The sequence below is a fragment of the Artemia sp. Qi Xiang Cuo genome, chromosome 9, assembly GCF_049724085.1.
Source record: "Artemia sp. Qi Xiang Cuo chromosome 9, ASM4972408v1, whole genome shotgun sequence".
NCBI classification, from domain to species: domain Eukaryota; kingdom Metazoa; phylum Arthropoda; class Branchiopoda; order Anostraca; family Artemiidae; genus Artemia; species Artemia sp. Qi Xiang Cuo.
The window spans coordinates 25297142-25360605 of NC_142802.1; the positions used below are offsets into that span (position 1 = coordinate 25297142).

Genomic DNA, 63464 nt, shown 5'->3' on the forward strand with positions numbered 1-63464 from the left:
TTCATTTATACTTTAATAGCAAAATATCTGTTTTCGTTTTAAGCTTGATTTTCATATTCAATGTAAGCATTACTCGCTTTAACATCTATTTAATCATTTAAATTATTACTTCCTGTATATTTATCTCTATGATTGTTTATTTAATTTCGGTTCGTTTTTGGTTTCATTTATTCTTTTATAATAATTTCTGGTCGTTTTGAGTTTTAATATTAACAGGTATTTGCATATGCTGAGCTTAAATTGAAAATGCCCTTTAATTTCCTTTGAAAAACTTATTTTTCGGAAAGTTTATTTTTAATGATTTTTGTTCGTTTTTGATTGCAAAAAGTTTCAATTTTTTATGGCATGGGGGGGGGGGTGCTTTCTGTCCGATTATTCTTGACTTTAAAAAACGGATCTAGAACTTTCAATTTAAATCAAATGAGGCTTTTTTCAAAGTCTATACGATTACCTCTTTGATCAAAACCTTATATATGAACAATAGACAGCGTGCATAACTTGTGGACAGCGATTGACAACAATGAATGGATTGAAAAAATAGGTCCAATAAGGGTGTTTAGACCATTTCACTTGCTGGCACAAAGTGATCACGGCTGTTTGGAATTGACCTTAATAGGAATTTGTGTGCCAAAGCAATTTTGCATCTATCACAGAGTATGTATCTTAACCTTATAATTGGATAATTATAATAGATTTCCTATGTGTTCTTCCTATACAAAAACCCTTCCCATAAGTTAAAAACCCCCCTTAATAAGTTATGCCCCAGGGCATAACTTACAACGCCTACCCCTGGGCCCTGGTGGTCTGTGTCGACACCGGAGTTTTTTTTATCAGAACTTTCAACTATTTTAACAAAATGTCTATCTCAGAATTTTTATCCGATTCATTTAGGACGTGGATGAGGGAGAGGGGCTCGTTGCCCTTCAATCTCTTTTGACTCTTAAAAAGTAAACAAGAACTTTCAATTTTCAATCAAATGAGCCCTCTCTAAAGCTTATACGAGCATCCCTTCCATAAGAAATAATATGAAGGATTCAGAGAATCCTTAAATTACAACCCTTGCCCTGAGGGCTTTGGGGGAGTTGTAATCCTCAAAGACCTAATTTCCAGAACATAAAACTACGTTTGATAAAATGGCTGGCTTAAAATTTTGATTGGATGTGTTTGGGGAAAAGCTGGGCGTAAGAAGGGGGTTAGTTGCCCTCAAACCACTTTTGATTATGACAAAAGGCACTAGTCCTCGGAATTTCCAATCGAATGAGCCTTTTTTGAAGTTTCTACGACACCACCTTCTATAAAAACCTTATATGTCCCCAGGGTATAACTTAAAACCCTTGCCCTGAGGGTTGTGGGGGATTTTCCTCCTCAAAAATATATTTTAAATCTGGAAATCAACTACGCTGAACAAAAATGGCTATCTAAAAATTTTGATTGGATGTGTTTCGGGGAATGATGGGCGTAGGGAGGGGGGGGGGCTAGTTGTCCTCCATTCACTTTTGACTATTAAAGAAGTTTCTATGACAACGCCTTCTATAAAAACCTTACATGCCCCCAGGGCATAACTTAAAACCCTTGCCCTGAGGGCTGTGGGGGAGTGTCCTCCTCGAAAAAATGTTTTCTATCTGGAAATTAACTACGCTGAACAAAATGGCTATCTCAAAATTTTGATTGGATGTGTTTGGGGAAATGATTGGCGGGGAGAGGGGTTGCTCTTCAATCACTTTCGACTATTGAAAAGGGCACTAGCCCTTTGAATTTCCAATTAAATGAGCCTTTTTTGAAGTTTCTACGACAACACTTTCTATAACAACCTGTTATGCTCCCTGGGCACATACTAAAACCCTTGCTCTGGGGGTTGGGGGGGAGTGTCTTCCTCAAAAATATATTTTCTATTTGGAAATCAACTAAGCTGAACTAAATGGCTATCTTAAAATTTTGATTGGATGTGTTTGGGGAAATGATGGGTGGGGGGGGTTAGTTGCACTCCAATCATTTTCGACTATTAAAAAGGGCACTAGCTCTTGAATTTCAAATCGAATGGGCCTTTTTTGAAGTTTCTACGACAACGCCTTCTATAAAAACCTTATATGCCCCCAGGGCAGATCTTAAAACCCTTGCCCTGAAGGTTCTGGGGGAGTGTCCTCCTCAAAAACATATTTTCTATCTGGAAATCAACTACGCTGAACAAAATGGCTATCTCAAAATTTGATTGGATGTGTTTGGGGAAATGATGGGCGTGGTGGGGGCTGGTTGCACTCCAATCACTTTAGACTATTAAAAAGGGCACTAGCCCTTTAATTTCCAATCGAATGAGCCTGTTTTGAAGTTTCTACGACAACGCCTTCTATAAAAACCTTATATGCCCCCAGGGTATAACTTAAAACCCTTGCCCTGAGGGTTGTGGGGGAGTGTCCTCCTCAAAAATATATTGTCTATCTGGAAATCAACTACGCTGAACAAAATTGCTATCTCAAAATTTTGATTGGATGTGTTTGGGGGAATGGGGGGCGTGGGGGGGGGGCTAGTTGCCCTCCAATCATTTTCGACTATTAAAAAGGACACTAGAACTCTCGATTTCCAATCGAATGAGCCCCATTTGAAGCTTCTACGACGACCCCTTCCATATGAAGTGCCTCTGTTAAAAAAAATTAATAATAATAATAAATAATAAAACATTGGAGCCGTATGGCCTTTACTATAGGCAACGCTACAGCGTTGCCTCTGATTATACAAAATGGAAATGGAATGGCTTTGTTCCATCGATGAAGTTCTTTCTTTATTATTTTTATGTAAATTCTTTGTTTAAGAAAAATAACTAAAGAATTTGATAAAAATCTAAGTAATTAGTCCTCTTTATCTTTCAATTAATACCGACTGGGTTGCCCCCGCAGAATTTCCTTTTTCTTCAGAAGTAGATATCTATCATTATCCGGTATTCGATTCTACTAGTAAGGTCAGCATATGTTATGTTCCCTAGGCCCTGTTGCCTTCGTCACGAGTGAATCTCATTAGACGAGGCACTTAAAGAAAGAAAAAATGCTCCCTTTCTTGTTCAAAATGTGACTGATGCTATTTCTCACGCTATGCCGATTTGTAATAAATCGCATTTATTTGTGTATTTTCTTGCATGATCAGGGTTTATTGACCTGTATTAACAGGTGATTTATGAACTTTCTGTAAGATCAAGCAATGCTATCCTAAATTGGCTGCATAATTATCAAACAGTTCGTGGCGACGAACTGTAAGTAAGAAGCGATTCAGCCGAATAGCAACCAAAACTAAAAAACGGAATTTTGATAACAATAGATATATAAAAAAAAAATTATACTGATTCTAAATATATAAAACTGATTAAGTTTAATGTTACCAATCAAAAGCTACGAGCCTGAGAATATTTGCCTGAAAAAATGGGGAATTCTGTATTATTTATTTATTCATTCTTTTTTTGCCAGAAGAAAGATCATAGATAAAACGGCTAGAAAATATATAAAAAAAACAAGTTATTTCAATTGAAAGTAAGGAGCAATATTACAACTTAAAACGAGAAGAAATTATTCCGCATATAAGGGGAATGTTTCTTCCTTAGCCCTCGCTGTTTATACGCTAAAGTTTGACTTTTTGTCACAATTCTTTAATAAAGACTGCTCGAACACAAGGACCGTTGAGTTTGAATGAGAAGTATTCTTTTAAAGAACTTTTAAGATTTTAGCGTAAAGAGTGAAGGTTGAGGAAGGTGAAGCCCCCCCCCTGAAATACGGGATAATGTCTGTTCGTTTTAAGTTTCAATCTTGCTCCTTACTTTCAGTTAAAAAACTTGTGTTTTATTTTATTTAGAGGAAGGAACAGTACACTTAATAGCAATATTTTATATTGCAATCAAGTCATAGCTGCAAACAAGGGGGAGTGTGGGGAGTGTGTGGGTAACCATTTCAAAGATCCCTCCTTCTCAAAAAGAGACTATTTTGAAAACTCCATCCATCCCCTCCTAAAAAAAATCACAGTGTTCATGGATGAATCAAAATATGAAGTTAGGGATGGGAATTTTATATTTAGTTTTTACTCATCCTTCACCTTATTTATTTCTCTCTGGCACATGCAGTTTGGGAAGTAACCAGCTCAGATCCGATGTGTTTCTCTTTATATCTATACAATTAGTCCTTCAAATCTTTGCTCTTCTTCTTGCACAATATGTCGTCTTTTTCCGATGCAGATCATGAATCTACTTCCGTTTAAGCCATCAATATTAAACTAACGAAAATTGAACAATTTTTTTCAGCTTTTAATTTATTCCTTTTAGCTCTCTTCAGCAATTTGTCTTCTAAACTGACAATTATGATACCCTTAAAGCATCCACTATCTGGCTTAAAATGTCTATTCAATCCGCCCTCACAGTTTAAGTGCTTTTCGGCTATCAATACAGCCTTCTGATTTATTCCAACTCGTTCTTCTGAATTGCATGAATCTGTCCTTCGGACAAATGTTGTTTTTCTTCTATGACTACCATTTTAAAAGCTTTGATATTCGTGGGTGTCTTTAACAAAATATCCAATTTTAATAAAAAGCGTTTGCATTAATCTCCTTGTAGGTCCCTAAAGGCACAAAAAGGGCAGTCAACCTCTTTGAGGGAAAAAAATTCAGACACCCACGCTTTAACTAAGAAAGAGGAGCTTGTAGTGTAAGCTAATCAATAGGGGGAGGGGGAAGTCTATTATTGATAATTATACAGGTTGTTGTTTGTGTATTTAGTTCAGTGGTAGAGAAGGGGTCAAAATGATGATTTTTGCGGCATCACTTGGAATATATAGTATGTATATAATTGGTTTTGTATGAATAACAGAAAAAGACCTGGTGATTCGGCTCTTTTTCTAGATTCAAAACTGCCAATCAGAGCGCTTATTTCATTATTATTTTTACTATCCAAGCTTAAATGTTGTATTCACAAGTTTGCGTGGCTATTCTTCCATACCTAAACAAATGACGGGCCAGACATCCATATTTATTCTTGGAAACCTAGCCATACATGTGTGTGAACGCCGCTTGAGTGAAATATAAAAAAAAAAAATTTCTCGGTTCAGAGCGGCAATACGTTCTAGTATTCTTTTGAGATAGGAACTAAATTCCTCAATATAGGTGTGGAATGTAAACCCTTAAAAAGTTTGTTCTTTTCTTACCTTTGAATTTTCCCATTAATTTTTCCGGCAGAAATTTAAGGGTGCCCTAGATTTTAAATTATTTCGAATTTTGTGTGCGTAGATTAGCATAAAGGTTGACAAAGTTAATTCTACCCCCTCCCCCTCCGGAAAAAATATTGGTGATTGCACCTGTAGCTTTATCAAGTTATTTTTTTACCTAAAATGGATAATGATGATTTTGAGCCTCCTCCTTTAAGAAAACATTGCAAAACTGCCGATTACCAAAGCCGGAACATTGTGTCTATTGTCCAAAGTTTATCCCACTTCCTGATGTTCTTTTTTCTCCGTTCCCAACTCCAAATCCGATCTTCCTCTCATCATTTTACTGGTGAATGTTCTAAAAATCTAAAAAAACGAGCTTATTCTCCACCAATGTCCCCCTAGATATAACTAGAACTTTACTCATAAAATTTATCTCCCTTTTTCAGACATTAATATCTCCATTTTGATATCTGCCCGTTTCCTGTTGAAATAGAAGCTTGACTACGTAAACCCTTATTGAGAAAAATAATCAAATGATGGGCTGGAGACTTTACATCCAATCGCTATTAAATCCACCTTTTAAAAACTTTATGAATATTTTCTAGTGGATTTGATAAGCTCATAACAGACTATTGTTTTTTCCTACTTTGGTAATTAAAAAATAACTTTCCGATTATTCAGTCCATTTAACTGAAACGATTCTTAATAAATCCGAGAAGAAGAAAAAATGTTAGTTTAATAGTTATGAATTAAAAAAAACCTTGTCTTTACTGAGCATACCTTTCTCGAAAAATAATCAGTGTTTGACTTCAGTATCGATCCTTTATTAGTAACAATCATGGCATCTTTTCATTTGAAGCCCAAATGTTAGATATTAAGATTATCCATTCCACAACGTTAATGACTTGCTGCGCAATTGCGCAAGGGACCTTATTAGGCCCTCCACTCTTCAGCTGTGATAAATCATTTTGTTGGATACTCAAATCCGTTGCTGACCTGTGAATATCAGAAATATGAACAAATAAAAATGGCCATATCTATTGCAAACAAAATTGCAGTAGATGCTCCACTGATTAAAACATGTTCATAAAATAAAAAAAATGATTATTCACATCCTTAGTTCTGTTCCTTACTACCCTTGATTTGTTAATCTTCCTTATAATGCTCTAGCATCCTCAATAGAACTCTTTTGTAAAAGTATTTCTGGTCATTTTTAGAACTAGATGATCAGAACTTAAATGATATAATCATATCCATGCATTTACTTAATTAGCAAGTTGCTCCCATACTATTTTACAGTTTTTTTTCTTATTTTGAGTGAAACGCTCATGCTTAAAAAAGTCAGCACAAGATAGGCTCAAAAGGAGTGTTAATCTTTAACATTTTTAGCCTGGAAGGGGGTTACGTCTGGCCTGTCTTTTTGATAGTTACCCTTTATTCGGACCGATATGTTTTCTGGCAAAAATGGTCGTTTTTACGAGATCCGTCATATTTCATCCGTTTTTGCTGCAAGTTAATGCATCATAACGGGTCAACGGCTTTATTGAAATTTTTCTGCTGAATCGTTGAAAAACGCACCCGCTATTCTGAATTGAAAACTTTTTGCAACCGTACAATACAAATAACTTATTGGTTTTCGGGTCCGGTAAGTTGAGCTCTAATTATATATATATATATATATATATATATATATTTTTTTTTTTTTTTTTTTTTTTTTTTTTTTTTTTTTTTGGTTTATTGATTTATTAGGATGGTTTTCTCCCGCACAAGCATGCTTCAGGGAATCTATGATGTATACTTTATTTTTTTTAAATAAACCCAGTGTTACTAACTGAGAAACTAATTATATTTATGAAAAGTTGTTCATTATTAAATTGACGAAGGATATGAGGGCCACGTCTTTTTAATCCAAAATTTTAATCCTAAAGGCCAGGGAGGACATTTCCAGAGAAACCATCAATTATGATAAGGATTATATTATTAATTAGGCGCAGCTTCCCTGTGTTAATAAGGGATTGATTTAGAATTAGATTTAGCCTATTCCTATGCCTATGCTGTTCAAATATTTCGTAATAATTTTTGCGCTCCAACGCCTGCAATGAACCGTTTCTGTATGACTATTTTTGCGATTTTTCTGCATCCGTGAGCCGTTTCGCGTAAAAAAACATATGGTGATATGGTTTTTCTAAATTGTTCATCAAGCCTATGTGGTTATAATAATCTCCTACGAATAGTCAATTTGGGCCCAGTCTTAAGGTAAAAATATTCATTAATAAAACAACTATTAAAAAAAAAAAAAAACTTGAAACAAGGAACTTTTGCAAAGATCTCCCGACAATAAAGTTTTTTTTTGTTTCTTAAAACTTTAATTGAAATACCTTGTTTTTATTTTAAAGACTTATGAGCTCCATAACTTGTTTGTCAATGATTTCCAAGTTTTTGGATATTCAGTGGCATTTTTTGAGAAGGAATTTCCCAGTAAAATTATTTATCTAGCTTTTAATTTGATAGGATACCAGTAGGCCATCTATGTGGACATTAATTATGATTGGATCATCTTAAATAGTTAAACTTCTTGTTATTTATACTTTAATGGAAATATTTGTTCTTACTTTATAGACCCATCAATGCCACAACAAGTTTGTGAATGATTTCCAATTTGTTGGATCTTCAAGTGTTTTTGTATCTGCGGGCTTGAGCTCAGATGGAAAAAATGTGGCTCTTTGGGATAGTCTTCTTCCTCAAAAAAGAGCTCAGATACATGGTAAACCCTTTCTCTTTTCATTTTTTCATAGCTCTACTCTAGGTTTCTAAATGTGGGTATGCCAAGTCAAGGATCATCATTCTTTGACCAGCCTAAAAGAAATAAGACTTACAAAGATTAAAATTTGTTAGTAGATTTTCAAATGGGATTTGATTGGCTGGCTGTATTATTGTCGCCTCCTGTGCTTTTGGTAGACTTAAAGTAGTTGATCAATCTTAGGGGATCGTATCTGCATTTTTTTTCCTTTGTGAAACTTTAATTCTGAATCTTTTTTTTCTCCCATTTTTCACTGACATTCCAGTTCTAATTTTAAGATTCGCTATTAAGATCCACTCTTAACTCCCTAACTTTACTCGAACTTCGAATTTCCTTTGAATACTTTATTATGAATTCTTCCAACCCTATTTAGGGATGACTGGCTTTTGTTCGGTCCTAGGGTATGGCCAAAAACTACAATTTTTTGTAATATATCATCATTCATCTGTAAGACAGCCTATTCATCTTAAGCCTTTCTTTCATTTTTGTACTGGTTATTGTTTGAAATAAGGTCAGTCAAACGAGTCCCTAAAACTATCCTAAGACAATATATGGAAAATATCTAAAATATCTCCTTCGACTTTTCGAAAAGCTTAAAGTGTGCTGATTATGCGTTGATGTTAATGTAGCGTAAAGCACGCACGGACACAGGAATTTTTGAGTGGGGAAGAAGGCGATAATAAACAAACAAACCTTGCATGATAACTTGAATAAGAAATGACTGGAAAATCCTGAAAGTTTCTTGTTTCGGGACAGGAAGCTTAGGCCTCAAGCCCCTCCCCTCCTCACTTACGTCTCTGCATAAAAGATTTTCGTGTGCTTACAGTCAATTGTTTTTTTTCTCGAGTTTGATTTTTGATTGCGTTTTTCATAGAATTATGGCTTTTGGTCGATGTGGCACATATAGCCAACCATTCGCTTTTTATTTTTTTATTTATTTTTTTTTCTACTCGGTCTCAAACTAATGACTGGATGTGTTGACTTTTTATAGGCATGTGTCTTTTGTTTTTTGGGGGGAGGGATGGTTCAAACAAAACGTATCCTGGAAAATTAGGATTATATACATTTTTTGGAAAATGTGAAGGTATTTGGGGGGGGGGGGGCAGAAATGAGAATCTTTATTTTACATGAGTCTTCGTGTAACCGGTAGAACAATATCTCTAACACATGATTCACGCAAATAACGTTTAAACAGAAAATAAAAATAAAAAAGTACAGACTACTTTTGAGCATCTACATTATTGCTTCTCTTTATATCCCCTTGTCAACCAACTTGCCGTGATCACGTATTTAAAAAATGAACAAAAAACCGCGTAACCATACTCGTCCATACCGGAGATATTTATCTTATATTCATCATTTGCCTATCAAATGTAGTGGATTGGATCTAAAAAAAAAACGAAAAAAGTAATAAAAGGAGATCCAAGTCCGTGCATACCTTAATAGTTGTAAATGATCTGTTTATTTTTAGAAATGGGAAGTCCAATATTAAAATGGAGCAAGTTTATTTTTAGAAATGAGAACATTTCAGTTCTTTTGATAGCTGTGGTACTCCAAATAGCGAAAACTCAATATTTTTATGTAATATCATTGACTCATTGACTAAATACTTTTTTTGCATTTTGCCAATGCATTTCAGCAGTTACTGGATTGCTCTAAAAATATCTTAATTCAATTTCAAAGCCACGGTGAATAAAATAAACTTTTTTTGATTTGGCATAATGTTTTTTTTTTTTTTTTGTTTTTTTTTTTTTTTTTCAAAAACTGGTAATACTTTAATTGCAAATTGGCCCTTAATTTTCGTAATTCCGAGAATTCCAGACAAGTACACTGGTCTAAAATATTTACATCAAAGAACAAGAGATTCCTCTAATCATAGTCACATAACATCGAGCGCTTGTATCTCAAAAGATACTTTTCCACATCAATACCGATCCTTTCTTGTCCGTCTATTGCTAGTTTCCTTGTATAGCCTAATATGAAAAATATTATATTTTTTTAAGCTTTCGTATCTCATGACACTGGTTCTACCTGTGTTTTGTACTCACCGAAGAAGCAAACGATTATATCAGCTGGAAAAAAAGGTGACTTGAGCGTTTGGGATATAAGACAAAGGACGCTGCGACAGCGCCTAACAGGACATGAAAATGGCGCTGCTGTTCGTGCTATGGCCTTGGACCCTGGAGAAGAATATTATGCCACAGGATCTTCGGAAGGTGATATCAAGGTAAGGTGAAACATTTTTAAACGACAGAAAGGCATAAAAAAAAAAATTGATTCTGTCTTTCTTTCGAAGCTTCCTTAGTTGTTTGTGATCTGGCGCAGTGTAAGATGTCAAAAATAGCACTAAGCGGACATATAAGACGCATTATCATGCGAGTGCTATGAAGGTTTTAATTTTACTCGCGATAATCATCATTGGCAGAATATCAATTCTAAATTGTATAATGTGTTTAGTAATGCCTCAGTTGGTTTGTTAATTGAGTCTAGGTGGGCTTCTCACCTTACATCTTTTTTTATTTTTACTAGGCTCAATGGTAAAGTTCATTATCATTTCGAAAATCAAATATTATGTATTTTCTTTTTTAAATGTCTCCCGGACGCTGCCCAATAGTTTGGAATTGCTTCCTGTGTGGTGTCCTCAACCCTATTTTAAAGCTTAGCAAGAACCCATTTTATTGTTCTCTCTATCTTGTATCGTCTGTTACCCCTTTCTTGTAACCTTAGCTGTGTGCTTGAATATCTTTTAAACTTTTGTGTTGGGTTTGGGACGGATCAGTTTGGGCTCTGGTTGTCAGGAAGTCTTAAGGGTTCTTTTTTCTCTTTTAATGTAAGCTTTAGAAGAAGGAGATGGCCTGTGCATTTGTGCTCTTCATTTCTCCAGAGCTATGGACTCAGTTGTGTATGCTCATGGTCTTTATTCTCTGTCTTCCAAGGGTATTGAATTTTGTATCATTCATCCCCAAAGTATTTTTATCGAGATTCCTTTCTCTCTCTGGTCTTCAATCAAATTCTCTAATTGCGTGGAATAAGACGCGAAAACAAGGGGATGGTTTTACCTCCTATTTTCAAACTTCAGTGTTTGAAATATGGAATAATGTTCCGATTGCTTGCTTTTTAAAAGATTTAGTGTCTCATCCTTAGCTTAATCTTCAAGTTAGTCACATCCGAAAGGGGTTCTCTGATTCTGTAATTTTGTTGCCTATTCTTTCTTCACTATTCATTTTTATCTGAATGTTAATAAATTTGAGCTTCTTTCTTTTAATGTTATGGTATCTTCTAGACCACTACTAATTTATAAAATTGTTCTGTACCTTTTTTTGAAAGCATAATGAGACTGTGAAACACGGTCAAGTGGTGTCAGTTGAGGGGAGACAAGGGGTATCTGTCCCCTATATTTTTTGGCCTTCCATAGATTCCAAAAAATACCGTTTTTGGGTGAAAAAATGTCTCTTTTGGTTTTCCATTGATAAAATTAAAAAATGTCAAACTTGCCCCCGCCCCCCTCCTAGACTACAGAAGAAAAAACTGAAAATGAAATGACATCAGATTCCTCGGTCATCCTGTTTTTTCCAGGGTTGCCGATTGTAAGAGACTCTGGTACTTAGCTGCGTTGTATGAAACGACAGGATTTTACGGAAGGGAAAAAAACCTGATAAATGTCTTATGGACTTTTTGACTGGCATTAACAACCACTTTTTTTACAACTATGATTAAACTCCTCTATATCCCGAGACTTAGCTACTGAAGAATTGATCAAACCGATTGATAGAAGTGAGTCTTTGAGAAGCTCATAGTAATTAATATGAAATTTTATAATCGTAGCAGTCCGTCAATAAGTATTGGTTTGACAAAATATGTCACATAAGTCCTTTTTAATTGCCACTGCTGACTTGCCTATGTCATTCTAAGGGACTTGTTCCTGTAATGTTTGACTCATTATTGTTCTGCAAGTGTTTAAAGAATAATACTCTGTAATGGCGAAATTCACTGAGTGAGTTTCCTTTCCCAGGATCTACTTTTAGAATCTAGCCTTTTAAGGCAATATGTTGAGATTGTTGAATACGTTTGCTGTACAAATTAAGATTGTATATTGTTTTTTTTTAATTATACACAAGTTTAAAATGTATTTTTCTTGAATATAAATAATTCAAATAATATAAAACTGTCTTCATAGAACATATGAAAGAATAAATACAAAACGACAAGAAATGATACGGAGAAAAGTGTAGGGACACGTTCTTAAAAAAGAGGAATATTGCGTAAAAACTGAAAAGCTGATAAAACGTATTAGTTGCATGTTTTTACATTGGGGGAGGAGGTAATGGGTAAAATATTCCAAATTTCCACGGCCTAGCTTTGCCCTGGAACAGTAGCTTCTGTTGGAAATAAAACGTACATTTTGGTTTTAAAATTATTTCAGTAATTATTATTTGATTCATTTGTAGCTTTGGAATATGGAAACATCTGAATTACTCTTAGCTTTGCCTGGTGAGCATAGTCGAACAGGGTTCTTTCGACCGATGAACTCTTCTAGTAATGGTGTCAACTCACTTACCATTGACTCTGAAGGACGTCTTTTCTCTTGTGGTTCTGATGGCTCATTCAAATTCCGATGCTTGCCCTATAAAGATTGGACTGGAGGACATTGACAGTAATATTGACCGAGAAACAGTTCCTAGGTTTACTTCTTATTTCCAGCTACTATCAATGTTTGGTAGTATTAGGTTATTATTACCCAATTATCAATATTTTTATATGGGGTGCGCGATATTCGAGAGCACATCAATATATCCGATATTCAAAGCAATAGTATTTTCGAAAGTTTTTTTTTGTTACCAAAACTTAGTGTGTATGCCTTATAATTTTATTTAAAACCAACTATAGTATTTAAAAGGGTTTTAAATAGTTTTCTCGGGAGTATTTAAGCATAAATGGACTAGTGAAAAATAACTCTACATACGCGTAACTTTCACTAATGTATGAAATCAAGTGGTTTAAACTCAAGGATAAAAAAAAACGCTATAAGAATAAAACCACCCTAAACATTTCAAGTTGAAATAACTTTCAATTGTTGCTTCCTCCATGATAAAATTCAAAATCGTTAATAATTAACGAAAACTTCTTTTGTTTTTATTCTTCTTTTATTTTGTGTCAGATTATGCGTATTTTCAAATTATTTTATTACTCATCACAAATATCTGACAAATATTTAGCTCCTTAGCTAGTCAATGATTGAAAGTTCTTTCATATATTTATAAAGACTCGGCCCTTAGGAGGGTGGGAGGAGGATTTCTCCGAAGGGGGTATGGCTCTTAGTACCAATCTTGAGAGGCATCACTTCCTTGTGGACAGGTTTGAACGCTTTGGCTGAGAAATCCTCTCTTTAGTCAGAACAAAGCGTGTTAGCAGCTAGAAGTGAGGCGGCCTCAGACCAAGACCCAATCGGCCTCCCCCCTCCCACCCCTTAAAAAAACTTTTGCAATGGATTTTCCCTGTTTTACTTTTTCATTTAATTGATTTCTTCTTTTTGTACCTTTTCCACCTTCTTGTAATCAATTTCTACGTATGTGTTAGATCAGAATCAGCAATCCACGTGTGACTAATTTTGTTCATGAAGTCTTCAAAGATGAAAGGTACTCTTTGGGTTTTTCGAATGTCGAATGAAGGAATATCGATATTCCAATGTCTCTAATATCGCGTACCTCTGCATTACAGTATCTCTTTCAATGTGATGTGTGCCTGCATAGTGGGATTAGATTGGTTGTTTATTTCAGAAATGTACGAGTTAAATGTTCTATGCTTTTAGGCCGGATTTTTTGTTCTTTCTTTTTATATTACTGCGTTCCGGAATATTTAGTCGATTGTTTACTTTGGTAAATGTTACCGTATTATAGTTGTTGTTTCTAGTGTTGCTGCGTATTACTTGTTATGTTCTTATGGATGGAATAAATTTCAATTGAGAATTGTTTTATTATTTTTCGTGTTAAATAATATAATGTAGAATATGGCAGGATATAACCTAGTTTGTTAACTAGAATTAGACAAAGCTAAGGGCAACAAGTTTGGGAAAAAATTAATAGTAGGGGATAAGACAAGTAAAATTAGTGTAAATGAGACCTGAGTAAAGTCAAAAATTTGTTCACAGCCAAAATCGCGAGATGCTTATAAAACGAAGCAAATGGAGCGGGTGGGGGTTTAACTGTTTATTTAAAGGGTGAATCAGGCAAGATTTTTTTCAGCACTTGAGCCCAAATTCGCTAAGGGGGTTTATATTTCAAACAATGGGTGTAGCTTCAATCATCTGAAGGTTTCATTTGGTAATGTGTATGACTTGACTTGAGGATGTGAATGTATAACGTAATAAGAAATTACCGAATATGCAATAAAATTTGTATTAGCTCCACCGGCCAAACGTTTTTTGTTAGCTTGGTAGGACATATTATTGAATATGTTTCCGTGGAAGTTGACTGAATTTAATAAGATATGCATAGTATTTGATTCGTTTGATTAGTTCCCATATTCTTTGTATTCTCCGAATTTCACCATAAATCTTTCATTGCGAGCCATTTAAATGATATCTCGCTTGAGGTATCAGAAGTAGTACTTAGCTACATGTCTTGCTTTAAAGCAGCTTTTTCCAAATTGGGAGGCGCGCCTCCCCGGGGAGGCACGGACTAGTCTAATGGGAGGTGCCAACATTAGCCAGAATTAACATAAACTTCAATAAAATAAAAACTACACAGCCACAAAATATCTTAACTCTTTTGCGACTGGCAGGATGCAGAGGCTCAGGCTGAACAGAAGGTGGGTTTGCCATTCTAAGGTAAAACCAGCGATAGCTTATAGATTCTGCTGGATACTCAGTGCAGGGAGGATCAATTAAATCATTTTTAGGGACTATCTTTCCGATCAATTAGTTTCTCAGATGGGGACTACAGAATTCGTGTTACAACTAGAAGAAGAAACTGGTTAAGCTAAAGCAGCATGTGTAATTGGATATATTTTATGTGTTAAAGAAAATGATATAACTGACCATATATCTTTTTGCACACTCATTCCTGTCAAAGCCACATCCGGTGAAATTTTTATATTATTGACAGTTTTTAATGAGAAAGGCATACTGTGGAAAAATTGCGTTTGGCTTTGTACAGACGGGGCAAGGTCAATGTCGGGACAAAAAACTGGCCTTCTAGCAATAATAAAAATGAAAAAAACGTGATGTTCTTTGGACGCATCGCTTGCTCCACAGAGCAGTTCTCGTATGAGAAAATGTGATTGAGGAGCTTAGAGACATTTATACAAAAGTAACAGTAGCTATAATCTACATAAAAACTTGGCATTATAAGTTATATTATTTACGAAGTTGTGTGACGCTATGGAAAGTTCCTTATACCTCTCTTCTGTTCTATTGTGAAGAACACTGGCTGCCAAAGTGACACAGAGGATACACAAACTCAAAGAGGAAATTGCAATTTGTGTCAAAGAAAATCAACATGAAGACACAGATATGTTTAAAATGACAATTTAATTAAACTGACCTGTTTGGTGGATATTTCAGGAAATTTAAGCTTTTTGAATAAATTGATGTGAGAGCCACAAATGTATCTATTGATTCAAAAAGATAATGTGAAAGAATTGATTTTAAAAAACATGGAGCTATGGGAGGCAAATTTTGAAAAAAGAAAATCGTGTTTCTACTTTTAAGTTTATGCGCCCAAGATAACATAGAAGCAAACACATGTCCATTTTTTCAATACCTGGATGCTTTGTTAATTCATTTCTCGAATTATTTTTGATGATCTTCGTTTTACAAAATATGCGTGGATACAGAATCCATTTATCGGAGACAAAGATGACAAATTTGGTTTAATAAGTAATGAGAAAGAAAACTTGATCAAATTAGCCCGTGATAATTCTTTAAAACAATATTGTCAGGACTTATCTTTAATTGAAATTGGGCTAGATATTAATGGCAGATATAATATTTTGTCAAACAAAACTTTGAAAGCATTGATGCCGTCCGCAAAGCCTTCTTTATACGAAACAGGAGTTTCTGTATTAGCTGAAATGAAATCGAAACATCGTGTTCATTTGGTTGTAGAATAGGAGGTTCGTGCAGTCATCTCATCGTTGACAACGAGATTTGACAGATTTTATGCTAATTCAAGCACATTCATCTCATTAAAAGACAATAATATAAATTTATTATTTGTTTTTTTCTGTTTGTAAGATATTGTCTAAATAAATTTCGTAGTATTAAAAAATTTTCAGTCTGTATTATTTTGCGAATTGGAAGGGAGACACCATATGATCAAACATTTTTAAGGGAGCCGTGGTAAAATAAAGTTTGTAAACCACTGCTTTAATGTGTTTATCAATGAAATGGAGAATTATTTCTGTGATAATAATTAGCTAAATTATTGTACATAAAAGACTTATAATTTTACTCTGAAACAATTGAATACCGCCAGAAATTTAATTTAGTGTCCCTTCTTTGGCTAAATTTGTGGTATGTCAGACAAAACAGATAAATAAACAAGAAAAACTTGAAAACACCAAAGCTATGTGTGCTAGAAGAAAAAAGGTATTTGAATAGCAGTAAAAAGAACAAAGAAATTACGTGACGGGATTCATTTGCCTCAGCTCTATCCATTCACCAAGTCAAAACTATTACATCACTTAGACATTTACTCAGAGAATGCTCTAACCTTGCTTAGAAAATAGGAAAAATCTCTTTTTTTCAACGATATTGACAGTGTTTTAATATAAAAAGGCTGTCTGATAAATTCCAAAAATTTATTTCTGTAGATGGATAGAACTGAATCCCAGCTGTGGAGTGATAGTAAAGTTTTCGTCTTTCACTGGTATATTAGAACCATACGAGAGCAGAAAAACTAACATACCATAAGTCACACAAGATAACTCTCATGATAAAATCAATGAATTTGTTTATTGATTGATGATTCTGAAGCATTAGTTCTTAGTCTTAGGTAATTTCTTGTGACGCGAAAACAACAAATTCAAGACTTAATTTAGTACTTCTGACGTTAATTTTGAGTAAGATCTGAAATAAGAAGGCTCTAAATCAATTTGACTACTGAGTGGCTGTGATTTCCAGTCATTTGGGAATATAAAGGAGATAAGTTGAGTTACATAAGTATTGGTTTTCTTGAAGTTTTTTTTGATTAATCGTGTTGGCTGAGATACGCTCTATATAAGTAATATTCATTTAGAAGTAATTTTCTCCAAGTGCACTGGTATCTAAGGTAGGCTAATTGTTAGGCAACGTATCTTTTGACTATTACAACCTTTGTACAGTAAAAGAAATTAGCACAATTAAAGGCCTTATAATCAATAATGATAAAAAGAAGTCTGACGTTACGTGGAATTATCAAACAGTTCGTGGTAACGAACTGTAAGTAAAGAGCTACCCGGCTCAATAGTTACCGAAACTCTAAAAACGGAATTTTGACACCAATAGATACGTCAAAAGAATCAGATTTTTATGTTGATTTCAAATGTATAAGTTTCATCAAGTAAATTGACAATTGAGTCAATTGACAAAGGGAATAACTGTAATACAAAATATCACTCATAGACTGGACACTTAAAATACAAAACAATAAAATTTGATAAGCACTTGCATAACTTGTTAAAAGATAACCATGAAAAAAAAGAGAATACGACTAGGTAAGAAAATTTATGCTAAAAAGGCACCTAATCCACGCATTTAAAGAATTACCCACTTAGATAAATAAATAAATCGGAAATACTGTGACTCAAAACCTTTTCTTTCGTTTTATTGGCTTAATATTTCTCACATTTTAATTGATCCTTTGCCTTAATGGTTACCAAAGAAGCAGAGTTTACTAGTAAAAATTACTGCGACTCGGAAACTTTTCTTTCTTTGGCTTAATATTTCTCACAAAAGAACCAATCAGGTTTTAGAAAGGGCAGTTAGTCTTACCCATCAAAAGTTACGCGCCTGAGAAAATTTGCCTGATTTTCTAGAAAAGGGGAAAACCCCCTAAAAGTCATAGAACCTTAATGAAATCAGACCATCAGATTCAGCGTATCAGAAAACCCTACTGTAGAGGTTTCAAGCTCGTATCTGCAAAAATGTGGAATTTTGTATTTTTGGCCGGAAGAAAGATCAGGGATGCGCGTTTATTTGTTTTTTTTTTTTTTGTTTTTTTCCCCAGGGGTATCGGCCCAGTATCGACCAGTGGTCCTAGAATATAGTGGGAGGGCTCATTCGAACGGAGATTAAAAGTTCTAGTGCCCTTTTTAGTGACCAAAAAAATGGAGGGTAATTAGGCCCCCTCCCACGCTCATTTTTTTTCCCAAAGCGACCCGATCAAAATTTATAGATAGCTATTTTGTTCAAGATGGTCGAAAATATAATAACTATGTCTTTGAGGATGACTTAATCCCCCAAAGTCCCTGGGGGGAGGGCTGAAAGTTATGAACTTTACCTAATGTTTACATATAGCATTGGTTATTGGGAAGTATACAGACGTTTTCAGGGGGGATTTTTATGGTAGTTTTTGGGGGGGGGGGTGGGTGGGTTCGGGGGTTATGTGGGAGGATTTTTCCATGGGGGAAGGGACATTGCTATGAAGGGGGTGCCGGATTTTTCAGCATTATTTAAAAAACGATCGGAAAATAAATAAATAAAAAAAAGTTTTTCAACTGAAAGTAAGGAGCAACATCAAAACTTTAAAACGAACAGAAATTATTACATATATGATTGGGTTTGCCCTCCTAATCAATACCTCGCTCTTTAAGCCAAAGATTTTTAAGTGCTTTCATAAGAGCTATTTATTCTAATTAACGGTCTTTGTGATTAATGGGTCATTTTTAAACAATTGGAACAAAATTCGAAATTTAGCTTAAAGAGCAAGGTATTGACTAGGAGGCGAACCCCCTAATATACGTATTAAAAATATTTGAATATTGAAGTTCGTTACGTAAGTTGATTCGTAAGTTACGTATATTTATTATTAATAAAAACGTTCGTAAATAAAATTAAATAAGTTTCGAGAAAGCCATTTAACCAAATAAAAGTAAAATTAATATGCAAATTTTGTTTTAATTATTCATGCACGGTGTGCCAAAATCAAAACCTGTGTTAATTCAAAAACGTTCAAAAATTAAATAAAAAAATAAGTTTTTTTTAACTGAAAGTAAGGAGCGACAATAAAACTTAAAACGAACAGTAATTGTTCCGTATATGAAAGGGGCTGTCCCCTCCTCAACGCCTCGCTCTTTGCGCTAAAGTTTGACTCTTTCTCACAATTCTATTTTTTAAAACGATAAAGCTTTAGCGTAAAGAGCGAGGCGTTGAGAAGGGGACAGCCCCTTTCATATACGGAATAATTACGGTTCGTTTCAAGTTTTAATGTCGCTCCTTACTTTCAGTTTAAAAAAACTTGTTTTTTTATTTAACCTCGTAAAAGAAGCCTCCCAAAAAAGGCTATTTTATACTTCTTTTAGTGAGACTTTGTTTTTTTTACTATAAATCGATCACTAATAACCGTGTATATTCCATAGATTTATTCTGAATAGATACCAATAATAATAGTGGGTTCTCCTGCAAAGCATCAAAATATAGAGGAAGCCGAGGAAAGAATTCTTTGCTGTGGTATGGAAGGAAAAGTGGATGAACCTCGCGAAAACCGATGCTGTCTCTCGTCTATTACATAACAGACTTTAACGTCTCGTTAAATAATAGAGGAAGTCGAGAAAAGAAATCTTTGCTAAATAATTTCTTAGACCACATTATCTTTCTATTTCAAATTTAAACAATTAAAAAAGAAAAAAAACGGGTGTAATATTTCAAAAGACAAAAAAAAGTGGGCAAAAAAAGACTTCAAATAATAAACAATCTTAACATTTTGGCTTCACATCCGGAAGCCTTTATCCACGGAAAAAAAAAATACAGGAAAATAGCATAAACGAAACATGAAAAAAAAACATAGATAAGACACACGCTAGAACAAACAGACAAAATGAAAACTCACATTTAAATAAAAATCCAAAAAACACGTCATAAAGCACTAAACCAAAAAAAAAGACATCTTCGTTTTGTGCTTTGTGACTTGTTTTTGGATTTGTCCGTCATATGTTTTTGGCACAAATTGGCCGATACGGCACTTCAGAGCTCTTCAATCTCTCTCAGTTTTTCTTCTTTTTTTTTCTTTTTTTAAAGGTTATTGAAGTCAAAAATTAATTCGAACAAGTCCTTTGGCTTTACAGTTATAGTCAGTGATCCAAGGCTCGCTATCGTTCAAAAAAAGGGAAGGGGTGGCTCATATCAGCTGCAGTTGGTTTGAGGGTGGATTTTGGGGTAATCAGGGGTGCTTACAATGAATATCGGGGTGCACAAGTTCACACGCGTGTCGAACATCGTCATTTTAGCCTATAAAGTCAAATTAGGCCTATAACGACGTCATACCGCTCTTGATTTATTTTTACACGGTAAAATAAACTGAAAACTTTATAAACTTGACATATTCTGAATCCTAAGAAAAATTAATTTCACCTGGTGTTTTTATTTGTTCCCCACAATTTTTATTTCTTCTGTTATCCCTATTTAATTTTGAAAACAAGGGTTTTTTATATACTTTTTCTTAGTTTTTTCGGTTTTTCTGAAATTTTTGCCCACATAAGTATATTTTATTATGCTTTATTTGAATTCTCCTCGTCATTACGAGTCAAACTGTGTTTTTTTCAAAAATATTAATTCTTGAGCAACTATTTATTTTTTCTTAATAGTGTCATAGCTTTCAGAAATTAGCCTACAATGACCAATTTTTTTTTTTTTTAACTTTTTTTAGCTGTTAAAAAAAACTAAAACGAATCGAACTGCACATAATTCGAACTGTCCAAATGTCCTTTACATGTTATTAATAAAAACAAAGTCGAGACTTGAATCTGCAAGAATATATATGCGTTTGAACGAGAAAATCTCCCCCCCCCCCAAAAAAAAAAAACAAGAAAATTTTCTGAATAGCGACGTTTCACTTTAAATATTCTTAACACAACCTATAATTTTTATTTCACCAAACGATAGGTCGCTCTTTTTTAAATCAAATAATTTATTGAAATTATATACAACCAATATTTTTAACCAGGAAAAAAAAAACAACAGATGCCTGGTTCTGCGATCGCATGCGCGAATTTGGTTTCAACTGCAATAAAAAAAAAAGCGGAACATTCTTCTATGTTGAGATTCAGTTGTATCAAGCATTTTTCTGAAAAAGGCTTATCTCTTCCGTGTAGGTCAGAATTACAATGCTCTATACTAGTCGGACTAGGTGTACCCCAATTTCTACTTTAAGCACCTTAGATTACCCCGGTATCCATACTCAAACCTACTGCGGCTGATGTGAGCCACCCACTTTCTTTTTTTTAGCGATAGCGAGCCTTGGATCTGTGACTATTGCATAAAGTACTGAAATTTACGATATAAAAGGAAAGAATTTGGGATACTTATCTGATCTAGTTAAAGGTCAGGATTCCGGCAACAACGATTTTAGGGGGTGTCAGTTGTCTTGCGTGAGGCACACCATTTTGGTACAACTAGTTCTGAAGTATGTAAAATGATAGGAGATGCATTGGACAGCATTGCTCCGCTTTTCTCGAAGCACAACGAGTCCAGATCTACCATAAGGAAATATAGCCTCTGGATCAACTATCTAGATTTTATCCGTACCGGAAACGACTATCTTTATGCTGAAAGAGCTGCGGAATGGGGATCACACTTAAACAGCACAAAAGAGATGATTCCGATTTTCTTCGCACCCGGAAACCATAAATACGCCGCAGTTGCGCTTAACTACCTAGAAGAAAGGCTATGCCCGCCTGAAAAAGCGCCAGAAGTTCACAGAGAGTTTGTAAGTGGCAATTTTCTTGTTAGGAAAACAACCATGCCGTTTTGCAGCATTACATGCAATCTGACTTTAGAGTCGACCGTGAATCTGGACATCAAAGGTCATCGAGGAGTTTCTGGTATATTTGGTTCGACAACGAATGAAAATGCCTTTGATCGATATCTAGCTACTCTCCCCTTTCTCACAGCAGCCACCAGAACGCTGAAAGTAAACCTGAATATGGATGACGAGGCAATGAAGCATCATGAAGATACCACTGCGTTTACGAATCTGACAATAAAAGGTAGAAATCTGGCTATAGACTCGGTAGAGTTGCTCGGAAACCTATTCAAGACGACGAGAACAGAGCTGTACAACTTCATGACAGAGCATAGAGCTCCAGAAGCCGTAGCAAATAGTCTGGTGAACTTTCAAGACATTGGCTTCGAGGCCATGAGCTCATATCTCGACGTGACATCCAAGAAAGTAAAAGTTGGCACAGTACAAACTTTCGCCTCTGTTGCCAAAAGAAGAAAACAGAAAGAGCCATAAAAAAAAAAAATATTTTGGGGAAACTGAGCTGCTTAAACGAGCTCTGCGTCTTGCAAATTCAACACAAACTTCGTCCCTCTGTGAGCTGCTGAAGTACGAGCTACATAGCCATATCCGACCTCACTTGCAGCATTATCATCAAGTCGTAGGGAGCCTCAGCTTCGTGCTGGTGCAAAGTCAGCATCCCTGAACTACAGTCTGCATAAGTCTGGCTTGCAGTCATGGTCGAAAATTATTCCACATACGCTTTGTAAAGACTCCACAATCTGACTACGTAGCTGTTGTAATAGGTGTCATAAGGTGTTATCGACCAGAACAAAATGAGACACTAGCAGATTTTGGAATAAGAGTTTGCGATGGGATTCTTAGGAACATACCCAAAGCTTGTCAGTCTATCCATTTGGTTGGTGACAGGTATGACGTTCTTAGGGGGGATAGAACCCATGATGACCACTTGTTCAACTTCAAAGAAGCATCGGGCTGTCAAGAAAGAAGAAGAGATCCTAAAGGAAATATTTCCAGTCTGTTCACTTCCTCCAGCAAAGTTGCAACACTCTGGGACGGGATTCTCAGTAGTCGCTCAGCCAAAGGTCGACTCTTGAAAGTTCTTTTTGAGGTTTGGGAGTACAAAATTTTGACCCGTCTGATGGCTCATCTCGCTGGAGGTTTCGAGAGTCGACTTAGAGCTGTTACCGTTACGCCTCATGGAAGCTCTGTTGATGACGATATCTTGTCTTGCCATGAGGAGGCAGACACTTGGGTATTATACCACACAGCAGTTGCCGCAAGACGACATAGCCATATCCGACCTCACTTGCAGCATTATCATCAAGTCGTAGGGAGCCTCAGCTACGTACTGGTACAAAGTCAGAAGACATGAACTACATTCTGCATCAGTCTGGCATGCAATCATAGTTAAAAATTATTCCACATACACTTTTTAAAGACTCTCCTCAATCTGGCTACGTAGCTTCTGCAATGAGTGTCGAAAGAGACTACTGACAAGAAGAAAATGAGATGCTTCTAGATTTTAGAATAAGAGTTTATAATAGGATTCTTAGGCACATAACCGAAGCTTGTCAGTCTATCCAGTTACTGGGTGACAGGTATGACGGTCTTAGTGGGGATAGAACCCATTATGACTACTTGTTCAACCTCAAAGAAGCATCTGGCTGTCGAGAAAGAAGAAGAGATCCTAAAGGAAATATTTCCAGCCTGTTCACTTCCCCTAGCAATGTTGCAACACTCTGGGACGGGATTGTCAGTAGTCGCTCAGCCAAAGGTTGACTCTTGAAAGTTCTTTTTGAGGTTTGGGAGTACAAAATTTTGACCCGTCTGATGGCTCATCTCGCTGGAGGTTTCGAGAGTCGACTTAGAGCTGTTACCGTTACGCCTCATGGAAGCTCTGTTGATGACGATATCTTGTCTTGCCTTGAGGAGGCAGACACTCGGGTATTATACCACACAGCAATTGCTGCATGACGAAAGAGCACACTTGTGATAATTTAAGCCAACGATATTGATACTGTCTTACTAGCTGTATACTACTTCCAGTATCTTGCTAGTCTTGACCTCAAGAAGCTCTGGGTTAAGTATCCATGCCACTGGAAACCTATGCATAAGGCAACACAAAAATTGGGAACAACATTTGGCAACGCCTTTCCGTTTATGCCAGGTTTGAGTTGATGTAACACTACAAGCTTTTTGCGTTGAATAAGAATGGTCTGGTTTTGTTATACTGCAAAGTTTACAGAAACTTTGTTGCGGTCTTTGGGTGATAAAGCTCGAGTCCTTACAGAGAAGCCATCATCTGCGCAAAGTGATGGTTTAGTCAACGTCTTTAAGCAGCTTGTGGTTACAGTGTATAGCAGAAGTGTGACTAACTTCAATAGTCTGAATGGTCTTCGAGCATTTTTGTACTCAAGATTGGAGGATTTGCAGCGTTTACCACCAACTGATATCTCGTTTCTGCTTCATTTGGAAAGGTGCATCTTTCAGTCACTGATTTGGATCCAAAGCCACAAGCCCTGTATTGATTTACCTCAGGCTACCGATATGGGCTGGAGAATTAAAGATCATGAACTAAGGCCAGACCTAGTTTCTGCGATGCCGTATGGGCTAGCATCGCATACTTTTTGCAACTGTGACAAGACGAACTGCGGCTTCCACTGCAAATGCTCCAAAATAGGTTTCTGTGACAGCGCATGCAAGTGCTGAGCTGACCCCCAGAAAGGTCTACTTTCCAAAGTAAATTAGAACGAGCCTCAAGATGAAGATGCAGAAGAAAAATAGATTTGATCCACTTTTTTATGTTAAATTTTAAATAATTGATTTTTTATTTGCTTTGATATTAAACTCCTAATGCAGTCGTCTAAACCTTACTTTCAGCTGATTATGACAGTTACCGTCTGCTACATCAGTTGCCGTTGACCCAATCTAGCCGATTGGACCATTGGTCCCTGCTATGCTGGGATTTAAAGAAAATAGTATCTTAAATCAGCCTTAGTCACCTCTGCACCAAAGTTTCACACGGCTTCGCCACCTTGAGGCTCGTATATGAGCCTACGTAAGCCAGATTGTGTCCAATACTACAGAAAAAAAAATAGTTGCTCAAGAATTAAGATTTTTTGGAAAAGAGGCACATGTTTTGACTCATAATGACGAGCATAATTCAAATAAAGCATAAAAAATATACCAAATTCACGCATGCGATCGCAGCACTCGGCATCTGTTTTTTTTTTTTTTTTTTTTTCTGGTTAAAGATATTAGTTCTATAGAATGTAAATACATGATTTGATTAAAAAAAGAGCGATCTATCGTTTAGTGAGATAAAAATCATAGGTTGTCTTGAAAATATTTAGAGTAAAACGCCACTATTCAGAAAATTCTCTCTTTTTATGGGGGGGGGGATTCTCTTGTTGAAACGCTTGTATATTATTGCAGATTCTAGTCTCGAATTTGTTTTTATTAAAAAAATGCAAAGGACATTCTGATGCTTCGAACGATTAGCAGTTTGATTCGTTCTCATTTTTTTTAACAGCTAAAAAAAAATTTAAAAAAACTTGGTGATTGTAGGCTAATTTCTGAAAGCTATGACATCGTTTAGAAAAAATAAATATTTGCTGAAGGATTAAGATTTTTTTTAAAAGAGATATATGGATTTACTCGTAATAACAGGCCTAATGCAAAGAAAGCATAAAAAAAATGTAATTATTCAAGCAAAAATTTCAACCAAATAAAAAAAGATAAGATAAAGTATATTAAAACACCTTGTTTTCAAAATTAAATATGTGTTAATAAAAAATTAAAGATTGTAGGGGAAAAACTAAAAATATCGAGTGAAAGTACTTATTCTTAGGATTCATAATATGTCAAGCTTATAAAATTTTCAGCTTATTTTACCGTGGAAATAAAATCAAGAGCGGTATGACGTCGTTATAGGCCAAATTTGATTTTACAGGCTACAATTACCATTTTCCACACGCGTGCGAACTCGTGCACCCTGATATTCGTTATCAGCGCCCCCGATCACCCTAGAATCCACCCTCAAACCAACTGCAGCGAATGTGAGCCACCCCTTGAAAGATAACGGTCCCTCGATCACTGACTATTAATGGTTTGATATTAATGGTTAAGAAAAAAAGACAGAAAACGGCTCAATGATCGCCCTTAGAAAAAAAATTATATTTCGTTTTTTTAGGTAAATAATTGTAGGCTTGCTACATTTTGTAAATTTGGAACCAGCGTAAAAACTATACTGTTTGAAATACATACTGTTTTCGAAATAACATTTGTTTTAGTTTCAGTTCCTATCGGAAGATGTCTCTCTTTACCTATTGTTAACTACCATAAACAGTTTGATAGTCATGCCCTTTACATGTTAAATATTAGCTTTGAACTTAAGATTTTCCGTCTCCTATCTTGCTTTCAACTTTTTTGTGATCTAGGCAAAGTTCAAATCTTGTAGCATCATTTTCAACAAGAAATTCGGGAAAAGAAGGGGGGTCTGTCATAATAATAATAATTTATTGTTACATTTTGTACACAACAAAAATGTACTAAAGAGGAATATAACAAAAGAAAAACAAAAAGGACACCGGCAAAAATTACGCACAATTCTTGACAACTTTAAGTTTTAAACACTCATTCAGCATCCAGTTCCAGTTCCATATTTTCTATAAGGGTACATGGACTACCAAATTAGTCCTTTCATCCCTTTGACTCCAAAAAAATATCTTCAGATAGTCAGCAGTCCTTCATCCTCTTCTGTAAACAAGCCGCTGGAAATAAAAATATCCCCTAATCATCTAATAACGGGTTCTCCCTATAAAATTACTATTTTTTAATGATGGGTTGTGGGAAGTTTGGGTACTTGAGCCGCCTGTCCCCAGCAGTTTAAGGCATATAGGCCAGCCGGTACCTATACGGCTCTTCCCACTCACTCCCGCTCTCTTCTAAACATTCCATAGCTATTAATGAATGAATCCCATTCCATCATCTTCTCCATGCTTTAGTGCATGAGTCAAACACTATAAGATTTCACAACTAGTGACGATCGGCACTTAATAGAAGGCAAGTCAATGGAAAATCGATAATACTGTTCCTGCAATCAGAAAATCTACTTGACTGTTTGTCCATTTTTTGACAAAGCTCAAAAACACAATGCCTTCAGGAAATTGAACAATTATACGTCCCAATAGAGATACCAAGAAAACACTTAGAGAACCGAAAGAACAGAAAATAGATTTTCTTTTTATCAGAGACAGAAAAAGAATTCAAGAAAGATGTAAAAAACAACACATGTGGTGCAAAAAATACAGCCGACCAAGTGTTCTCTTATCAAATTGGCTCTTTACCCTGGCGAGAAGACCGTAGTATTTTCTTAGTTTTTCTTTCAAAGAATCAATTATAAGCTGCATAGTGGATCTGATTAAAGTTCCAAATGGAAGGCCTGGATACCTAACATTAAACCCAAAAACGAGCAGAATTTTTTCGTATATAGGGGGATTTCTTCTCCTTATCCACCCCCTCCCCTCGCATCGTGGTCGTAGAAACTTTGGAAGATGGTCATTCGATCAGAAATTGAGGATTCTAGGGCCTATTTTTTAAAGCCAAAAGTGATTGTAGAGCCACTGGCCCCCGTCATTTTTTTTTAAATTGAGTTCTAGTACCTTCTTCAAAGTAAAAGGTGATTGGAAAGCAACCAACCCCCATCCTAGAACTTTTCATTTATATCCAGTGCTTTTGTAACCCTTTAGGGCATATGATCAACGTTTTGACACACCCATTTCGTTCATAATAGCTGAAAATGTCATTTTCTGCTATCCTGCACTCCTTTAACCCATCTGATATCGAATCCAATTTTGAGATATCTGTTTTGTTCAAAAACTTTGCCTTCGGAGTTGACATCACCCCACAGCCCCAATGTTAAATTTTATCTTACCTTACTATTATAGATGAACCCCAAGAAACACAAAAAAAAATTAAAATAAAACAAAATGTAAAAATAAACACTATAAGGTAATCCATATCAAATATTGTGGCTATGCTTGGTAGAATATATCAAGATTCACACTTGTTTCATTATTTTTATTTGTATTACTTTCTCTGTGGCTGCTCAATTATGCATGTGACAACGTGTGGGGAGGGGTTCCCTCTCACCACTGTCTACTCTAAGGTTTCAGTTTTTATTGCAAGGCTTCAAAATAAACGCGATGCGTTAAAAGTATAACTCAAAAAAAATATACAGAATAATATAAGCATTGAACACGGAAAAATTAATCAAAATTGCATATTATGAATTGGGGCCCAAATCATGGGCCAGGGGGCTCACCATTGCACGATCTGTGAAATCAATCCTGAAATAATAAAAGGAAGTGCTTTCGAGCATTCGGACGGTCCAAAATTCTACAGCCCGAAGAGTGTCTAATCTCCTAAATCGGGAACGGAGGAGATAACTGAAGTTCCGCCCCTGGATGGATCTGCAACCTCACCCTCTCTCCCACTGTCTACGCTAAAGTTTTCTTCTTTATGCCAACTACGCTGCCCTCCCCCCCCCCCCCCAAAAAAAAGAAGACTTTAATAAGATAAATTTTGTAATAACTAGAATAAAGTTAATAAGATCTAGCTAAAGAACTGGCTATCGAATTACCCCAGAAATTCTCTCAAACTGAAAATGCTAAAATACTCAGAATTACTACCATACTTAAAATAAGGTTAAGATGCATACTTTGCGATAGATGCTAAATTCTTGTGGCACAAAAAAAACGATAATAGTCAAATCAAGATGATCTTGTTGTCTCTGAGTCAACAACTGAAATAGTCTAACCACCCTTTTTCGAAGCTATTCCTTCGTTCCATTCAATGTTGTGTGAAATAAATCAAGTATGATAATTCACTTTGCCTATAGGAAAGGCCACTAGGCTTTAATGTTTTATTATTATTAATTGAAAAAAACCTTGCATAAAAAGAAGTTTGCTAAGAAAAGTAAAGAGCCATACTGAACTCAGGATTAACAGGAATTAATTCCTATTATAATTAAAACTAAAAAAGACCAGAAGTTACTGTTAAAGAATAAACGAAACCCCAAACGAATAGAAATTAAAATTAACTATCTTACAAACATAAAGATAACAGGTGCAAACATAAATGAATGAATAGATGTTATATAGGTTCAATATTGACGCGGTAGGTTTTAGACTTTTACAGTGAGAGAAGGAGGCTATACCCAAGCTCTTACTTGTTGTCATTTTTGTTGGTTTTAAGCTTGATTTACATATTCAATTTAAGTTTAACTCGTTTTAAGATTTATTTATTCATTTATATTAGCATTTATTGTATGTTTGTTTGCATTGATTATTGATTTAATTTCTGTTCGTTTTGGGTTTTATTTATAGTTCAATTGCAAAATATTTTTTTCTGTTTTAAGCTTCATTTGCATATTCAATTTAAGCATTACTAGCTTTAAGACTTATCTATTCATTTATATTATTACTTGTTGTATGTTTTTTGCTATGATTGTTTATTTAATTTCTGTTTGTTTTGGGTTTCATTTATTTTTTAATTGTAATTTTTGGTCGTTTTGAGTTTGAATTTTAGCAGGTATTTGTATCTGCTGATCTTGAACTTAAAATGACCTTTACTTTTTTTTGAAAAACTTCTTTTTCAGAAAGTTTTTTTTTTAATTAATCGCTTGAAAAGTTGCATGGGCGTTCTGCAAACCGAGTCTTTCCCGAAAACCAAACTGGTTATCGCTGTTATCACATTTTGTGTGCATTTCATTATAGATAAGCTTCTCAAGAAGCTTGTCAATCATCAAACATACGGTAATCGGTCTCTATACTTTACAGGATTTTGGGTCTTATTTTTTCTTAAAAAATGCTCGTTACTAGACCTTCACATAGCGCATCAGGAATATGCTGCCGGGCAATACAAGCCTGGAATAAAATAGTAAGATGTCCGAACAATGTTACTGTCCCGTATATGAGATGTTCGGGTTGCAGGCCGTCTGAATCCGATGCTTTACCTGGTTTAAGACGGCGAATATGTGCCTGAATATCAGCCGGCGTGATGGTAATATAGTTCTTAGCATGGTCTAACTTTGCAAAATGACCCAAAAGAATAAACCGAAATGTTTTGTCAAGAGGAGGTGGATCTTCAGAAAATAATATGGAAAAATGACTTTCCCAAAAGACTAAATCAATCAGATTGTCCTCAGATGAAAAAGACAAGCTAAGTTTTGACAGTTTTAATATCCTGCGAGTCTGTTTTATTATTGTATTTGTGTTGACGTGCTTATGGTAGCTTTTTTGCTATTTTAGCACATTTTGATTCCCATTTTAATAATTGATTTAATTTTTTGTTTTATGTTTATCCCCTAACATCTGCTTTATTATTGTAATTGTTCTGACGTGCTTATGCTAGCTTTTGTGCCATTATAGCCAATAAATCATGTTCCATTCTATTCTATAAGATTGCAGATTTGACGCCGTTTCCATTGCCGCACCGTTTTTCTATATACACGCTTCGTATATTTGACGATCTGAAATAAACTACTTAGCCCTGAATAACCACATTCTGCCAAAATGTAGAATTAGAACTTGTGTTAATATTTAGCACTCTGAAGTCCAACGTCGTCGTCTTCAATCTACCCTGCTTTACATGTGCCAACTCGAATTTTGGCTAAAGCAAGAGAGACTGAAGCAGCGACCTTGATTGAATGAACTAATTCTGCCAAGTAAAAATCCAAATCGAGAGTATTCCCGTCTATGGACGTACAAAAAAGTCGAATGAAATCCGGGTTTTCGACAACATAGAATCTAATGTTCTCTGATACAGAGATACATCAAGACGATCCCAGCAAGGCTTAAAAAACCACTCAGACTTTTGTATATGAAGAGGCAGAGAATAGGTAAGTCGAAACTGCAAACTTAAGCGATCGCTTGTTAGGATGTCGTCTGAAACGTCAATAAAGTCGCTTGAAAGTTATTTGGCATAATATCTATTGGTTTCGAGTTTTATCCTCACCTTTTACTTCCAATATAAAACTACGGCTTTACGAATGTTGCCACAGGGCCTGTTCTGTTAAAATTTTTCAGGTACTAAATATAAGGCACTTTATTGTGAAAAAAAGCGAATTGACAGAAAAAAAGGTCACCTAGACATTTTGTCACAACCCTCGAGCTTTCGACATTGTAATCTGTTTCATCAATATGCTGTACAAGCAGATAGAACTTGATATGAGTCATTTGTTCAGTTTTCTATCTCCTTATCATCTAGTCAAGAAGTTGCGCAAGTGTGAAGTCCGGGGGCAAGACCCTATCTGGAAAAACCATAGATGGGACTCAATCCCCAAGAAACTTTGGTTTTTACACAGAATATTCTTAAATGCTTGAGAATAAACATTTTTGGGACAATCCTCCCCCCGGAGAAATTAAAAATATTTGCCTATGAAAAATGGCATTTTTCTTACTCCGAACTTTTTCCAGTTATGGTCTACTATCGATTGCCCCGAGTATTTAGAAGCATAAATATATTATACCGTAAGTTGTTATTGTCCCTATCAATGAAGTGTTTTTTGCCAATTAAGAAGTCAAATGTCTTTTAACAACACATTTGCTGGTAAAGAAATGAATGAGTTCCCCTTTCTGTTCGCATGACAAAGACCCAAAGTGCTAAGTTATCTTTTTGATTTCAAATAAAAGGCTCATTTTCTAATCATGCTCTTAAGTATGCCTAGTATGTCAAATTTCACGCCTCTCTCTCTTCCAGCCAATCATAATCGAGGAGTAAAAAGGCCTGCGGCAGTTTTGAAAGTGTATATCTTCACAAGAATTAAGGAATGATTCCACTAATACAGGGTAATCTGCACAGATTACACTATAATGCCTCGAACGTTTTTAATATTGATCTTGGCAATAGTTATAGGAACATTTAATGGGATTAGTTGTCAAAGGGATGCTAAAAGATTTGCAGGTAAGGGCTCAAATTTTTCTTTTGCCGACTAGATTTTAGTATAGGGAACATTTTTCACAGTCAGCCACGATCTCAAGATCACAATCCCAAAATTTTTCATATAATTTATTTGCTTTGATAAAAGTTAAAGAATACGGCACTGGACTTTACAGCAGTGGCGGTTCTAGGCCTGGGCAGGGGGGGGGGCAGCTGCCTCCCCTTCAAGTGTTTCGGACATCTGCCATTAATTTTTTTTATTTTATATTTTAACACTCCTATAGTATACCTTGCTCTCCCCTCCAGACCATGAGGCCTAAACCACTATGTTGTAGAGTCCCTACCGGCGGCTCTGATCTCCGTTGTATGGCCCTTCAGCCATTAAGTGCAATGAAGGGCTGAGAGCCAGCCATCCTCTACTTTTTGCACACCCTTACTGTTTACCTTTCCAAGATTTCTCCATGGATCTATTTAAATCTGGGTCGAATCTGGCTGCGTTTAACGAGTCGCGTAACTTTATATATGCTTTAATATGTTAACAATAAATCTGTGAAAGGGATATTAAATGATTGTAAGCAAGAACTTCCTTTTTATTTTGCTAATATAACTTTCAAAATAGGTGTTTTTTCAAAACCTAGGACTCTAGAACTAAACCAAGTGTCCCCAACAATCAACTAACAAACGCTATGCGCGTTTCTTTTGATGCCAAAGTCCGGAATAACTCTCTTTTCTCCTTTTATAAGCTACCTCTAAAGGGAGAAATCCTTTATTTCTTATTATGGTCGTTAGATGTCCACTATTTTCTTACTTTTACATCAAATTATATGGCCTTGTCTTTTTTTTCTCTTATGTTAAGAAAACCTCTAGATCATTTCACTTAGTTCCCTTAAAAGTATTCACTATAGTCAATATTTGGGTAGAGAAAGGCTTAGGAACTGAAACCTTCCATAAGACGTGCTTGTTTCGTAACAACATTTCAGTAGAACGTCTGAGTTCGCTGCTTTAAAGCCAAGTTTTTGTTCCTATTTATGGCTATGTCTGTGTTTTACTGTCTATATTACTTTTATTTTTTGATTAACAAGAATACAATTATAAAGGATTAGTAATTTTGGGTAGAGTAGCTTAGAACTGCTCCTCATTCCCAGCACATATTTTCATTTTGTGCCCTTGGGGAGATTGGGTCATTCGGGGTAGCTACCCTCTCTCATCTCCCAGAAATGTATGAGGTTTGTCTTATATTTTCTTGTATTTTAATACAAGTCACCTATTTTCTGCTTTTTTTAAAGTTTTTTAAGTTTTTTCTTTTTTTTTGTAAGTTTTGTTTTAAATAATGATAGCGTGTTGAAAATTATTATGCCACATACAAGACGCTACGATAAGACAATACTAATGTTAAACCAAATGATGCTGAATCTTGATATATATATATATATATATATATATATATATAAAAAAATATATATATAAAAAAAATATATATATATATATATATATATATATATATATATATATATATATATATATATATATATATAAATATATACATATATATATATATATATATATATATATATATATATATATATATATAAAAAAAAATATATATATATATATATATATATATATATATATATATATATATATATATATATATATATATAGCTTGTCTTTCATTTTACTGGCTTAATATTTGTCTTTGTCACAAAAGAGTCAATCGGGTTATAAAAAGGCGGAGTGATTTGTCTCCCCATCTCTGTCTAGGTTTGTTGATCATCATTAATCAGCCCGAAGCATTAATTAACGTGTTCTAAGAAGGCGAGGCTATTTTTCTGTCCAGAAACGAGGAATAATTCGATCGGCTTGCGACAATGTGTCACAAAAATCAACTATTTTACAAGGAAGTATATAACATTCTCTTTTTCTCTGTGGTCTGATTTTTATTTGCCTTAAATAAACGAATATTGAATTTTAACAATTTCACCCCAATATCGAATGTGTGGCCGTGTCTTTACTTAAAAACAACAAAATTAAATCATTAACTATTGCATAAATAATCTTAGCACTCCGTTTCGGTAAAATAACGAACCAAATCACGAATTGCTTTCATACGATAAAATTGACCCAAACTTAAAGGAAGAAAACGAAGTTTCATTCGAGCGCTTTGGGATAGGAAAACTTTAATGGGAGGATTTAAAAACACTTCTTCTAAAAACGTTTACAATGGTCCAGATAATTGGTAATTCGGCTCATTCTAAAGGAATTTGCGTTGAATTTTTTCGACTGTTTTTAAAAGCCGGTTTTTTATTCAAGAAAGTTTTTTTCAAGTTTAAAATATTCCAAGGCAAAAATAAAAAGAAAAGTGTTACTACTAACATTAGTTTTCTAATAGTAAAAATCGCGACTAACATATCTATATCATTCTGATTTTGAAAATATTAAATATTATTTTTTTTAAATATATTTCATGTCCTTCTAAGACATGTAAAAAAAAAGTTGAAAAAAATTTCATACGTTTTCAATTAATAAAAGCTTTCAATTTAATAAGTTTCTTACAGCCGTCTGCCTAGTCAATATGGACTTAAATGGGAGAAATTCGTTAACAGGATATCTTAAGAAAAGAGATCCTATTAATAAAATTTCAAATCCAAGGTAATTCTGGAAAGGGGTTGACAAGGCCCCAAAATCACAGGATAATACACTGTTCCACACAGTAACTGTCACACAGTTACTGACAAGAGAGGCCACTATATCATACTACTGAGTACTGAGTACTGAGTACTGAGCACTTTCATTGGTAAGTGTTAGGACCTTAAACCTGTAATGCGGAAACAGTGGATGCGGTATCAGTGGATGCGGTATCAGTGGCAAGTAAAACAAACAAAATACCTCAATCACTGCATCTGAAGATTTATTTTTGAATTTCGAAACCGTTATTATTTTTCATGGGTGCTCCCTTTCATGCACGTAATAATTTCTGTTCGTTTTAAGTTTTAATGTTGCTCCTTACTTTCCGTTGAAAAAACTTGTTTTTTAATGTAATTTCTGATCATTTTTAAGTAATGCGAGGAAATCTGGTCCCACCTCCACGAAGAAATCTCCCTCCTCACGGAAATATCCTGTAAACAATTCAATCCCGATGAAAATCTACCCCGGACAATTACCTTTAATAAATCCACGTGTAAAACTGAGACGGAAAAGAGAAAGCAAAACATTTAAAAAGAATTTCGTATAGGGATTCTGGCAAATTCCCCCAGTTTATAATTTCCCCTGACAAGTTCACCCCCTGGAAACGTCCCTCCCCATAGAATATTTCCCCGTCAAAAAAAAAAAAACAGAAAAAATCCCCCCACCCGAAAACGTATACATACTTCACGATAGCAAATACTAAATGTAATAGATAGGCAAATTTTATGACTTAAAGACCTTTCCCCTGGGGCTGTGGGGGGAGGTCACTTTATATCCAAAGGCATACTTATTGGACCTTTCAACTATTCTGAGAAAATTTTATGTCTAAAATTTTTGATAGTCCGACTTGGGGAAAAAAGGGGGGGGATAGGGGTCAAGTTACCCTCCAATATTTTTGGTCATTTAAAAAAGGCATTAGACTTCGTATCCATTTGAATGAGCCCTCTCACGATATTCTAGGACTGGGTCGATACGATCACTCCTGGGAAAAAAATCTTTCTTCTGGCAAAAATAAAACAAAATTCTAGACTTTTGCAGATAGGAGCTCAAAACCACTACAAAAAAAATCCTGAATCTGATGGTGTGATTGTCATTAAGATTCTATCGCTTATAAGGTTTTCCCCCTTTTTTTTGAAAATCTGGCAAATTTTTCTGTAAAAAATCTGGTAGAATTTAATCGGCTAGACTAAACTTAATGAAACTTATATATTTAATATCAACATAATAAGCCAATTCTTTTGATATATCTATTGGTATCAAAACTCCGTTTTTAGATTTTCGGTTGCTATTGAGCCGGGTAGCTCCTTACTTACAGTTCGTTACCACGAACTGTTTTATATACAGCCTACCAAAAATGTACGCTGGAATTTTCTTTGTTTTTTTTTTGGGGGGGGGGGGATAAAAATATTGAAGGGGGACTGCCAATACGAAAAAGAAGCTCATTTTATTTGTCAATTTGAATAAGACGGGCCCATAATTTCAAGAAAAGTTAGTTTTTTGGGGGAGGGGCTCCAAGCGTACTTTTCTGGTCTGTAGGTAATAGTTAAATAAAATGCCACGGAAAGTCATTTTGAATTACCGCAACAGGGTTCAGGCGCCTTATTACAAAGAATATGACTCGCTATTACAGGATCAAAATTACCTTACACAAGAAGTAAAAGGAATTTGAATATGCCTTTTTATTATGAAAAATGTACTTATTTTGATCAGAGGTAAAGGACGGTGGAACACTTAGGGGTTGGGGGAGGACACCATGAAGTTAAGAAAAAGTAAAACATGCTCACGAGAGAACATACAGTGATCGGAGATCGAGTAAAACGGTAACTCTTGAACGATTAGTTTCCTGAATGAGGTTTTAAGCTTTATCGTAAACCTTAGAAAGCGGTTTTAAAAGCAAAGGAAAAATTGCCATTAATACTATCGGACAATAAGAAACATGCGATTGGATTAAGCACTGAAAAAATACCTTCAGAAAACCGAGGAAACGTGAAACGTACTCTCTGAAACGTACGAAAAAACAAAATCTTGATTTGGAAAAAATTAGAGAAAGATAATCAGCATCAAACCATTGAACTATTCGCTCAAACAAATTTGCTAGGTTTAACTGAAATTCTGATTCCCAACTTCCCGAAGTGCCAAGTGTTCTTTTATCAACAATCGAATCAAGGACATCAGGAGAACGTGGGGGAGGCCATAACTCACCTCTGACGGTGAGCGGAAAAACCGGATCAACAGAAATTAATCTACCATTTAAATAAGACTTAAACCAACATAATACATTTTCTGTTATACCAAATTTAGACATCTTCGACAAAAAAGAATTTCTTGAGTCATGGAATCAATTGCCTTACGAATATCCAGGAATATAGCATTAGGAATTAATCCCAAATATGACGCAGAATATACAAAATTCTAAAGGGTCGTGCAAAGATGTTCAGTAGAGTGCTTCATTCGGAAACCAAACTGAAAATCATGAAGAAGATGTTTAGAATTTAGAAAAGCAATGAGACACGAAAGCATAGCCTTTTCAAAAATTTTACTAAATACTAATAATATCGAAATTGGTCGATAGTTTTCTGGGTCAATTCGTGGTCCACCTTTTTAAGTAACAATAATCCCCGAGCACAGTTGAGAGCATCAGGAAAACCCCCACATTCAAATGAAAGATTGAATACTTTTGTTAGAGACAAAATTATTGAAGGAAGAAAGGATTTAACTACCTTTGTTATCTTGAGTATAGTAATTATAAGGTAAGTAATAGTAAGGAATAACTACCTTAATAGGAATAGAATTTGAACCCGAAGAAAACGATCTTTTCAAGCCATTAACAATCTTTGTAATTTGATTTACTGGTGGTCTAAGATAAAATCTTATGTCCGGTTTAGACCGAGACAAAGTAACTGTAGAAACAATATTATTACCAATATTAGCGAAAAAATAAGGGAATATCTCTTAGATATTAAGCTCACCCTCCACAGATTTATCACCAATGACCAGACTCATAGGTGAGAGATGTACGGGCTTAAGTACATAATTTATTACGTTCCAAGTTTTATGAACATCATTGCCACACGCAGAAAAATTATTTAAAGAATAGAAATACTTGGCTTTTCTACACCAGGAATATATTCCGGTAAATTTTGTAAGATACACGAATAGCACTCGCTGAAGGTGTAGTGGACTTAAATGCCTTCCGGAGATTATTTTTCCTTCTCCAACCTTTGAGAAGCCCAGATGTCATACATGGGCTCAGAGGAAGTCCTTTAACACAAACGATTAAAAGGCGGTGCTTTATAAGCATCAAGAATAAACCCTTTTACGGTTCCGTAAAAGGACTCACATAAGAAAGTAAAATCAATTTCACTATCAAAAATGCTCCACGAAGTCTCTACCAATTTAGAACCAAGAGAAGATAACTCCTTTTTCACCAAACCGAGCAGAAGAAGAATCAGAGACTTGAGTCCAATTATTCTTCTTATGCATAAAACAAACTGAGAATATATTGGGAAAAGGTCAGAACTGTCAGTAGCTAAGATTGCGTTCTGCACCAAGCCAAGGGTAGAGATGATCTCAATCAAAGACGTTGTAATATTAGTTAAGCGTGAAGGGATGAATGCAGTTGGTAGAGCTTCTGCGGCAAGCATATTTGACAGAAAATCAACTGAAGAAACCTTGAATTCATCAAATTCATGTTAAAACTACCCATTGTGATTTACCTGGCACGGACGCTTTGGTATTAAGTCAAGTATTTTTTTTCTAGATTCCGATGAAACAACGGTACCGCACCCCTAGGAGAACGCTAAATATTATTTATAGCTAGATCGATAAACTAAATCTAATTTCAATCAACTTTTTTCTCGCTCAAGAATACCTTCATAATTTCTTGATAAATCATCCCATGCACAATTTGGCAAATTACAAAATACATACATGGCAAGACCACCTTCATCCATCCTGCATCAGTTTATTTCTTCCATCTTGTAACCAGTGATATCCAATAGCATTTCATTACCAGAACCCAAAAGCGTCTCAACCAAGCCAACAACATCGGACTGTCCACCTTGGTACAATCTGTCTTAAATAATATATCAACGAGGAGAGACCCTGAATATTGAGCTGAAATGCAGTAAGATAATAATTTCCTTTGGTGAACCTCCTCTCCCCCAAAACTTGAAATATATTTACTATTACAAACAGGGTTTGCATTGATCGGATTTTGATTAGCCCCACATAATTATTTACAATACCAACTTCATCAAAGGACTATTTTCAATCTCGCTAAGTCGCCTTCCTTGGGATAAAATATTAGAGTCTTGGAGTCTTTCTAAATCACCAGACAATAAAAAAAAAAATTCTTGTTTAAAACTATGTTCAAAATATCTGCTAAGGAGCTATAGACATATGAATAACTGATTGCGCTGTAGGTACTATGGGAATGAACCCACGAGAGCGAAAAAAAGAAAATGAATTATACTGAAATAGCTAAAGAAGAAAAGAAAAAATAAATAGTGAAACAAAAATTTATACAGTAAAACAAAATATACAACAAAGATAGAGAGTAATAACCTGAAGAAAACATCAACAAATCAAGATACATTTCAACAATTCACATACTAATGCAGTCACATACATGGTACTTGTAACAGAGCTGTGAACTTGGTTAGTTAAATATACTATCTCTGACTCCTCACAACCCTATGACACTATATAAAAAATTGAAATAGTTTTGTAGATTTTTGTTAAGTGCATGCTATACGGACTTAGTCATAATCAAGGATTCTGTCATTTTTAGCTATGTGTGCTCGGTATGGTCATTCGTGTCTGGGAGCACATGGCAAACGAAGCGAACCGGGGTCGGCTTTACGTTATTCTAGCAGTGCAGGCTCAACAAATCCAAACCACGCAAGCCCCCATCTAGTAGATAGGTCAAACGGTAAGACTGTCCGATTTATTTGTGAATTTCTTTTTGCTGAGGCCAGCAGTCATGTTTGGCAACCTAAATCAGTTTCTCAACTGCATGATAATCACCGTCATTGCAAGGGCATTTGAAAATAGTAAAATTCTCAGGAGGAGACTTATAAATTAAATCCAAAACCATATTTCGCCCACTGAAAAAACGAAACAGACAATATAAAGTTTGTAAACAAATTCTAAATAAACAGCAAAAGGTTCTTTATCCTATTTGAGCCTAAACTCCAAAAATAACACCAATTCCTAAAACAAATCTGGAGGAGTTTCGAAAAAGAGCCTGAAACCCCTCAAAATGGCGTCGAATTGAAATTAGATGTGCAGTATTGGAATTGTTGTGGTCAAAACCCTCACAGCTGAATTATACCCCCCCCCCCTAGCTTGGACAACAATAAAAATCACTTTCTGCATAAAAAGCTCTGAGGTCTCCTTTTTTTCTCTTCCGCTAGTGGAGCACTAAAATATCAAGGAGAACCGCCTAAGGGATTATTTGAAATCTAATTTTTATATCTATGTGCTTTTTATAAACTTGACTTGTTTCATCTCATTAATGGAAAGGAAAGACTGGGGAACCTGAAAGAATTTAAAGGGTACCATCATAATCTCCGTGGTTAAAACAATAAAACCTAATGTTTACAATTTTTCATATTGTAGGACACCTCCCAGTCTCCTTAGCAAATTTCATAAATAGTTCGCCGATTAACAAAACTAGGCTAGTCCTAGTAGTTAATCTAGGCTATTGGTATCAATTCACTAAAATTTATCTGGGAGTGTATTTTTAATTTTTAGGGGAGGGGACAAATTTGTGCCTTTTTTCATTTTTTTTTACTAGAAATGCCAAAAAATGGCGTTTTTGAACGAAAATACTCCAAAAAGGTGTTTTTCAAAACCTAGACTGGGAAAAAATCATGGGGGAGGGCACTGGTACTTCTCCCCTTAATTGATGCCTCTGGAACTAGAAAGCAACTGCAACATCGTAGAGACGTTGAAAGGCTCAATTCAAAGCTATTGATCATATCCCGTTCCCCCATTCCTCTTGCAAATTTATAGTTGAAAAGGACATAAAAAAGCAGCATCGAGTGGTGATATAACTTTGAGTTATAGAACTCATCGTAGTTTCCCCTGATTGGAGTGACAATTTATTTTCATGATATGTACTCCTGTTCCTTGCTTCCTCCAGTGTACCATTATTGGAGTTACAATTTATTTTCAAGATATGTCATCCTGTACTTTGATTCATCCAGGTTCAACGTATTGGAGTGCCAATTTATTTTCAAGATATGTCCTCCTGTTCTTTGCTTCCTCCAGTTTCCCCTTATTGGAGTGACAATTTATTTTCAAGATATGTCCTCCTGTTCTTTGCGTCCTCCAGTTTCCCCTTAGTGGAGGGACAATTTAGTGTCAAGATATGTCCTCCTGTTCTTTGCGTCCTCCAGTTTCCCGTTATTGGAGGGACAATTTATTTTCAAGATATGTCCTCCTCTTCTGTGCGTCCTCCAGTTTCCCCTTATTGGAGGGACAATTTATTTTCAAGATATGTCCTCCTGTTCTTTGCTTCCTCCAGTTTCCACTTATTGTAGGGACAATTTATTTTCAAGATATGTCCTCCTGTTCTTTGCGTCCTCCAGTGTACCCTGATTGGAGGTAGAATATATTTTCAACATATGTACTACTGTTATTTGCGTCCTCCAGGTTCCACTAATTGGAGGGACACTTTATTTTCAAGATATGTCCTACTTGACTTTGCGTCCTCCAGTTTCCCCGTATTGTAGTGACAATTTATTTTAAAGATATGTCCTCCTGTTCTTTGCTTCCTCAAGTTTCCCCTTATTGGAGGGACAATTTATTTTCAAGATATGTCCTCCTGTTCTTTGCGTCCTCCAGTTTCCCCTTATTGGAGGGACAATTTATTTTCAAGATGTGTCCTCCTGTTCTTTGCGTCCTCCAGTTTCCCCTTATTGGAGGGACAATTTATTTTCAAGATATGTCCTCCTGTTCTTTGCTTCCTCCAGTTTCCCCTTATTGGAGTGACAATTTATTTTCAAGATCTGTCCTCCTGTTCTTTGCGTCCTCCAGTGTCCCCTTATTGGAGTGACAATTTATTTTTAAGATATGTCCTCCTGTTCTTTGCGTCCTCCAGTTTCCCCTTATTGGAGTGACAATTTATTTTCAAGATCAGTCCTACTATGCTTTGCGTCCTCCAGTTTCCCCTTATTGGAGGGGCAATTTATTTTCAAGATATGTCATCCTATTCTTTGCTTCCTCCAAGTTTCCCCTTATTGGAGTGACAATTTATTTTAAAGATGTGTCATCCTGTTCTTTGCTTCCTCCAGTTTCCGCTTCTGGGAGTGACCATTTATTTTCATGATATGTCCTCCTGTTCTGTGCGTCCTCTAGTTTCCCCTTATTGGAGTGACAATTTATTGTCAAGATATGTCCTCCTGTTCTTAGCTTCCTCAAGTTTCCCGATCTGGGAGTGACAATTTATTTTCAAGATATTTCATCCTTTTCTTTGCGTCCTCCAGTTTCAGCGGATTGTAGGGTCATTTTATATTATAGATGAGTCAACCTGATCTTTGCGTCCTCCAGTTTCCCCTTATTGGAGTGACAATTTATTTTCAAGATCTGTCCTCCTGTTCTTTGCGTCCTCCAGTTTCCCCTTATTGGAGTGACAATTTATTTTCAAGATATGTCCTCCTGTTCTTTGCTTCCTCCAGTTTCGCCTGATTGGAGGGACAATTTATTTTCAAGATATGTCCTCCTGTTCTTTGCGTCCTCCAGTTTCCCCTTATTGGAGGGACAATTTATTTTCAATATATGTCCTCCTGTTCTTTGCGTCCTCCAGTTTCCCCTTATTGGAGTGACAATTTATTTTCAATATATGTCCTCCTGTTCTTTGCGTCCTCTAGTTTCCCCTTATTGGAGGGAAAATTTATTTTCAAGATATGTCCTCCTGTTCTTTGCGTACTCTAGTTTCCCCTTATTGGAGGGACAATTTATTTTCAAGATTTGTCCTCCTGTTCTTTGCGTCCTCCAGTTTCCCCTTATTGGAGGGACAATTTATTTTCAAGATATGTCCTCCTGTTCTTTGCTTCCTCCAGTTTCCCCTTATTGGAGTGACAATTTATTTTCTAGATATGTACTCCTGTTCTTTGCTTCCTCCAGTTTCCCCTTATTGGAGTGACAATTTATTTTCAAGATGTGTCCTCCTGTTCTTTGCGTCCTCCAGTTTCCCCTTATTGGAGTGACAATTTATTTTCAATATATGTCCTCCTGTTCTTTGCTTCCTCCAGTGTCCCCTTATTGGAGGGACAATTTTTTTTCAATTTATGTCCTGCTATTCTTTTCTTCCTCCAGGTTCCCCTTATTGGAGTGACAATTTATTTTCAAGATATGTCCTCATTTTCTTTGCTTCCTCCAGTTTCCACTTATTGGAGGGACAATTTATTTTCAAGATATGTCCTCCTGTTCTTTGCTGTCCTCTCAGTTTCCCCTTATTGGAGTGACAATTTATTTTCAAGATGTGTCCTCCTGTTCTTTGCTTCCTCCAGTTTCCCCTTATTGGAGGGACAATTTATTTTCAAGATTTGTACTCCTGTTCTTTGCTTCCTCCAGTTTCCCGTTATTGGAGTGACAATTTATTTTCAACATATGTCCTCCTGTTCTTTGATTCCTCCAGTTTCCCCTTATTGGAGTGTCTATTTATTTTCAAGATCTGACCTCCTGTTCTTTGCTTCCTCCAGTGTCCCCTTATTGGAGTGACAATTTATTTTCAAGAGGTGTCCTCCTATTCTTTGCTTCCTCCAGTTTCCCCTTATTGGAGTGACAATTTATTTTAAAGATGTGTCCTCCTGTTCTTTGCTTCCTCCAGTTTCCCCTTACTGGAGGGACAATTTAGTTTCAAGATATGTCCTCCTATTCTGTGCTTCCTACACTTTCCCCTTATTGTAGTGACACTTTATTTTCAAGAGATGTCCTCATCGTCTTTGCTTCCTCCAGTTTACCCTAATTGGAGGGACAATTTATGTTCAAGATATGTCCTCCTGTTCTTTGCTTCCTCTAGTTTCCCCTTATTGGAGGGACAATTTATTTTCAAGATATGTCCTCCTGTTCTTTGCGTCCTCCAGTTTCCCCTTATTGGAGTGACAATTTATTTTCAAGATATGTCCTCCTGTTCTTTGCGTCCTCCAGTTTCCCCTTATTGGAGGGACAATTTATTTTCAAGATATGTCCTCCTGTTCTTTGCGTCCTCCAGTGTCCCCGTATTCTAGTGACAATTTATTTTAAAGATTTGTCCTCATGTTCATTGCTTCCTCCAGTTTCCCCTTATTGGAGGGACAATTTATTTTCAAGATATGTCCTCCTGTTCTTTGCTTCCTCCAGTTTCCACTGATTGGAGGGACAATTTATTTTCAAGATATGTCCTCCTCTTCTTTGCTTCCTCGAGTGTCCCCATATTGTAGGGACTATTTATTGTTAAGATGTGTCCTCGTTTTCTTTGCTTCCTCCAGGTTCCACTTATTGGAGTGACAATATATTTTCAAGATATGTCCTCCGGTTCTTTGCTTCCTCTAGTTTACCCGTATTGGAGTGCCAATTTATTTTCAAGATATGTTCTTTTGGGGATGCATACTTTTTTTTATCCAGATTTAGAGCTGTTACTACTCCCTATAATTCATGTGAATGATGATTGTTCAATCTCTCTCTTTCTCTCCCTGTTCCCTCAAGTTGTGTCTCTGTCTCTGTCCCTCTCCCTCTCCCTCTCTCTCTTTCTGTCTTTCTCCTTCTATCTTTTTCCCTCTCTCCCTCTTTGTTATACATCTTCAGTTGATAAACAAGCTGGCTTTCACTTTTTGAGCAACTGAAACGACACTTGAAAGAACAAAGATAAAACAAATCCAGATTCACTTCATTTATTTACTCAGTTATTTTTTACTCGACCCCTTTTGACTGGTACATGATTCGTATTCCTTACGGTTTGACCTACTTAAAATGGTTTCTATTCGCTCACAATTTCAAATTTTATTTATTTTTGTGCTTTATTTTACTTATAATTGAAAATTATCCCTTTATTCCAGGATGTCACGCGGGAAAACAGAGATGTTCAAAACTACTAGAACTGTTATCAATCAGAGGGAAATCACCTTATGAGGTATTTTAATTTAAAAAAGAACAAGAAGTTTTTTTAGATTATACTAAAGAGTGAAGTTAAAACTAAAAGCGAACGAAAATTATCGCTTCGCAGTTTATGCAACGTACATCTGCAAAAGTGGTTCAAAAACCTGACTTGTGGTATTTAACTATATTTGTACAATTATGAAAATCCTGCGCTTTACTGAAAACTGAGATTGCTTTAGCACTTTGAAGAATTTGAGTTGTGTGCTAAATTTATTGATTTAATGGCACATAAAAACCCATTGAAAGCCATATGAATGAGTCTTTTATTTTCTTCAGGGTACTTGAGGACTTTTCTGCCCCTAATACTGTTTTTTGCATTGGTTATGTGTTTTCAGTAAAGCACTAGGGAAATAACACGAGTCAGTTTATTTAAACCACTTTTGCAGATATATTTTGCAAAATCTGCGAAGAAATTTTATCTTTCGTCTTAAGTTTCAACTTCGCTCTTTACTTCCATCAGAACACGTTGTTTCTTCAAAATAAACTTTTGTTAGTTTTTAAGTTCTTTAATATACACAATATAGCTTATAAAGATATAGCTTTGTATAACTTATAGCTTTGACAATAAAGAAGTTTTGTTTTTTTTAAAGGGCGTTGAATATGTTTTTACGTCGCACTTATCTCAAATCTACCGCCAAAAGAAAAAAAAGAAAAAAATGTGTAATTTTGTAACATTAAAAATCCAAGGGGTATATAATGATCGGTATCTTTCAATAGTCACAGATAAAAATTCAATTAGTTATCATTGAAATATTTAGAAATTTTAGATAACTAAAGATCATTAGAAGAATTTTAGATTCGTAGTAAAATTATCTGCTTGTTAGAATTGTTACAATTTTTTCCGCAATGTTGCTAAAAATTCTGAGCTCCTCATTGGAAAGCATACTTTCATTATTTTTGCTTCATGGCCTTAAAGATTTTAGGAGAGCCGATTCATAAAACCACATTATGAAGAATAAAAGGCTAAAACTAGAGAGGTTTCTAAATTCATGGAGACGGTGTATTTCCTCTATCCCAGATGAGGATTCTATGTGTGAGTTAACACGACTGAGCAATTCATGCATCCCTTAAAAGAGCGGGAAAATTAAAGCCCTAAATGTAGAGAATTCAGTTGTTTACACATTTTGAAACTCCTAGGATGTGCTGGAGAAAAAAACAGGATAAAAATAAGACACATAAAGGGGTCAAGCTCTTGTTTGAAATTCCTGAAAATGTAATTTTGTAATTTGATCTTTCTGTTCGGACAAACATGAATAGTCTTTATCACAATTCCTTAACGTGCTTTGATTTTGAGTAAAACATTTTTACTGGTCGTTTTTTTTGTCAAAATTTATCTTTATGACTTTTCACTTACTACGAGGATCGGCAAGGAGAGCCTTCAAGAGGTAAATTTTTAGCATCCGAATAAGGATATTTGGCCATGGAGATGCCTATAGTACATTGTTCGTGCTTCCAATCGTATCCACTCCAGGAATAATATAAAAATTCCCATGGTATCACACGTTACCTTACGATGGCGTCGTCAAGTCAAAGTTATACTAAGCATTAGCTTTCAAATGAGCTCTTAGAAAGCTTTAAGATAATTTCGTAAACCATATTGGCTTGTCTTAACAAAAAAAAAGTGGAAAAAAACAAAATGAATATTTCGGAAGGGCAATCGATTCTCATCTTCATCACTATGAGTCGCTTATCTAGTACTAAACGTGAACATTGTTTTTGTTAACCGTAGATATTTGTGAGTAACATTAGGCTTTTTGACATTAAAAAGCCTATGACCTTAGGCTTTTTGGCTTTTAAAATTTTTATTTTGTTAATTTCTGGTTTTTGTTTTTTCTTGTTTTTTCTGCGTCGTTTGGTTTTTCAGATTTTCTAATTCTACCAATTTTGGTTCTATTTGTCGTTTTTTTTTTTTGCTTTCCGTGTTGTTGACCTTAAAAAACCCATTCTCGATCTTCATTTCTTTAATTCATTTTTGTCTCAGAAAGCTTTCGACGGTGTTTTGGTAGCATGCTATTTCTAAAAATGTAAAAAAGTACAAAAAATAAGTATTGCTTTTGCTCTTCCAAGCTCTTTTTTTTAAATTTCCAAAAAATTATTTTTTTAATGAACTTTTACTGTTAAGCAAGCATTAAACAAGCTTAGACAAGAGAACTCCCCCTCCCAATATTTTCACCCAATCCGCAACAAGATTTGAGTTGGTAAAATAGTGACACGAAACCCTGCTATTTTACTAGCCCAACTGGGCATCTTTTTTCGGGGAAACTGTTGGTTTTATACCCTCAAGGGTCAAGTTCTAACATTTCTTGCTAAATGAAGTATCTCTGCTGTGTTCTGCCAAATGAAGTACCTCTGCTATGTTCCGGTAAACCTTTAGAAGCTTAACCTTTGGACAAATGAACTTAGAAAAACTGTACCTCGTATTTGAACAAATAAACATATGAACTTAGAAAGGGCATACCTTGTATGTACATTCTTTTTTGAAAATTACTTTTACGTATTTATCGTCTAGTCCAGTAGTTTTAACCGATTCTGGGTCATATAACGTAGCCAAATAACCTAGGCATTTGTTTACCTAGAAGAAGTTTATAAGGTCATCAACTGGGCATCTTTTTTCGGGTCATTCTCAAGTCATACTTTTTAATAATGAAAAATATTGTCTGAATGCATACTATCATGTTTCTTTTTACTCTTCATTAATCAAAAAAAATTTCCACAAAATAAATTTTACATAGAATAGTAAAGAACTACGTTAAACCGAAAACGAGCGGATATAAAGTAAAATAATTTTGCAAGCGTAAAACTACCACAATCACCATCAATATATGAATGAAACCCAAAACGAACAGAAATTACAATAAATAACTGACTTAGACTCCAAAAGAGCAGAAATTAGCACGAGTAGGACTGAACCCCCCCCCCCATTCCTTCTAAAGACCCGAACACTTTTTGCACTTTACTGAAAGCTAAATACATTTTAAAGATTTTTGCTTTTTTAATTTAAATAAATAAAAAATTATGTACATTAAACTGTCAATCCACATTAATTTTTTTCAGCATAGCACAAATTATGTTTTGATCTTCAGAAGGTTTGAGAGGGGGAGGGGGTCAAGTACGTCTCTTTGACTCCCTTTTGACGCCCTTTTCATCTTAATACTCTTAGCCCTACAAGTAATTGCAATAGAAGTAGCAGTTGGAGTAATTTAGTGGTAGTATTAGTAGTAATAGCAGTGATAGTAGTATTAGTAGTAGCATGCAAATATTGTTTTTGATCAACAAATAAACCTTCAAATCGGGATAAACCCTTTATTTAGACAGTGAAAAAACAAGTACAAAAGTCCAGATATTTCGCTCACATATACAGTGACCATTTCCAGTAGAAATACTAAATTAATAAATTTGAAACTAGCATATTTATACAGAACGAAATAAATAACTTTTTGGTTCATTCGCAAAATAATGAGCTCCCGGATTATTGAATTGAATTATTGAATTTATTGAAAAAGACAAAACAAGAAATATAGCACTGAATACCAAAATTAAAGGTAAATTACACATAAAAATAACAAATACTTCAATATATTCTCCCCCGTAAGGCTCTATGGCAAGGAAAAACAGGGTAGAAACAAAAGTAAAAATATAATTATACAAAAAGATTCATCAAACATTTTTAAAATAATAAATTCACATCACCAAACCAAACAATACCCCCTCCCACCCCCCAAAAAAAAATCCAAGCTAGGTAAGAGAGTAAGACATGAATCCACCCACACAAAGAAAATACAAAACCAATCAGGAGACATCAACTCATCGAAGAACCGGGAAATAAAAATAATTATTTATAAGAAAATCTCTAACACACTTTTTGAAGATGCCAAACGAGTGGCAGCCCCACGCAGACTCTGGGAGAGTGTTCCAAATCATATTACAAGCTATCAGAGGGTTAAAGTCGGACCGTATTGACGGAGTATAAGGTATCTGTAAATTATTGGAAGTGCGGAAAAAATAAGTCGATTGCTCGGAAATAAAATATATATTATTGCATAGGGCAGCAGGAAGCTGGTTATGTAAACTGAAAAAATTAAAAGAAACACAAGACAGAAAATAGAGAGATCTCAAGTCAGCCAAGGGTTTAGTATGGAACAGTTAGTATCCTGTATAGGAGTCCTTGCTTTGTCATGTAGTTTTGAAATTGGCTTCAGTGATGAGGGAAAAGTTGACATCCAAATAATAGAACAGTATGAAACATAAGGCTGAACTAGGCTGTAGAATAGGAGTCTAAGTATTGACCCTGGAAAAATGTGTTTCAATTTTTTAAGGATCCCGAGGCTTCTAGAGACTTTCATTTTAATGAAGTTAATATGAGGCTTGAAAGAGAGATTTTCATCAAGCAAGACACCTAGGAATTGAACTTAATGATCCCTTGGCCTATTAAGGGAGCCTCTTGATACATGTATTTCCTTTAAACCAGAACAAGCCATAGAAACTATTAAGAAAATAAGAAAACATGAATTTCCAATATTTATGACAAGATAACTAACATCAAACTACTGAGTAACTCTTTCAAAAAGGGCAATCATGTTTAAACAAAGATCAAACTCAGTTCTACTGGCTCTGCCAGAAGTACTGTCATCAACACAAGCTATAAGTGTATCAGAGAAAGACGGGCTCTTGTCACAATTAGTGAAAGATGTATGTTTAAAATGACGACAGAAGGATGAGTGTTTCAGATCTTAAACCGCACTTATGAGGACATAAATGTATATTTAAAAGAGTATCAGGTAAATAACGGATTCTTGCTGAGTACCAAACTCTACCTCAGACGGGTTGGAAAAGAGAGGATTAACCGACATAACTCCACCAGATAAATAGGGCAGAAACCAAGAATGACTATTCTTTCATATTCCAATATGGTAAATTTTCCAAAGAAGAATCTTGTGTGTTATTGAATCAAATGCTTTTGACGAGTCTCGTAAGAGCAGAAACGAAGACAGGAAGAATAAACTTGACAATCTTAGTAGAAATACAGTCTGGGACAGAGGATGAAGAGCTTTTCATATCATTGACAATTCTGGCTATTTCAACTTCATAGGTAGGCTCCAAAGTCAATGATTTAAGACAAGAAGGTCCAAGATAAGACCTAAAATCATCTAGAGAGGAAGGACTTACAGAAGAGGCTGTAGTTTTCTCGATATTAACAAAGTAAGAAGTAAGTGCGTATTGCACTCTTAGATCACCATCAATGATTTTACCATCAATCAAAGCACTAGAAAGGCAGAAGGGGGTCGAAAAGATGGCCCGATAACAGAATTGATTACTTGCCACGTTTTCTTAATGTCATTATTGCACGCAGAGAATTTGTTATAATAAAATGACTATTTGGCCTTCCGGCAAAGCAAGTTTTAAACTCTTCTATAAGGTTTAAAAATTTGAAGTCGATAATTGCGTGAAGATGGCTAAGAGGACCTGTAAGCCTTCCAAAGGTTATTTTTTTTTCTTCCAGCTCCTAAGGAGTCCATGAGTCATCCAAGGATTCAAAGGGGTTGTTCTCTTTGATCCTGGATTCAGCTGGAATGCACAACAAGTATCCAATATAATTTCTTTCAAAGAGTCATAAAAATAATTAAAAAGTGAATCTACATCACGTTCATTTTCAAAAATACCCCACGAATTATTTGCCAACCACGATCTAAGAAGAGCCAACTCCTGATAATTAAATTTTAAAGACAAAAAATGAGCTCCCTGGGTCCTCCTAGGTAATGAGTAAGAAAAATCATAAACGGAAAAAACCGGTAAATGGTGTGAGATATCACTCATCAAAACAGAATTTTGCACCAAAGTCAACGATGAAAAAACATTATCAAGCAAAGAAGCAGTAGTATCAGTTATGCCATCTGGAATGCATGCTATTGGTAATGTGCCACAAGCAAGCAAAGATGAGAGAAAATCCAAGGAAGAAGATGACCTGCGGTCGCACAAATTAATATTGAAGTCACCCATAATGACAAGTTCACATGAATGTTGTTGAATTGCTTCCAAAACCTCATCAAGAATCTGAAAGAAAGAGGGAACAGACCCGCTGAGATACCGGTATATATTGCCAACAATCAGAGGTTTAGTTTGGGTTTTAATCTTGATAAACATGGATTCGATAATCCCTTCTTCATTTCTTGATAGGTCATATCTTACAGAGTACTTATGATAGTCCGAAACATAAACAGCAAGGCCACCTTTAGGCATCCTACTACGGTTCAAATACTTCATTTTATATCCATGGAAATGCAATAGAGATTCAGTTTTCGAATCGAGGAAAGTCTCACAAAGACCAATAAAATCGGGGTGGTCACTACGTACTATTTGTTTTAACTCATCAACTGAAGAGGAAATACCTTGAATTTAGCTGAAGCACAGAAAAACGACCACTGCGTTTGGAAACTTCATCTAAATTCGAAATATACTTACTAACAGCTGAAGAATGGGAATTTGGTGTTTATTTATTATACTGACCAATTGAAGTATTTATTAGACTAAGAACATTAATTGTATTATTTTGAAGCTGAAGTAGTCGCTCATCCAAGGAGAGGATGTCACCGGAGGTACATTCAGGCAAATTCAAATTGCCATCAAACTAGGATTCATCACATACCACCCATCCCCCAGCTTGGAATAGCCCCATTTTTTAAACAAACAAAACAGAATAAGAAACAAACAACGATAGAACATAGAACAAAAACATTAAAATTTGTTTCATGTTGAATGAATTTTTCTAGAAGCGGTGGCTTCGTTAGAACACTACCATTAATGTTCCAGAAAAAAATTTGGATCGTAGAATCAGTCATTTATTAATTATGGCTTGTGCGTCTGGACACTTAAGCGCGTATGAAGGCTGGTCAGCTGAGCCATATAGGCCTCACTTCATAGGTTTCTTGCACGGATTGTCTTTAGCTTTTGGATGATCACCAGAACATCATGCACATTTGGGAGGATTCTTACACAATTTCACGATGTGACCGAATTGTTGACAGTTATAACATTGCTTAGGCAGAAACTTAAACTCGCTAATAGGTAGGCGCTCATATCCAACCAACAAACTTTCACGAGAGGCTTGTTCGAGATGTGCTTTTTCAGTAAATTTGAGCCGAAAGGAGCGCGTTCTACCTAGCTTCTTAACTTCAGAGCAGTTTGCTGCTGGCTGAATAAGATCATCAGATGTAAGGTTTTCAGGGGTCTGGCGAACAATTCCAAAATATGATGGGCTTTTCACTTTGGCATTCGAAGATTAATCATGATCGTTGAGAGCCTGTGATACTGACTGAGCAGCATCTTTATCAGACAAAATAAGCCTCCAAGCATCCTTACGGGGCTTTAATTCAATAATACGATAACTACTATTGCCATAAATTTTACCAAGAAAGTCTTTTCATGATACGGGATCGTCAAAATCTTTGGGTGGGTTCTTCAAGACTATTGCCTAGGTAGGATTTGAAGCTTGGGACGAACCGTTATGCGACAAACCAACATTAGCTTTGAGCATTTCAGAATCAACTAGATTGTTAAACCTTAAGCATAACTCAATGATTTTCGAGTAAGTTTAGCAGTCGTTTCACCGGGCACTATAGGCACCTCATCAGGTTCAAAATTGACAAAACGGGGTAGGACCACTTTACGCTCATCACAGAGATCAAGACATCTAATCATATCTCCGACATTATCAAACATCTTAGACAGCAGGTTGTCTACCTGTAGCACGTGTAGAAACGGCAGCTTCAGTCAACAACAATTTTTTCGCTTCAAGTATCAAATAAGCGGCAAAAAATTCACAAGCAGTTTTCTCAATATCAATACAAGCAATCCCGCTTTTCTTGCTCGAATTAAAAGACATTTATAACTGCATTCCGAATCCGTTTCTCCCCCGTCATCGTGGAGTAAAATGAAATGATTAGACACGACAAGAGAAAAGTCTGTGGGTGGGACTAGGTTAGCGTCATTAATAATCCAGAAGAGTTCAAAATTGACCGGATATTATTACAAAAACAGGCTTATAGCAGAGCTTTGAAATATTTCACAATTTCTGAGGTAAAAATAGCTTACTGATTAAATAAAGTCATAAAATATCCGATTTAAGCCAGCTATATACACTTTGAACTCTGATTCACTAGATTATTTTCAGAGAGAGTTCATTGACAAAGTTTATTCAAAGTCTTGATGTAAATTTCCTTCTTTAATCTTGCCAAAGTGTAAAACAAATTTCCAATGAAGGTGGCCAAGCCTTCCCGTGTCTTCTAATTGCAAACCAAAGTATAATCACCTACGGAACAAGTACTAACAAAACTCTCCAAATGCGACCCCGCGTACCTCAGCGCCTCTAGACACAAAATGCTGGACGCTGTACGTCTTAATAGCTCCGAGCCAAAGTACTTTGCTGCGGGCCAATAAATTATGCTAGAGCGTGATTCAGGCGACAAGAGACCGGGACAGTTGTATTGAATAGTGTAAGTACTGTATTTAGTTGCCAGGTTCGCATAGGTATGGAATCGTCTCCGGAGACGCGGACAAAGGGTCGCTTTTTTGTGTGGTGAGGATAGGTTTTGTCAGTACTTGTTCCGTAGGTGATTATACTTTGTTGCAAACCAAATGTTGAGTTCATATTTGTTTACTGGGTTGGTTTCATTTCCCATATATACGACGTATTTTCGACGTAACACATTTAATTAGGTGTTGTTTTCTTAGACCACACTGCCATTCTATGACGAACAAATAAACCTTCAAACACTCTTTGGCAAGATTAAAGAAGGAAATTTACATCAAGACCTTGAATGAACTTTGTCAATGCACTATCTCTGAAAATAATCTAGTAAATAATCCGAAAGTTCATTATTTTGTGAATGACCCAAAAAGTTATTTATTTTGTTGTGTGAAATATGCTATATTCAATTTTATTAATTTAGTATTTGTACTGAAGACGGTCGCTGTATAGAATAGAATAGAATTTATTGACACAAAAGCCCAAAGGGCCTTGGTCACAAAAACAAAGACGCTTTCATGCAAACGTAAATTGGCACAAAAGTATAATCTAGGCTAATGAACCATCACACTCATACATAATCTTCGACTTTTGTACATGTTTTTTCACTGTCTAAATAAATGGATTTATCCCCATTTGAAGGTTTATTTGTTCGTCGTGAGAACGGCAGTGTGGTTTAAGAAAACAACACCAAAATAAAGGTGTTACGTCGAAAATATGTTTTTATCAATTGATGTTCCCCTTTAAGCATTCTTTGAAAGATCCAACTTAATACCCAAATCTATTCTTGAGTTTCGCCCTTTTGACAATCTGCATGCACATAGTGTGTTTCTATTTAGTTCAAATTTCCTCTCAATATTCTCTCAAATTTTCGCCTTCTTACGCTTAGCCTTAATTGTAGGCTACTACTATCATAGTAGTAGTGGTAGTAGTAGGAGGAGTAGTAGCAGTAGTAGTGTTATATTATCATTAGCAGTACTAACAGTAGTAGCATCAGTATTAACAGCAGTAGTAGCATGTACATGTTGCCTAGTGGTCATTCAAACATCCCCCACATGATGCTCCGGAAGTTTCATCTTGATATGGTAAGCCCTTCCAAAAAAGTCTCACCTGAATACCCTTCGTCTTTTTGGAAAGTAAAGGTCAAAATGCCAACCTTTCTCAATAACATGTACTATGCATAAAAGGGCACATGTACTGTGTCCTAAGGACTATGAGGGGGGTTGACATCCCCAATAGCATAATTACTGGCCCTTTCAACTATCCTGAAAAAATAGTTATATCAAAATTTTGATTGGATGTGTTTGGGGAAATGATGGGCGGGGGGGGGGGGGCTGCCCTCCAATCACTTTTAACTCTTAAAAGGGGCACTCGACCTTTCAATTTTCAATCAAATGTGCTCCTTTCGAATCTTTTACGACAACACAGTGCCTTATGTACAGTGCCTTGGTCAGAAAAAAAAAAATTAATACATTGTTCCCACTTCACTCTTTGCTTAGATAACGCTATTTTGCTTCCTATGAAATGCATTTGAATGTGACGCCATTAAATGCATTTTTTTTTTTTTTTTTTTTTTTTTTTTATTATTGCTCTAAAGTATGGTTAGTCGAAGGGTGCACATCCTGCATATGACCCACCAACATATTACCTCATTCCACCGGTGGGGCCTGCGCCCCACGTTGAAGAATAATGACTTACTTACTTGACTTAAGGCTCCTGCCGAGGGTTCGGCGTAGAGAACGATGAGACTAGGCGCCTCCAGGTTGACCTATCGCTTGCCAGGATCGCAGCTTCTTCCACCGGGATGTGGGCTTGGGTAAGGAATTCATTGGCTTTGTCTTTCCACCTAGTGTGTGGGCGTCCTCTGGGTCGTTTCCATCCGTATAGGGTGGGATCGAAGTCAAATGCGACCCGTGCTGGGGCGTCACGTGGCATGCGAAGGAGGTGGCCGTACCACCGAACAGTACGCTGGGCAAGCTGCGTTGAGAATATCCCAGTTTTTTTTTATAGAATTTTTCTATTCTCCTGGAGAGTTCCAAAACTCTAAGATGTTTTCGCTGTCTATCTTCGTTACCTTTTCAACAAACTAGATTTTTCTCATTAATATCATAATCTTATATACAGCATCCCCGAATGGAAATAATATACGGGCCTTTCACATAATTTTCTTTTTCAATTTTCTTTCACATACGACACATCCAACCCTCCAGAAAACATCCTCTAAGAAATGCGTTTATTAGTACTATAATCATTAGGATTTACATCCTAGGGTGCAATATATTAGGTAGAGAAAACTCACATCTTCAATATTTCTTTTCAATCTCCTGAAGTTTTTTTTGTTCTCCTGAATTATTTGTAAAAACGTAGCTACCACGTTGCCGCTGTGCATCGCCGATCTTCTTTTAACAAACTTCATTTTCTTCATCGGTACTGTAATTCAAAATACAGAAACCCGAATAAAAGTAAATCCAGGCCTATAACACATTTTTGTTCTCATTTATCTCCACTACCACCACCAGAACAAATCCTTTGAAATACGCTTGCTGATCCGAAAATCACTACAATGGCCACCATATGCTCGGAGCAATTGGGTCAAGAAAACTTCATGTCTTGAATTCTTCCTTGGTTCTAGGCATTTATCCCCCTTGAAAAACCTCCTGGAAAATACCCCCACGGAAAACACCCCCTCTCCGTGGAAAACACACTCCCGGAAAATACCCCCCCCCCCCCGGAAAATATCATCCGCGGATAATTGGGTTTTCCAAATTTGAGAATTTTATTTGAGTTGTGTTTTTTTTTTTATTTCGTTGGGAAATGCTAAGCAAAGGCAAAACAAAAAATGTACAGACTTAAAAACTTAGAAAAAAACGCAAATCCATTTTTGTTGAAAAGACTTCCATATGAACTTCTACAATTTTTGGCAGTAGCGGGCGCCAAATTAAAAAAAAGAAGAAAAAAAGCGGGCGAAAAATCATAAAAATTAAGCTAAAAACATATGGCACCAAAAAGTTTAACAAGGTTTGTCTTCTTTGAAAACATAGTTGTCTTTGGGAACCAACAAATTCTTATTGTTTAGGTTTTCACGGAAGAAAGCGTTGTCAGGCTTCTTCCGGAAGCAACCGTTGAAAAACGAGTTAGTTTTTCTTATCTTCCAAGTGTAAAACTACCACAAATCCCCATTAACCAATAAATGAAACCCAAACCGAACAGAAATTACAATAGATAACCTAGTCGAACTCAAAACTAGCAAAAATTAAAAAGAGTAGGGCCGACAACCCCCATGTCTACTCAAGACCAGAACATAATCTGCACTTTACTAAAAAAATAATAATAATAACCGTAGATTTTCAGTTTAGTATACATATTCGGATATTTAATCCTTGGGAACTAGAACTTCTAATTTTCAACCAAATGAGCCTCCTCTAAAGTCAAACATCTATCCCTTCCATAAAAATCTAAAATGCCCCTGGGATATAAATTAAGACCCTTGTCCCCAAGCTCTGGGGGTTTGTTTCAACCCCGAAAACCATGTTATATGATGTTTGGATAATTTTGAATAAAATGGCTATCTCAAAATTTCTATTAGTTGCATTTAGATAAAATAAGATGTGTGTGTATGGGGGCGGAGGGGGAGGTAGCTGCCCTCCGATCACTTTGACTCTTAAAAAGGGCACTAGAAGTTCTGATTACCAATCCAATCCATGCTTGAGGAAATGATGGGCGTGGGAGGGAGGGGGTAATTTTCCCTCCAATTAGTTTCGACTATTACAACTGGCACTAGCCCTCTCAATTTCCAATCGAATGAGCCCTTGTTTCTACGACAAATCCTTTTATACGAAGTGCCCTGGTAAAAAAAAAAAATAATAACGATAATATATTGTGCCAACATCGTTCTTTACTTAAGTAAAGAACGCTGCCTATGGTAGTCTTTTTCATAAGTTTTTTTTACATCTTATTGTTTTTTTTTCTATTAGACTCCATCATTTTTCATTTTTCTATATGCTCCGGAGGGGGGCATCTTTCGCGGGGGTTATTTTCCAGGGGGGAGGTAAACGCCAGCCACCGTTTCCTTTCAGTCCTGTGAAAACCATGTTGCCGATCAGCGATATTTTCAACGAACTTCTATATTGCATTAGTCCCGCGCTCAGAGAACAACAAAAAGAAAGACTGATCTTTGATGCACTATTGTGGCATTTACCCCTCTCCAGCCCCCCCATACAATTTTTTGCCTAAGAATCATAGCGATGGAATTATTACTTTCCAGGCTATTAGGCCGAGACTGCTTCATATCTTTAATTTACACTGAGTTTTGAAAGCATATGTTTTCAAGAAACTGCATTTTGAGGAATCTCATACACTCCTTTTTCAACATGCTGTGAAACATCTTGTAATTTCTCTGCTTTAAAAAGAAGGATACTTTAAAATAGAAACCACAGATATAATTGGAAAAGAAATACAGAATTCAATTTCAAACCGAAACAAACCCAACACCATTTTTTAAAGGAATACATTTAACACTTTATTCTTAGAAAAGAACACACGCTCTCTATTTGTTTATATTTTTGCCAATATTTGGTTGATAAACCTTTGATTTTTTTTCTTTGTGAGAATTTTATGAGGTTCGAGGAATTCAGCAGTGGAAATGGTAACAAAACACCATGCGGCAGAGGATTTCAAATTGTACTGATGAATATAGTGAAGAGAATAGCTTAACAGATTAAGATACATACATTAATTTAGATCAGTTTACTTAAAAGATTATTGTATTAATTTAGATTAATTTAGAGATTAGTTATTAGTTTATACACAGATTAATTTATTTAAGAGATTAATCAAATAAAAGATACAGAGCTCCCAATGAAGTTTAATGTTGGTTTTATAAATAGCTATGTAAAAGACTTGGTACTGATAATTTTCTCATATTAAATTAATTCATTGACTAAAATTAGATTATTCATAAAAGATAAAGGAAACATATTGCAAGTGACATTTTGTTCTCTATTGCATTTGTATATGATGATATTATTATTATTATTTCTTGTTTATTTTCCCTTTTATTATTTTTTTGCATTTTCGTTACTTTGTTTAGTGAATGTAAAGATACTGAAATGAAATTGGGCATATGTCGAGCATTCAGGTTTGGGTACACCCAAGAGCTTTAGCTTATTTGTATGCAGCATTTTAAAATCATTTTAATTCAATCCATACAAAGAATAATGTGCAACACATCAAAAGCACAGCTTGCAACAATGGACTATTACAAAAGGGAATGCTTTAAAAAGTAAAGCAATCAAATATACATAAGGTTTCGATTATTTCATTTCTTCTGGGATAATTTTATGGAAATATTTTTAATCTTTTTTTTAGGTCATGATCGCGTGAAGACAGTTCTGATGGAATTCGATTTTTACCAGAAAAAATTAATTTATGGTGATATAGAAAATATTTCAATTGTTATATCAGTCGATAATAAAAATTCTCCCTTATGTAAATCATTCTGTATAATAATTTTTGGCCATTAATTTTTCAGTTAGTATTAAATTGATAATGCAGACGAGGAACCAATGGAAGGTAAGTTAAAAAAAAAATCAAAAAAAAATCAAATGTCAATTTCTAAATTGGCGGTAGAAACAAATCAGTGTGAGTTAGAGAGGCTTATTTAAAATAATCGCATGGAAAATTTACTGTTGGCGTGGGAGTTGAACCCAAGATTCTTTGATGATTAGCTGGAGCTTTAACCTTGGAAATACAGACGCAACTGGTGAACCAGGTTTTGTGTGTACGGTTGGAACCTTCGGCTAGCCACCGGAATATTTTAGGCTAACTACCAGGCCAGGAGTTATTTTTTATGGAATTATTCATAATTTTTAAATTAAAGTCACAGTCTCGCTTAATGTATACATATAATCTGGGCTATAAATATAAATATATATATATATATATATATATATATATATATATATATATATATATATATATATATATATATATATATATATATATATATATATATATATATATATATATATATATATATATATATATATATATAGACCCTGGTGCCGTGCCGGCGGATCGACCGAACGCCGCCGCCGAGAGGCCCGGTCGAATGCTGCCGAAGTGTCGTAACGCCGCCGGCATGCCTCAGGCGCGCCGCCGCCGACAGAGACGGCGGCGTTCGGTCGACTTTAAATTAATTTTGCGGCAATTCTTTATTGCGTCAACCGCAAAGTCGGAGCTTTTCCTTCTCGTGTGGTTTAGTATTTCGATTTTCCTGATTAGAAATCAAGCAGGGCTTGCACTATCCCCGAATTTTCGGGTATTTCCCCGAAATTCTATGCATCACCCTGAAAAAATTTGGTTCCCCGAATCCCCGAAAATCACGCAATCACGGTGCCACCCCTAGCGATTTATCACCAGTGAGTTTCCCTGCCAAATATTGCTTTGCATACCACAATTCTTCACTACTCTCTTGTTCATTAATTTTCGTCTCTTTTGTTACTTTGCATAAAAACCAGACAGATGCAATATGCAATTGCAAATATTTCAATATACACAGTTCTTCATATGATAATTATGAAATTGAGAATTAGTTTGAAAAATGCCGGAGAAATTTACATTGAAATTACTATATTGATAATCGTGACAAATACTAGAGATAGGAATTAAATGAAGTTGGTCCAAAGAGAAAATTCCTGAAGAGTTATCCAAGGATGACCAAGATTCAGGAACTTATTATGGAAATTCGCTACTCTGGTGTGAACTGCCAAAACGTGGCCTATCAGTCCGAATCTACTGACCGAATACCGGCTTTTGGACCAAGCCCAAGCAAATATTTCCCATATTTAAAATAAATTGTGCGCAGCTTTTTATTCTCTGTCTGTATAAAACAATCACAAAAGGGAGAAATGTAGAGAATTTTGGTGAAACAAACACATTATAATCGGCCAAGGTAAGCAAGCTTTTGAACAGGTTTGATTTCCGTATCACGTTTGATTCTAGCATAACACGCGTATCCTCAGGCGATATTATATAATTATTAACTAAAAAAACAAACAAAATTTTTCAACTAAACCTAAAGAGTGACATTAAAACTTAATTCGAACAGAAATTATTATGTGTAGGATGGTTCTAATTTAACGACCTTTAGGGATCGTTCTTAGAGAATTTTGATGACAAGTCAAACTTTAGCGTAAAGAGCAAGGTATTAAGGAGGGAGCAACACCCCCCTATACGGGATAATTTCTGTTTGTTTCAAGTCTTAATGTTGCTCCATACTTTCAGTTGAAAAACTTGTTTTTCTTATTTAATTTCTGACCGCTTTTTAAATAATGCCGTGAAATCTGGCTCACCTCCATAGAGAGTTTCCTTTCCCCACGGAAAATCCCTCCATGGAAATTTCCTCCCGCATAAAATATCCCTCCCGCCAGGTAAATTCACCCCAGCTATACCATTCTCGCTGAAAGTTCCTGCTGGAAAATTTATTGTGGACGACCCGCCTGAAAAGTCCGCCTGGACGATTCTCAACAAGCTTTTATTTAAAGCGACTTTAATTTATGATTATTTTTCATATCATGCCGGAAATTCCTCCCCTTGGAAAATTTTTCTCGGAAATCCCCCCCCCCCCGAGGAGAAGATACTCCCGTAGAAAGTTTTGTTTAGGCATTATTTTTGAGTACTTTTAAATAAAATAGAATCCAGACAAAAAAAATAATGAAAGTGTCCTTTTAAATGGTCGAGCTAAATTGAAAGTTATAGAAATATTTATTCTGAGAAATTATTTACTTTTCATCGCGTGTAAAATTGATATGTATATTGATTTTCTATTTTATTTATACGCTATGTCGAATAAAAACGAACTCATCGGAAAACGTATTTTTTGCAAGTGCAAATAGGACTTAAACCTGTAAAGTTGGAAGGGGGAGGAAACCCACTCTTATTTGCAGCAATTTATGTTTCTGTTTTGTTTTAACTTATTATTTATATATTAACTCCAAAAGAAGTAAGCTTAAGCTTAAACTTGTCGCTTACTACAATAAAGGTAAAAAACACTTGTGTTTTGTCAATTACCCTTATGTCAAACTTTAGCCTTAGTTAGGGGTTTTACAAATAGCCTCTGAAATTCTGCAGTTGAGACTACGATTGTTTTTTTCACCGAGTCAAGACTTGGCTCGTTTGTACGTCAAATCAAAATCCAGACTATACAAACGTATTTGCATCGAATCAGGACTTTTCTCCTTTTCTCCTTTTCTTTTACATTACTTTTGTATCTTTCTTTTAGCTGCTTTTCTACAGCTTAGACTTAACTCGATTTTGTAACGGATTAAGTGGCAATACAAGCCCAGTTTACTGGGCTTCATGTTTTTTTTGTTGATTTAAAAAAAAAAAAATTATGTCTCAATTGCAAAAAAAATACCTGTTTTGGTGTTGATTCAGAACTTACCTCGTTTTTGCTTGTTTTTCAATCGGGTCGGACTTTCGCTTGGAATTAGCAAGTTTTTACGCTTATATTTAAATTTATGATTTAGTTCCAACTTAAGTTATGTACAATTAGTCAACGCTGCTGCTTTGAATTAATAAAGAACGATTGATTTTTCATTTATTATTTATTCCTGGCAACTTCGTATGGAAGGAATGACCGTAAAAACTTTATAGGAGGCTTATTCAATCTAAAACCAAAAGTTCTAATACAATTTTTAAGGAAATGTATTAGAGGGCAGCCGGTTCCCTACAACGACCTTTTTGGCTCCCCGGGCACACTTGTAACTCCCAATGGCATCAATGGAAATTTTCTTGAAATATTTTCTTGAAATATTTTTTTGAAGAGTCCACTTTTCTTGTAATATTTGAAATATCCTATGAAACTCCTATTGTCGATAAAATAGTGGGAACAGTCCTAAATTATGTAATTTACAAATTGTCCGCAGATAGGATTTGGTAGAAAAAAAAGGCGAGTAAGTTTGTTTTTGGCTGTCTGATCAAATTTAAACTCTTGGTTATTCTTTTTAAGCCATGGAGACTTTAAAGCTTTGTAAGAGAGGGGCAGGTTGTTTAATATGCATCATTTAGCCAAAGGGACCCTAATATATAAAAAAGTTAGGCTGGGGGCAAGAACCAACCAAAAATTGGGCCCAAGAATGGGCCAGAATCCTTGTTTGTTCCGATAGGATTGCAACTTGTATTCAGACAAGAGTCAAGATACCAAAATGCATAGGAATTAGAAGATACTTGGTATGCCCGGAAATGGGATCCAAAAGCAGGCCAAAATGCTTTACTTTCTAGCAGCCAGAGACTTATATCCGTGAATTCCAGGGCCAAGAGGATCTTATTGCACAAAAAGAAATGCAAAAAAAGAATTTTTTACCCAAAAAGGGCCAGAAAAGGAACAAAAAATCCTTTGTTCCAAACGACTCAAGATTTGTATTCCGAAGTTCGTGGATTATACAAAAAAAAGATTTTATACAAGTATACAAAAATAATACAAACGATACAAAAAAAAGATTTAAGTGATTGATAACACAATACATGGCAAGGCCGTATCCAGAGGGAGGGGGGTTACCCGGTTTGAACCCCTCCCCCCTCGAAATTTTTGGCAGCGTCGAAAATTAATCAAAAAAATACATGTAAAGACAAAACCTTCCCAGAAAAAAATATGCTCCCACAATAACTCCAATTGTATTTTGTGGGTTAACGGTTCTGATCAACTTACGCAGTTAGGTAACCGTAGGTAACCCCATGTTCACCTGACCTTGCATAGTAAATTAGGGTTAATAATATGCGCTCTGATCAGCTTACGCAATTAGGTAACCCCATGTTCACCTGACCTTGCATAGTAAATTAGGGTTAATAATATACGCTCTGATCAGCTTACGCAATTAGGTAACCCCATGTTCACCTTTACTTGCATAGTAAATTAGGATTAATGGACGCTCGAGGTATGGTATAAGAGAGTGCAAGATTGTCAGTTCAGTTCAGTTCAATTTCGGACTTGGCTAAGAGAAGAGCGATTTTCAACATGAAGAGGAAGTGTGACATTACGTCGTTTTTCGCGCCCAAGCGGACCAGGGGTGTTTCTGACAGTGGCATTAGCGTGATGTCTGCGGAGCATTCATCTACACCTGTGGATCTGATGGGCACTGGAGCCATCGTTGAAGCTACTGAATCACGCACACTGGAACCAACCATGACGCGACACGCACTTGCACCAACCCAGTCTTTGTCGTTTTTTGCAAATGACATCGGTCGTTTTGTCAACAAAT

At 35.6% G+C, this 63464-nt stretch overlaps 2 protein-coding genes across 2 annotated transcripts in view; both read left to right on the forward strand.

Moving 5' to 3' along the window:
• Nucleotides 1-13978, forward strand: part of Rbcn-3A (rabconnectin-3 alpha) — a 179519-nt gene extending 165541 nt beyond the window's left edge. The window contains exons 35-37 of the mRNA XM_089094941.1: nucleotides 7794-7938; nucleotides 9978-10201; nucleotides 12423-13978. Of these exons, the coding sequence (XP_088951067.1) occupies nucleotides 7794-7938; nucleotides 9978-10201; nucleotides 12423-12626 (573 nt within the window). The 3' untranslated portion in view covers nucleotides 12627-13978. The remainder of the gene's footprint in view (nucleotides 1-7793; nucleotides 7939-9977; nucleotides 10202-12422) is intronic.
• A 17798-nt stretch (nucleotides 13979-31776) lies between these two features.
• Nucleotides 31777-58697, forward strand: LOC148948484 (uncharacterized). Its single transcript, XM_089094412.1, has 4 exons — nucleotides 31777-31877; nucleotides 39331-39471; nucleotides 44585-44658; nucleotides 58573-58697. The coding sequence occupies exons 1-4, from the start codon at nucleotides 31787-31789 to the stop codon at nucleotides 58585-58587; spliced, it is 321 nt and encodes a 106-aa protein (XP_088950538.1). The 5' UTR covers nucleotides 31777-31786; the 3' UTR covers nucleotides 58588-58697.
• Nucleotides 58698-63464: the final 4767 nt, after the last annotated feature.

Bases quoted from the DNA above. Each gene is read 5' to 3' on its own strand.
- LOC148948484 (XM_089094412.1), top strand. From the start codon at position 31,787: ATGCCTCGAACGTTTTTAATATTGATCTTGGCAATAGTTATAGGAACA. The intron at 31,878-39,330 runs GTAAGGGCTCAA...TGTCATTTTTAG, and splicing joins GGATGCTAAAAGATTTGCAG to CTATGTGTGCTCGGTATGGT. The intron at 39,472-44,584 runs GTAAGACTGTCC...CCTTTATTCCAG, and splicing joins TCTAGTAGATAGGTCAAACG to GATGTCACGCGGGAAAACAG.